We start from the raw sequence: 72089 nt of genomic DNA on the forward strand, positions 1-72089 counted from the left end.
GCAGCTCGTGAGAAAGCTAAATTATTAGTATATTCATAATACATATCATATCCATTAATGTGAAAATTATAATTCCCTTCTCAGGTTCAATAGGGAGGGTCAATGAGCCAGCAGTCAAAACCACCGCTCCGCCCGTGTCTCCCTCCCCCCCCCCCCCCGCCCCCGCATTTCCCTTCCCTCACTTCTCCCCACTTAGTTCTACATTTGGCAAAGTAGGGAATAGAAAGGAGACAGAATCCTTCACTCTTTATTTATTTCTCAATCACCTGCTGCATATAAAGGTTTGTGCTGGGTACCTTTCCAACGGTAAGTCAAAATGAGGAAATCCTTGCAACCAGTATGGATAGAAGCACTTGTGGCTGAACCCGAGTTTTCCAGCCTTGTCAGCAACGGAATCAAAGTTGAGTTTCCTCCTGCTATTATTTCATTCTACTTCCCCTAGACCCTAGCCAAACCCAACTGCCTTCTGTTCTCCAAATATAGCCTTCTGTTTTCCCCTAAAGAATTCAGCAATCATTAGTTTGGTGCCTGCTCAATCATGGTTGGATGTGGAACACTGGGCCAGGTTCTGGGGGAGATACAGAAGACTTGCCCTCTTCTGGAGCTGGGGCAGGGAAGCTAGAAGTCCAGGTTGCTATAGCGCACTGGGTTACATGAGAAGGACCAAAGAAAGGACAAGGGAAGGTCTGTAGCCAGGGCAAGGTCACTACCTAGATTGAGGCCCTGAGGGGATGGTGTTTGAGTTAGACTTTATGAGTTCACCTTAGAAAAATGGAGAGAGGACACTGGGAGCAGAGGCAAGAAGACATAGTGTTTTGGGAAGTTGTGGAAAGAAAGGGAAGAGAGAGTTTGTCAGATAATGTGTCACAATCATACATCTCAGAGATGGAGGGGACCTCAGATCTACTGCCAGCTAGGACCCCCTTTACAACAGCCAGACCAATGGCTGCCTCTGGAGCCTGGATGACCTTTGGGGTTAGTTGTTCTCACAGCCCCTTCTAATTCTGAGATAATGTGAGTTTTTCTTTTTCAAAATTTTTCTTTCAATAAGAATCAAGAAGTCAGTCAAAAGGCATTTATTAAACACCTACTATAAATACCAGATGGTGCTAAGTATTGAGGTTTCCTGGCAGCACAAGGACACTCTCAAGGTCTCTCTCAAGAACTTTGGAATTAATTGTGTGACATGGGAGACACTGGCACAGGACCATTCAGCATGGTGTTTCCACATCAGAGAAGATGCTGTGCTCTATGAGCAAAGCAGAATTGAAACAGCTCAAAGGAAACGCAGGATATGCAAATTTAGAATATCCACCCCAATTAGTCACAGTCAGGCACATTGAAACTTGACTCTAGCATAGTGATGTCATTTTGGTCCTCTTTGACAACGAAGGACAACAACCAACCCATGTTCTCTGCACCAAAGATTGTTGTAGATGTCTTCTCTGTCTTGGGTTCCATGCTCATCCAAGAACCTGAGTACTTTCCTTCATAACATCCCTCTCCCTCTCATCCTTCCTTCTCCTGTCCCTTTGGAGCAAAAAATAGCAGGCAATCACAACTTATCAATATTCATATGAATCTTTTAATTTCAAAATACTTTTACAGACATTTTCTCCATTCAGCCTCACAACCACCCTGGAAGACAAATAGGGCTTGGGATTAAGCTTACTGTGATTTACCTTTTCTATCTTATTGGCCAATCTAATAAGTATGAGGTAGTACTGCAGAACTTTTTAAATTTGCATTTCTCTAATCAATAGTGAGTTAGAGTGTTTTTTCATATATCTATAGATAGCTTTGACTACTTCATCTGAAAACTGTTCATATCTTTTGTCATTTATCAATTGGGGAATGGCTCTTATTTTTATAAATTTGACAGAGTTCTCTATATGTTTGAGAGAGGAGGCCTTTACCAGAGAAACTTGCTTCAAAATTTTTTTCACAGATGCTATTGCTAACAGTATTTCCCTCTAACCTACCCTCACATGTTTATTCTATTCTCTCTCTCCTTTCGTTCTGTCCCTACTCAAAAGTGCTTTGCTTCTGACTACTCCCTCCCTGAGTCTGCCCTCCCTTTTATTACTTCCTACCCCACCTTCTGTTTTCCACTTTCTCTTCCTACTTTCCTATAGGGTAAGGCAGACTTCTATATCCGATTGTGTATGTTATTCCCTCTTTGAGCCAATTCTGATAGAGTAAGATTCACTCACTCCCTCTGGCCTCTCCCATCTTCCCCTCTACTGTTAAAGCTTTTCCTTGCCTCTTTTATGTGAGATGATTTACCCAATTCTACCTCTCTCTTTCTCTTTCTCCCAGTACATTCCTTTCATGATACTTGAATTGTTTCTTTCTGTCTGCTTGCAATCTTTTCTCCTTGACCTGGGAACTCTGGAATTTGGCTATCATACTCCTGGCAGTTTTCTTTTTGGGATCTTTTTCAAGAGGCAATCAGTGGATTTTTTCAATTTCTATTTTACCCTCTGGTTCTAGAATATTAGGACAGTTTTCCTTTTTTTGATCATGGCTTTCAGGTAGTCCAATAATTTTAAAATTATTTCTCTGGGATCTATTTTCCAATGAGATATTTTACATTGTCTTCTATTTTTTCCTTCTTTTGGTTTTGTTTTATGATTTCTTGATTTCTCATAAAGTCATTAGCTTCCGTTTGCTCCATTCTAATCTTTAAGGAATTATTTTCTTCAGTGAGCTTTTGGCCTTCCTTTTCTATTTGGTCAGTTCTGCTTTTTAAGGAGTTCTTCTCCTTGTTAATTTCTTGGACTTCTTTTACTATTTGGCCTAGTCTGTTTTTTAAGGTGTTATTTTCTTCAGCATTTTTTTGTGTCTCCTTTACCAAGCTGTTGGCTCATTTTTCATGATTTTCTTGCATCACTCATTTTTCTTCACAACTTTTCCTCCATTTCTCTTACTTGATTTTCAAAATCTTTTTGAGCTCTTCCATGTCCTGAGACCAATTCCTATTTTTCTTGGAGGCTTTGCATGTAGGAACTTTGACTTTGTTGTCTTCTGGGTATGTGTTTTGATCTTCCTTGTCACCGTGATATCTTTCTAAATCTATGATCAGAGTTTTTTTTCCATCGATTTCTCACTTCCCCAGCCTGTTACTTGACTTTTATCTCTTTGTTAAAGGGTCGGGGGTGCACTGTCCCAAGCTTCAAGGTTTTTGTGCAGTTGTTTTCAGAGATTCTTCTAGGGACCTGTAAGGTTTCAGTTCTCTCAGGGCGGTATGATCTAAGGAGAGGTGTTTACTTGTCTCCTGGCCTGTGCTCTGGTCTGTGAGCGACCACAAATACTCTTTTCAGCCCTGAAACTCTGAGGAAGGTCCCTGATCCACTGCTGTCTCAAGCTCTGCTATGCTAGTGCTCCTCCTCACCCTGGCACTGCCACCCAGAATTGCTACCTGGATTCGAGTATGGGCAAAGTAACAGAGTCCTACCTCAGTGCTAGCTAGCAAAGAGACTCCTGTAATCTCCTTCTGACCAGTTGTTCAACCCCCTTACTGTCTGTGGAAGCAGCCCCTGCCACTGCCACTGCTGGCTTAGTTGCTCCCAAGGCCTCCTCCTGGTTTTCTGGGGCTGGCTTGGCCTTCCCTAGAATTAGCTCCACTCTCACCCAGGTGTGACAGACCTTTCCTGCTGACCTTTTAAGTTGTCTTTGGCATCTGTGGGCTGAGAGGTCTGGAAACCCCTACTGCTGCCAGTGATTCAGTAGCCCTAAGGCCTGCTCTGGATTTGCTGGGGCCTGGTCTTGCTGGCCTCGCCTATGCTGGAGTGTTCTACTCTCTCACTATGGTGCAACCAACCCATCTTGTCAACCTTTCAAATGTCTTGGGCTGGAAATTTGTTTCACTCTATTTATGGGTTCTGCTGCTCTAGAATTTGTTTAGAGTCATTTTTAAAGGTATTTGGAGGAGTTTGGGGGGAGACCTCAGATGAGTCCCTGCCTTTATTCCAACATCTTGGCTCAGCCTCAGATTAAAATTACTGTGAACAAGGCACTGGGGCAACTAGGTGAATAGAGGATAGGGCCTAGAGTCAGGAAGGCCTGAGTTCAAATCCAACCTTAGATACTGAAGAATTGTGTGACCCTAGACAAGTCACTTTGTCCTGTTTGCCTCAGTTTCCTCAGTTGTAAAATGAGCTGGAGAAGGAAATGGCAAATCACTCCAGTGTCTTTGCCAAGAAAATCTAAAATGGGGTCACAAAGAGTTGGACACGAATGAACAACAAGAAAAAGGCATTATACTAGCTACTGGAGATAAAAAAAAAATTAAAATCCTCTACCCTGAAAGAATTTTGTATTTTCCTGGCTGAGACAGAACAGGAACATAATTAGGTAATTTGAGGAGGGAAGAAACAAAGATGTCCTGAAGAATTCTTTCACCTGGGGCAAAGACAGAAGGATTGGGGAGTGGTTGCAGGGGCCATTGTGGGGGGAGCTGCACAGAGGACAGTCAGACCTTGAGCATTCTTGGGTCAATAGAGGTGGCAGCTCTGCCTTTGCCTCTAAAAAGGTTTGGAGGGAAAGGGAAGGCCTGGTGGCCCACAGAGGAGGGTGTACTACTACTGGAACCAGGTAGTAAGTGTCTTTGACCTTGAAATGAGGAGAGGGGAAGGTAGCTGTCATATAGAGGAAGTGTTCCCCATCCAAGAAGAAGCTCACTCCAGATGCTGGGGCTCTGGGACCCAGATCCATTTGCCCTCTGCTGCTTGTGGCTTTGGATGAGAACACTAACACCCCTGATGGCATGAGGGAAGGAAGGCTTCATGGAGGAGGTGGCCCCTGAGTTGAACCCAAAGGAAAAGACAGATTGTATGAAGATGGAATTAAGGAAAACTGCTCTGAAGGCATGGAAGGAGGGATGGCTTGTGGGAATCAAGGGAGTTAAGAGATGGAAAGGTGAATTCTAAGAAGAACCAGGAATCCATTTCGCTGGGATGCAGAGTGTATGAAGTGGCTTAATGGGAGATAATGTGAGTTGGGGGCTGGACATGTTTGCTATTCCTCCAGCACAATACTCCATCTCCCAAGTCTGTCCCTTTTCACTGCTTATCCCCCCCCCCCCCATTCTGAAATGTTCTCCCTCCTTACTTCTGCCTCCAGGCTTCCCTGGCCTGCTTCAAGACTCAGCTCACATCCCACATTCTACAAGAAGCCTTTCCCTCTTCCACCCTTCCTTAACCTTCCCTTCCTCCTCCTCAGTACTTTCCATCTGAGGTTACATTCCATTTATACTATATACATCCTTCATGTTCATATTCATTTGCATAGCGTAGAGACATTTTTTTAAACCTTTATTTCATTCTCTTAGCACAGTGCCTGGAACATAGTAGACCCTTAATAAATGTTATTTGCCTGACTGATTAGCTGAGATAAGTCTGGAAAGATAAGTAGTTAGATTGTGGAGGGTCAAAAATGTCAGACTGTGGAGTTTATTTTATCCTAGAGGCAATAAGGGAGAGGTGAGAGAGGAATATATCCCAGTTGCGGGGAACCTCTGGTGCAAAGATATGGAAGCCATGATCCCTCCCAGCTGAGCTGCAGCTCCCTCCCTCAGATCTGGAATCTTTCTGTCGGAAGCCCCAGATCCAAAGACCTCCTTCCTCCTTGGTCTCCCGATCTTCAGGAAGTCAAGAAATAATCCATTCGTTTTCCTTTTGCCTTTCCTAAGGTGACAATGACCAGTGGTATAGCCACCTTCCTTTTACCCTAGATACTCTTTCTTTTTTTAAAAAAATTAATTTATTTATTTTTAGTTTTCAACATTCACTTCCATAAGATTTTGAGTTTTATGTTTTCTCTCCCATCGCTTCCTCCCCTCCCCAAGATGGCATGCAATCTGATATAGGCTCTACATATACATTCATATTAAACATATTTTCACATTAGTCATGTTGTAAAGAAGAATTAGGACCAATGGGAGGAACCATGAGAAAGAAGAAACAAAACAACAACAAAAGAGAGAGCAAAAACAGTCTGCTTCGATCTGCATTCAGACTCCATATTTCTTTCTCTTGATGTTCCATCGTGAGTCTTTTGGAGTTGCTTTAGATCCTTGCGTTGCTGAGAAGAGCTAAGTCTATCAAAGTTAGTCATCCCACAATGTTGCTGTTACTGCGTACAATGTTCTCCTGGTTCTGCTCACTTCACTCAGTATCAGTTCATATAAGTCTTTCCAAGTTTTTCTGAAGTCCACCTTCTCATCATTTCTTATAGCACAGTAGTATTCCATTACACTCATATACCACAGCTTGTTCACCCATTCCCCAATTGATGGGTATCCTCTCGATTTCCAATTCTTGGCCACCACAAAAAGAGCTGCTATAAGTATTTTTGTACTGGTGGGTCCTTTTCCCATTTTTATGATCTCTTTGTCTAGATATGCTTTCTTCCTTTGATGCTCCCCCTCATCTTCTGCCTTCTTTTTCTTGACTCTTTCCAGAGGGAGGGGGTCAGGATGCTCTGAGGGACTCAGGAGCAGAGGGCTATTATATAAGATGGCCCCCTAAAATAGGTCCTTCCTGCCAATACAGGGAGGGTTGGGATCCTGGGTTTGTCATTACTGTCCCTTCTCCCTCCAATCTTTTCCCATGTCCTCTCAGCAATGGGGAAGGAAGTGTATGTCCCTGGGCCTGACTGTGCCCCAACCCTTCATTTGTCCCTTTCCTCCCAGAGCACAGAGTGGATGTTAGCTCATCATGACCGATTCCTTCTCTGGAGGCTCTTGGAGGACTATGACAGCCCAGAGGTTCTAAGCCGTACCTGCAGACGACTGGTCAGTGGAGGCTCCAGTAGGGCTATGTTAGAAAACCAGAGCCTTGCCTGAAGGGCTCCTCCCTAAAGCTAGCTTCCACCTCCCTTCCTTATCACCTCCATGCTTGGACTTATTGTTCTTCCTCAGCTTCAGATGCAAACTAGAAAAAAGAACAGGTAAGTCATCTGATGTCCCCTTTTGGATCCCTGGGTGGGTGAAATTTGCAATCCTTTATGCCAGTGACAATCCCTCTCCCACCAGCTGACCGTCCTTAGGGACTCACAGAGATGGAGCCATTATGGCTTAGTGGATAGAGAGCTAGTCTCAGAGTTAGCAAGACCTGGGTTGAAATCTGACCTCCAGCATATACTAACTGTGTGACCACGGGCAAGTCACTTAACCTTTTAGGGCTCTAGGCAACACTAAGACTATAAATTGCAGAGAAGGTGCGGACTTGCATGGGTAGAGGGAATTCTTTCAGCCAAGAGGTTCCCTACTGCCAATGAAATCATAGGTTCACCATCCCTAGCCCCTGCCACGGAGTTTCTTTCAGCAAAGATGATATATTGTCCTTAGGTTACCCACAGAGGGAAAATTTAATGTCTCTGGAGAATAGCCTCTTTCAGCAAAGCAGGCCCCCCTTCAAAACCAGAGGAAGGAAGCAGCAAGCAAACCTCTCCTGTGGTCACTTGTATTATTCCCAGGGAAGGATTTCCCTGGAATGAAGAAAGTCCTGGGTTTCTCAGGTGTTTTCCTCAGTGGGGCCCGTGAGCTTTTCTCACGTTGCACTGAGGCATCTCTCCCAATGCAGACCTTGTCTCCCTTTGTCCTCAGATGTAGTGGTACCCTGGCAGAACCTCTGACTTCTTGAGCCAGGCCCAGGACTACCTGAGGAGTCCCCATGTTCCCATTCGCCAGGTATCAGCCATGTTCATAGCTCTAGTTAGTCATAGTCATCCTTCCAGGTAGCCAGCCCAGGGGTTCTCACTCGGCTCTATTCCATGTATCTGGGGCTTGTTTGGGAACTTATTGAGAACCTATTTCAGCAGAGCCTTCTGTTCTCAAGCTAACCCCGCAGGATATTTTTCTTTTCTTTAAAAATAAATTTCCCATTACATTCCTTGTTCTTTCTCCCCTCCCAGAGTGCCATCCGTTATAATAAAGTAAGAAAAAAAGAAGGGAAGAAAAGATCCAAAAAATTAAACATATTAAAAAAATCTGAAGTCATATGTAGTATCCCTCCCCATATGATCCCTCATTTCTGCAAAAGAATGAGGGGAGTTGTCTCCTCACACTCTTCTCTGGGGCCAGTAGAATTCACTCAGGCCTGGAGATCTGACATCATCAAAGGCAGCCAGGTGCTGTCCATCTCTTCATTTAGGTTTCAATTCTTAATTAGCTTTTTTTTTTCCTTTAGTCCTTCCTGATCTGCCAATCATTTCCTGGGTGGAGAATTCTGAAGCAGAATGAGAGTTGGGTAGTTCTTCCCTCTCTCACTGCCTGTTATCATTGGTCCATTTGAGCACTTGATCTATTCCTTCTTTCATCTGTCTTTTGTCCCTGAGCTTTAAAAAAAGCCCCTTTGTCATCCTTGGCACTTTTCACCAGCTTTATCTCCCCTGGCACCAATCCTGCCACCTCCGTGTACTCATCCTTGATGACCTGCCTTCTCTCCCATCTTCTGCACATACCCTAGGCGATCCAAACTGTCATCAGGTCCATCCTTGCACCATTCCTGCAGCCCATCCAAACCTTCTTATTTGGTGGGACTCTTTTTAAGATGTGTTTGTCAGCAAGCATTATCATCTCATAAAGCAGAGGGAATCAGGGCAGAGTAAAACAGGTTTAAGGAAAGGGTGGCAAGATGTCCAACTTAGCAGTCAGTCTAAGGACATTCAAGGGATGAAAATAAAAAAAACTATAAATAGAAGGAAAATGAAAAAGATATGCAAAAATAATTTTAGCAAATAGTTTTGTCCATCGAGGACAATGAAACCATCACTCTTGACCCTAACAGTGAAGTCCTGGACATGCTTGTAAGACAATTAGAAATGGCAGCAAAGATAGCAAGACATCGAGATTGGACCCAGCGTTTATAGAGGGTATCCATGCTGGAAGCAAGACAATTGTGAGGGCATTGAGGGACCACGATACGTGCTATCTGGTTGTTTGTTTAATACAAATTATCTGTAGGAAGAGAAGATACTTAAAGCATTGGAGTGGGGGTGAGAAATCTTAGTCTTCATTAAGTTGACACTATTAAGCTTTATAATCTCAGCTGCTGTGTTAAGAGAGTCAAAAAGAAAGGGATAGGATAGAGATCTTAGATCTGTTGTCTATCCTTAAACTGGGCAGAAATATGGTGAAAAGTGCCTGTGAGAATTAAAATCTTGAGCCAAATGAGAAGGAAATCGTGTAGGTGCATTATAGACTACTGAACTAATGACATTAGAGACTCAATGTGAGGAAGAGACTCCCCCCAAGTTGTTCTACATGCAATCATTTGCACATAGATGTTTGCACACTGTTTCCCCACTTAGACTCTGAGCTGTTTGAGAGCGGGGACTTTGGTTTTCTTTTTTCCTATTTCTGAGCACTGAGCATGGCCTGGCACGATACATTTTAGGTGAGTGGTCAAGTGATTCGAGTCTTTTGACATTGTGAGGCTAACACTTGCAGCACTTTGACCTCCCTCCTCATGTCCTTTCCTTTCCCTCCATGCTGGGTTCCCTTCGTTTGCCAATCACACATGTCCCTGATGAGAGCTTTTGCACCACTTCTTGCCCACAAGTCCTCATTGTGGGTCTTGCTGAAGGCTCCTTCTGCCCACTATGTGTTTGCCCCTTTGTTCTTTAGGTTATCTCTCATTTTGATTCTCCAGAACAACTTTAGCAGATGCATATTGGTTTTTAAAAGATGATTTTTGTTTTAGGAAATGTCTTACCATCATTGTAAAAACTGTATAATTTCCCAAAGACAATACAGCTTGCTGTCCTCCCATTTCAATTCTGGGCCCAGCTCAGTGTCTATTTAATGGCCCTGTTGGATATGTATGTGTATACACACTATACATAAACACAGGAGGGAGAGTTTGTGCACAGATGATTGTGCACTCAATGCAGCCTCTGAAGCCAAGATGCAACAAAGCATGGATTGATTCTCTGCTACTTGGGCTCATTTTGGCCTAACAATGAACAGCAAGAAAACACAAAGGCTTCACGGGCCAGCACCGCACCATCCATACATCTAACCATCAGTTACAGCAAATGGACAAGTTTTGAATATTGTGGATAAGTTCACTTACCTGGGCAGTATACTTTCAAGGGATATACACATTAGTAATGAGGTTGACACACACATTGCCAAAGCTAGCTCAGTGTTTGGGAGGCTCTGAAGGAAAGTGTGGGAGAGAAGAGGAATTAGGCTGCCTACCAAACCGAAGGTCTACAGAGTCATTGTGCTGACCTCATTGGTGTATGCGTGTGAAACCTGGATGGTATACCAGAGCCATGCCGGGAAACTGAATCACTTCCATTTGAAAACATTCTGAAGATCACCTGGCAGGATAAGGTACCAGACACTGAGGTCCTTTCTCAAACTAAACGGCCAAGCATTCAAACTCTATTGTAGAGAGCACAACTCCAGTGGGCTGGGCACATTGTTTAAATTCCAAAGGTATGCTTGCCTAAATGACTACTTTAAGGAGAACTCACACAGGGCAAGCACTCTCATGGTGGTACGTAGAAGTGACACAAAGACAGTCTCAAGGTTTCTCTCAAGAAATTTGGAATTAATTGTGAGACATGGGAGACACTGGCACAGGACTGTCCAGCATGGTGTGCCCACATCAGAGAAGGTGCTGTGCTGTATGAGCAAAGCAGAATTTATCCTGTACAAAGCTCAAAAGAACTGTGAGAGGCACAAATTTAGAGAATCCACCCCAAATATTCACATGGACCATTTGTGCACTACCTGGGATAGAGTATTCCAAGTTCATATTGGCCCGATCAGCCATAGTAGGACACACTGTACCCTGACTCTAACACGGCGATGTCATTTGGGTCCTTTTCCAGAATGAAGGACAACAACCAACCAATGCAAATAACACATAAAAATAAAGATGTATGCATACATATGTAACTATATATACAATTCATACAGAAGTATATATACATATATTTAGGGGCATGTATATGTGTCTACATGTACACTTACACATGCATGCACTTTTTCATAGACACACATGCTGACATAATGAATCCAGGGCTGGCCTTGGAGCCAGGAAGAACTGGATTCAAGGCCTGCCTCTCCTGTGTATTTGCTGTTTGACCCTGGGCAAGTCATGTCACTCCTCAGTGTCCCTGGCAACTGTCTGAGGTAGATCTTAGATCTGCATTGGGAGAGAAAGTTCCTCAGCATGATCTCCTTACACTGATGAAATCCTGGGTCTGGGCAACATATACACCCCCTCCACGGACTAACTATCTGGGGAATATGTATCCTTCACCGACTAGGTTTCCGCATCATGTTCTTTGGTTCATCTTCCCTAGTGCACCCATTCTGGGTGCTAAAGGTCCTTTTTCTTTGGCTCTTTTCACAGGCTGCCACAGTAATGCCAGGGCTCATTTTTAGTCCTTGCCATGTGTGATTTGCATACCTCCTTTTCTAGTCATGCATATCCTTGGTGATGTCATAGTATTCTACAAAATGCACAATTTTCTGGTCTAACTCACCCCTTTGTATTTGAAAAACAAGCCAGAAATCCTTGCAGCTCTTTTGTCTGGACAGTATTTCCTCCAAGTCCTCTAGGCTGCTGAGAAAATCAAAATTATGTTTGTTGAAACATAACGATCCTAGATGTGGAGCTAGAAGGAAACCTAGAAGTCATCTAGTCCACTCCATTTTACAGATGAGGAAACTGAGGCCCAGGGACGTTAACAGTCAATCAACAGCATTTATTATGTTGTTATGATGTTCCAGGCCCTGTGCAAAACATTGGGATACAGAGATAAAAGTGAAACCATTCCCTCCCTGGGAGTTTGCATTCTGAGAAGATTGACAATATGCACATATTATTATTGATGCAAAGCTGATATAAGCTAATCTTGGAATTAAAAGAGGTAGGAGTTACTAGTCAAGGAAAATCATCTAGCATTTGTTAAATAATCAACATTTATTAAGCACCTATTATGTGATGGGCAGAGTGCCGAGCAGTGAGGATACAAAAAGAGACAGGCACTGTCCTCAAGGAGCTTACAGTCTACTGGAATGAGCAAACAAAAAAAGAATCCCACCACAAAAAAAGCTATTATGAAGACAGGGAAGCTCTACACAAATAAGAACAGGATAACTTGAAAATATTGACAAGAAAGCCTCAAAGAAAAATGCAACTTGAACATGTCTGACAAGAATTCCTAAAAGTTTTTTTTAAAGAGCTAAGAAATAAATTTAAAAACCAAACAGGAGCAGTAGGGGAAAAAATGGGAAAAGAGATAATAGTTAGGGAAAGAAAGGTATGAAACAAGAACTAATAGCTTGGAAAAGTTGGTACAGAGCCATACTGAAGAAAAGAATGTAAAAATTAGACCTGGCCATATGGAAGCTAATGACTCCATGAGATATCAAGGCATGGTTATATAGCAGTGTACCTGAAAACTGATCTGGAGGTTTGAATGGACCGCAAGCTTAATGAGTCAGTACTGTGAGGAGATGTCTCAAAAGCTGGGGCCATCTTGGGCTGCATCTACAGAGGTATGGTTCCAGGAAGAGGCATGTGATAGCTCCACCTCTGCCCTGGTCACATTCCACCTGGTTGAGCACCACAGTTTAAGGACACTGATAAACTGGACAATGTCCAGAGGAGAGAAACCATGAGGGTAAAGGGCCTTGAGCCCATGTCATATGAGGAGCAGCTGAAGGAAATGTGGATGTGAAAAGACCCAGGGGTGACCTGCCAGCTATGTACAAGTATCTAAAGGGCTACAGAAAAGGGGATGGACTTGTTCTATTGACCTGAGAGGACAGAACCAGGGGCAGTGGACAAAGGCTACAAACAGGTAAACTAAGGCTTGATGTCAGAAAAAAACTTGCTAATAATGAAAGCTGTGCAAAGGGGGAATGAGTTGCCTTGAGAGGTGGTGGGTTTCCCTGTGAGGGGGTCTTCAAGTAGAGGCTGGATGGGCACTCGTCTAGTATAGTGGGGATTGCTTTTTAGTGCAGCAGCAGAGGAGGGCCCTGTGATGTGAAATAGAGCTGTCCCCTAATCCACTGGGCCTGGGGCTGACATAGGGAGAGGAGATACCAAATCAGGGGAGAAAAAAGGGGGTAGGTCATCAGACTTTAGTGAGAGCCTGCAGCATCACCAGACTCCCATACAGTGCACAAAGTGACTGCAGAGCACTGGGGTTCCAGGTAATTTGGGGTTCATCTCCTGAGAGCCACAGTCCACACTCTTCCAACAGGCCACGTGTGAGGATCGAGTTCTCATCCTGGCCTTGGACAAAGGACCGCAGCTCTGAAGGAAGGGAGAAAGGCCTCTCCTCAATCTGATTGATGTTCTCCTTCAGAATTTCCTTCACCTATGAGAAATAGGAACAGACTGAACCCAGGTGTAACCAGAATGCCCTTTGTTTCCTTTGAGTAATTCAGTGAGCCTTACTAGGTGCTAAGCCCCAGGCCCAAACCCCATTAGGTGTTAACCTAATCTATGTGGATGTGAACCTCCCAGGGTCCTAAGGGGAAGGTCCAACTCAAGAACCAATGGCCAGTGCCTGAGCTCTGGTGATTCAGATGATGTTTGATGATGTCTGAAGCCCAATAAGAAGGGAGGACAGAGCCATTGGTGCAGGGCTCTGGAGATGGTGTTGATGAGGAGACTCCAGGCAGCTCTAGCTAAGGAGCCCTCCAGCTTGTAAACCAGGATGTTGAGATTTTGTTGAACTCTGGTAACTATGTGTTGGGATTTGAATCAGACAAAGTTTGTTGATGTTTGTAATTTATTTGTATTTTGTTCTGAAGTTCAGGGTGCTTGTTTTTTCCCCTGAACTAACTGAATGATATTTGAATGCTGAATTAAAAGTAAGCTTGTCAACCCCTTCACCTTGCTTTCCTTAATTAAGCAGATCAGAAGAACCTGTGCTGTTGGCAGCTTTCTGGGTGCTGGCTGTGGGTGAATCTTATACCCCCACAGAAGCTGCTGGCCAGATTGTTCAAACACCAGGGTCTCTGAGGAAGAGCATGGGATACTTTATAGTTGTTTTGAGAAAGTCCCTGAGAAACTAGGCTCCTGAGAGAACTGCTAGACTATACCCTTGAGGCAGCTGCATGATAGGCAAGAAACCCTGTGAGGTCAGAAGTCATCCCATTGAGTTCTGGGCAGCAGGGCAGAGGAAGGGGCAGGTCATCCACAGAACTGAAGCTATCCCCTTCTAGATTGCTCCCTCTCCCCCATTTCTTATTCATCCTCTAGACTGCCCATTTCAAGGCTTCTGGGAAGTTGGGGCTGCCCAGCTGTAAGGTTAATGGGGAATAAGATCTTCCCTGCCCATCAATAGGCCTCATGTGGAGCCCATTAAGGGAAGCTTGCTTGTAGGTAGGCTTTCATACCTTTTGGTACTAAGCTAATTAGGCACTGAGTCAGGAGGGTTGTGACTCCTTCTGGATCTGCTAGCCAAAAGAGTACATATTCTGAGAGGTGAGCTTTTACTTTGGTGGCTTGCTTACAAGAAGGACCTTGTGATTCCCTGGTTGAGCCTCTGAGTGGTCTCATGTTCAGAGCTCCCTGACTTCTTGGAGGTAAAGGCTCTCTCGATTCAGTGGTGGATGTAAAGCATATATAGCAGTATTGTTTTGATTCAGGCAGCAGAGCCATGTCTGTTGGTCTTTATTTCTCTTCCCTGTATTTTCTCTGTTCGTATTTTATGTAATTAAAGAAGAGTGTTGACCCCTGAAATAGCTGTCCTTCCTAGTAAAGCAGATAAAAGAACCTGCACTAGCCACCATCCTGGGTATGCCAGTGTGGTTGCCATTGTACCCGTTTACTTCTGGGAAGGAAGCAGCTTTTCTTACCAGTTCCACCTCCTGGGACAGGATCTCTTCCTTTTTCTCTAGCAACTGGATCAGGAGCTGATGTTGGACGTCACTCAGGGCTGGGGACAAATCAATCAATCAGTCAAGTCTTTCTTAAATGCCTCAGTAAGGGCTAGACTCTGCCAAGTGCTGGAGACAGAAAGACAAAAAGGGAATGGTCTCTGCTCTCAAGTAGCTTATATTGTGTGAGTCTGTACTTGAGAGCACATACACAAGTAAGTCTGTACACAGAGGACACAGGAGGTAAATACAAAATCATTTGTAGGGAGACAAACAGTTGTGGGGAAACAGGGAAGGCCTCATGTAGGAGGTGACACTGGATTGCAGCTCTGAAGGAAGGTAGGGATTCTAAGAAGAGTGGAGGAGGTAGGCGCTTTCTAGGCTTTTCAAAGGCACAGAACAGGAGAAAAAATACTGTATATGAAGAGCAAGAATGCAGAGTGTGAGAATGAGAGCAATAATGTATAATGAGCCTAGAAAGGTCAACCGAAGGCAGGTGTCAAAGGGCTATATAATGCTTAAAGGAGTTTAAAGGCAACTAGAGGGTGCAGTGCCTAGAACACTAGGCCTGGTGTTAGGAAGAGCTGAGTTCAAATCCGGTCTCAGGCACTTACTAACCTTGGGCAGGTCATTTGACTTTTTTGCCTCAGTTTCCTTGGTTGTAAAATGGGGATAGCAATAGCACCTCCCTCTCAGGGTTGTTGTGAGGATCAAATGAGATGATATTTGTAAAGTGCCTGGCACACAGTAGGTGCTATATAAATGCTAAATGATGATAATGATGAGAGTGGAGCTGCTGGAATTTCTTTTGCAGAGGAATGACATAGTCAGACCTTCTTTTTAGGAAAATTCTTTTGCCATTCATGGGGAGGATGTATTAGGGAGAGACCTGATGTAGGAAAATCAATTAAGAGAATACTGTAATAGTGATGAGGGCATAAATAAGGGTGGTGGCTGTGGAAGTAAAGAGAGTGAGATAGAAAGTAGGGAAGGAGAGTTAACAATACATGAGAACTGCTTAGATAAGGTAGAAGAGGGTGAGGGAAGAGAAGAGGATGGTTTTCAGGATTTGAATCTGGATTCTAGAGAATTGTGGTATCCCTGAAAAAAATAACAAGTTAGGAAGAGTTTGGAGAGAAAGACTTTGAATTCTATGTTAGGGTTATGATGAATTTCTGATGTCCATATAATCTCCCCTTTACAATGCCTGTCAAATATCTGCTGTTTTCTCCTCTGACACTGCCAGCACTCTTATACAGACCCTCATCCCCTCACTCTTGGACTCCTGCAATAGCTGCTGGTGGGTCTGCCTGCCTCAAGTCTCTCCCCGCTCCCATCCAGCCAGCATTCAGCAGTGACCTCCATTCAGCTGTCACCTCCCTGCTCAATAAACTCCCTTGGCTCCCTGTCATCACCAGGATCAAATATGAAATCCTCTTCTTGGCATCCAAAGCCCTTCATAACCAGTCTTCTCTTCCGCCTTTCCAGTCTTCTTATCCCTTGATTCTTAGCACTCCTTGATCCAGTGACACTGGTCTCCCTGCTTCACAAACAAGACATTCCATCTCTTTGTTCTGGGTATTTTCTCTGGCTTTCCTTCATACTTGGAATGCCCTCCTTTCTACATACTGCCTTCCCTGGCTCCCTTGAATTTCAAACTAAAATCCCCACCTTCTACAGGATACTTTTTCAAAACCCTCTTAATTCCAACCCTTTCTCTTTTTAATCATAACTCGTTTGTACACACTAATTCGCTTGTTGTCTCCCTGATTACACTCTGAGCTCCTGGAGGGCACAGACTGTCTTCTGCCTCTTTTTGTATCTTCAGGATTTAGCAGGAGCCTGGCACAGAGTAATCACTTTTTTACCATTTGACTCTCCAATGGGAAATTCCAGACTAGGGTCGGCTATAGGGATATGGGAGTCATTGGCATAGAGATGAACCCATAGGATGTGATGAGATCACTGAGTGAGAGTGTACATATAGAGAGAGAAGAGGGAGAAAGACAGAGCTATGGAGAACCTCCGTGGTTAAGGTTTGGGACATGGTGAAGGTCTAGTAAAAGAGACTAAAGAGTGGCTAGATAGGCAGGGAAAAACAAGACATAGAACTTTCATGGAAACTCAGAGAGGATAGTGTATGTAGGAGGAGATGGTGGTCAATATTGTCAAATGGTGTAGAGGTCTAGAAGGATGGGATCAGAGAAAACGTCATTCATTTAGGCAATTAAGAAATCACTGGTAACTTTGAACAAAACCGTTTCAGGTGAGTGTTGAGGATGGAAGCCAGAGTGCAAAGGGAATGAGAAAGTGAAGGCTATGTATGGAGACAGGTTTTTCAAGCTGTTTGGCTATGATGGAAGAGAGATACAGGCTTATAGCTGAATGGGGATGGTAGGGATTTCAAGAAATGGGAAAGATCTGAGTGTGCTTTTAGGCAGGAGGGAAGGCATCTAGATAAAGAGACATTGAAAATTAGAAGGAGAGACGGTATGATTACGGGTGCATTCTGCCAGAGGAGAAAGTAAGAAATATCATCTACAAGTATAGGGATTGGCCCAGCTGAGAAGGGCTTGATCTTCATCAGAGAATGGAGAACAGCAGGAAAAAAATGGTGAATGATGTCAAGTGGTCTTGAGATGTAGAATAGAGGAGAAAAGAAAATTGGAAAATTGCCCCTAATTTCATAGTAAAGCATAAGGAAACATAAGGAAAGGTCCTTTGTGGAGAGAAAGGGGGTAGGGAATAGTGTGGAAGGCTGGAAGAGAGAAGAGATGGTTTGGAATAGCTATTGTGGTAAATGAAAGAACAAGCTATGGAAGAGAAAAGGGATTGCCTTGCAGCAGTGAGGGCCCACTTGAGATTATTGTTATTTAGTCATTTAGTCATGTCCAACTTTTCATGATATCGTGTGGGGGTTTCTTGGCAAAGATACTGGAATGGTTTGCCATTTTATTCTCCAGTGGATTAAGGCAAACAAAGACAAAGTGACTTGCCCATGATCACACAGCTAGTGAGGGTCTGAGGCTGGATTTGAACTCAGCTCTTCTTGACTCCAGGACCAGCCCTCTATCCACTTAGCCACCTAGCTGCCTCCCATTTGAGATTAAAAAGTACAAATTTGTAATGGGCCTCCTCATCCTAGTTGTGTGATGGCTGCATGAAATCTCCCAGAATGACTCAAACCAGGCATTGAAGAGACAGTGCTAGGGGAGAGCCCAGGGTATCAATCAATAAGTATGCACTGATCAATGACTGTGCCAGGAACTCTACCAGGTGCTAGGGATATGAAGACAAAAACAAAACAATACCTGCCCTAAAGGAATTCGCACCCTGATGGGGTTGGTGGAGGGTGGGAAGACAATACATACATCTATACGTATGTACAAGCTATAAGGAACAGAAAGGACTGCAGTGGGGATAGGTGATTATGATTTGGTGAAGCCTCTACCAACTGTGAGGATCAAAAATGGCTTCATAGAGGAGGTCCTTGAACTTGGTCTTGGAGGACACTAAGTATTCTAAGAAGTGAAAGTGTGGAGGGGGTGACTTCCAAGCATGGGGAAGAACCAACATGAAAAGAGAGAGATGAGAGATGGAATGATACATATGAAGAACAGTAGAGTGTGTAAAGGAGAGTAATGTGTAATAAGGCTTGAAAGGTAAAGTGCAGCCAGGAGGTGAAGAGCTTTGAATGTCAAACACAGGACATTATATTTGATCGCAGAAATTATAGGAAGCCAGTGCAATATATTGAATAGGGAAAAGCATGGTAAGCCCTATGCTATAGAAAGAACACTTTGGAAGCTGTGTGTAGGAAGGAATGGAATGGTGAGACATCAGAGGCAGGGACAGAAATTAGAGTGCTATTCAGGTGGTTCAGGTGAGAAGTGATGAAGACTTGAACTAAGATAATGACTCAGTGGTGAAAAAGGAGTGGATGGGAGATGCTGTACGAAGGAGACAGATGCAATATGGTGGGGAGGTAGAATCTACTAGACTTACTCAGTGATTTAATATGAGGGAAGAAAGAAAGGGAAGACTCAAGGGTGACACCAAGGTTACAAAGCTAGATAAGTGGAAAGGTAGTAAGGTAGTCGTGTCCTTGACATGAATAGGGAAATTAGGAAGAGGGGGGTGGGTTTTAGGGTGAAAGAGGAGCCCAGATTTTGATGTATTGAGTTTGAGATCTCTATGGGATGTCCAGTTCAAGATGTCCAATAGGAATTTGGGGATGGGGGATGGGAGCTCAGGGGAGAGACTAGGACTAGATATACATATCTGACAGTTATCTTCATAGAGGTGTTAATTAAAGCCATGGGAATTGATGAGGAACCATGTAGGGTCAATGAGGAAGGGCTGAGAACTATTGGAGAATACTGTGGCCCATCCCCAAATCAGAACAGGGTCCTAATGTTTCCTGTCCCTGGGGAGTACAGGAAGGAAGGGTTTAAGAGGAGAGAGCAACTTTCTTCTCACTGATGATGGGCTTTCCTAGGGGAGTCAGCGCCACGTGAAGGAGAGATGACTGGCTGGGAGTCACAGGAATGGGCTCTGCCAATGCAGCCTGTAGGTGTTTGGCTTTGGGCAAGTCACTTCCCCTTGTGGGCCTTTGTTTCTCTACCAACAAAAAAGGAAGGTCCCCTTTCCACCTTACAGGGATAACATGAGGATAAAAATGCAGAGAAGATTTAAGTTTTTTTATGTTTGCTTTTAAAATAGAAACTTAAACTAAAACCCCAAGCACCTCTTACCTAAGAGGTGAAAGAGTGTTGTTTTGTGGGTGTTAGTGTCCTAGAGTGTACTCCTCCTGCCCCACCTCTGGTCCTACCATCTTTCTTACCGTTCAGAGCTCCAAGGAGATAGAGGAATGCCCCTGCTAGTTCCTCCACAAGTTGTCCACTTTCGTCTTGCAGGTTACTTAGAATGTGGTCTGTCTTGCCCTCCATCATCTTCGGGGGTTCCCCAGTGTACAAACTCTGTTCTAGCTGTAGAGGAGAGATGAGAAGGAAGCTGAATGGTGAAAGAGACATCCTCCTGCCCAAACCAGCCCCTTGTGCTAGTAGCCAGGCTTGCCCTGCCCCCAGTGACACTGTTCCCTGGGGAAACCTGGGATCAGTACATATGGAAGAGATCCTGATTTCTGGGGCAAACTCTGGAGGGGTTTGGTTCTACCTCCCCACTCAGCAAGTGAAAAGTGGGAGGAGATTTGATTCATATACATCCAGAGGGGATATTTTCCCTTCCTCTTCCCTTTCCCTGTTGGAGTCCCTGGGGACATTAAAGAGATCGTCCCCAAGAAATATGTATGGTGACAGGCAAAGCTGGTTGGTAGGAGACTGAAGAGAGCAAAGAAGGGGAAGGGCCTAAAGAAGGGAGACAGTGGTAGAAACCAGGGGGAGGAAACCGTGGGGATTTTTTTTCCTTCTTTTTATAGTAGAGAGGAAGGCATCCAAAGACTGAAAAACTTGAGAGACTTGAATTGGCTTGGCCTGAAAAACTATGAAAATGGGGGTCCAGGGAACATAAAGGTAATTGAACAAAGGATTCCTGGTCAATTTTCTTATACCACAAGGTGAGAGAGTCAGAGAGAGTGAGAGAGAATCACCTCTCAAGTAGCAGGACCAAGATAGGATTTGTTGGACCTCAGAGGAGGCTAACTATTCCAAACTTTGGCTCTGGGAAAGTATACACATCTCTGAAATTGGGGGTGGGGCACGGAGAAGAATGTGATTTCATGACACCTCTTGCCCCAATTCAGTTGATTTGGTCACAGAAGGCCCAGAACAATCATTCACATCAATAAGATGTTAAATTAACTATAGAAGATGTCTCTTTATACTCTGGTCCCTTTAAAGAGCAAACAGATCTCTGAGTCAAGAGGGGAACAAAGTTATGTCTTTGAGGTTTTTTAAGCAGCTATGTTTTGGATGATTTTAGCAGTTTGAGTTGGAGACTTTTCCAAATAGGAGGAGCCCCCTGCAGGTGTGAACAAGGTATTTCTTCTCCTCCCCTCGAAGTTATATAGCACTGAATAGGAACTACTAGAACACTTCAGACCAACGTGGATATAGAGAGACAGTCACCCAAGGGAGGAAGTATCTTCAAGGTGCATGGCCCTTGGCAGTAGAGAAGACAGTCAGATTATAGAGAACAGCAGACCCTAAGAACTCAGCTTAGCAACCCCCCGCCCCAATAGAGATTCTATGCCCAAGGGGTCTATGTGAAGATGCTATGGAGTGAAAAAAGTTTTACAAGGCCCTCACAGTCCCTGGAGTTTGGTGTATTCTACATGTGCTTTACTGCCATGATGCTCTAAGTTTGAGCCCACTCTTGTCACAGACACTTTTGTATTTGTGGGAGATTGTACCCCAGGTTTAGTTGGGGACTGTTTTGTACCTACTGTTGTTATGCCTTGCAGGTTACATTGAGTATCTGAGTAAATACCTCTGCTATACTGGCTGATTATTAGTAGGAAGCACACTAGTGGGGACTTGTGAGTTACAGTTAGTAGTTTATTCCCACAAGGTTTACTCTAGAACCTGAGGTAGCAACCACCCTATGGAGACCTAAGCAACTCTCAAATAGGAGTACGAGCTGAGGAAGTAATTCACAAAGGGTGTTAACACAAGGATTTGTTTTCTTTATCTCTTTTTAATAAAGTTTTATTCTGTAAAAATGTGAATTGTCTGATTTCAATAGTTTATGTCAGGTTCAGAATTTTGGGGAGTTACCATGCATATACTTCCTGGGTGAGTGCTATAAGTCAAGAGAGTGACAAAATACCTCAATAAGTATTGGATCCTTCAGGTTGTAAGAAAGTCTCATGACAGAAATGAAATATAAATCACTGAAATTGGTAAGGAACAAAGAGATCATCTAGTCCAACTACTTCATTTTACAAAGGAGGAAACTGAGGCCCAGAGAAGAAAAGATGGCGCACAATGACCTAGTGGAAGAGCTAGGGCTTAATCTGAGGTCCTTGGATTCTGTGTCCAGTATTCTCCGCTGTACCATCCTATCAAGTGAAATAATAGGTTTCCAGACCCTGTACATGGAAGAGTGAACTGTGAAGGGAAATTTAAAGTGGAAACCAAGATAATTCAATAGAAAAGGAAGGCATTTCAGCAGAAAAAAAGGAGTCAAACAGTACCTTTTGGATACTCCTAAGCAATTGAACATCTATTTGGAAGATGTCAGTCTTTGGCCAAGAGCAAATGGAGTCATTTTGACATATCACTTTTTGTGTCACTGAACACAATGGAAATTAATAGGCCAAGCACTAACAAGTCTAGTTATTATAGAGCTGGCTTTGAAAGTACAGAGGTTCCAGTTACTGAATGAGAAGCCAAATGATTTGGATGGCTCCCCAAGAATGATAAAACAGCTGGACTAAAAGAGGGTTTGGGAGGTCTGGGGATATTGTTTCTATCTCCATCCCTCCTCCTTAGTCCACAGGAAACCCTAAATAAGGGATTTGCCTCCATCCACTTTACTTTTTTTTGGGGGGGGGGCAGGGCAATTGGGGCTAAGTGACTCACCCAAGGTCACATAGTTAGTACATGTGTCAAGTGTCTGAGGATGGATTTGAACTCAGGTCCTCCTGACTTCAGGACCGGTGCTCTACTTACAGTGCCACCTAGCTGCCCCCTCTCCATCCACTTTAAAAACAAAGGACAAGTAAACAAAGCTATGGGTTCTCCATCATCTCCCAGAAGAAGGGACAGGAAAACCAAGGAAGTTTCCAGAGGTGAGGAAAAAAGAAGTCCATATCTACTCTCATCACAAATCTCTGTTGTGTTGTTAATGAAGGAATTATAACTACATGAGGAAAGTAGCAGAAACAAGAAATCAAATTTGCATTTTGGATCTGTGGATATTATTAGTATTTATTGCATATATCTTATCCATTATTATGAAAATCGTAATTCCCTTCACACTCCTTTTGGTCATGCTTTTTTGGTCATGGCCATTGATATCCTCGGAGGTCTCATTATAATAATGATGATGGTGATGATGATGATTGACACTTACAGGTTTGTAAAGTGTTTTACAAATATTATTTCATTTCTTCAGTGCTATTGTTATTGTCTCCACTTTACAGCTGAGGAAACCAAGACTGAGAAAGGATAAATGACTTACCCAAGGTCACATAGGGGTGAGTGAGGCAAGATCTAAACTGAGATCTTCCTGAGCCCCAGTCCATCTCTCTCTCTACTGTGCCACCTAGCCGGGTTGTAGAGGAGGGCTTCTGAGGCTTAGCCAGCAGAGAATGAGGTCTAGTTTTCCCTAACAGGTTGGATAAGTTTGGAGTACAGGCCTGGTGACCAGCTGGTGCCTTTTGCCCAAGGACAAGCCTAGCTAAGTTCAGAGAACATCATAATCCATTTGGCAACAGTTGAAGAATTTTGGGGGCCCCAACAACTCATGAAACTGTCTCCTAGGGGGTGAAGGTTCGGTACTCTACGTCAATAGAGAGAATCCATGTATGGCTCTTCTCATGGATCCTTTTTCTTAAACTATTCAAGTTTTATCAGTTGCAGTATTTGTGTGTCATTAGATGGTAAGCTTCATGGGGAGCTTTCTTATTTCATTATTAGTCATTAGTTAATTCTTATTTAATTCTTATATCTCTTCTACCACTGAATACAGTACTCTGCATACAGTGGTTGCTCAATAAATGTTTGCTTAATTGAATAAGATGTAAGTAAGCTTAAGACAAAGGATAGCATTAAAAGGCTCAGACACAGTTAATTCAGATATCCAAAGGCCCAAAGATAGGGAGCATTGGGTTCCCCCGAAGAAAGAGCCAGGAAAGGGAATATAGGTCATTTCCTGGGAAAGCATGAGTCAGAAAGAGCTAAGTTCAGACCCAGCCTCAGATACTGATCAGCTGTGTGACCCTTGGTTAATCACCTAACTCTGCCTAAGTACTCCCACCTATAAAATGGAGATCAACATAGGACCTACCTCTCATGGATGTTGTGACTATCAAAAGAGATTAAACTATTTGTAAATTGCTCTGCAAATCTCAAAGTGCTCTATAAATGAGAGCTGTTATTCTTACAAATGGTGAAGGATCTCCTACGTGTGTGTACTTTAAATCCCTGCCTATTCCTCCCACAGACACCAAGCCTATTTGTGGGAAGGTGTGCCATGGGTTTATGGGGGAGGGGATGTTTCGTAACTACTGCTTTTGTTATGTTGTTTTAATTCCTTTGCTTTGAGCTAATTGAGTCTACTGGCTGACTCTTGAGGTGCGGCTGGAAGAGAAGGAGGATGGCCTATAACTGAGGGAGCGCAGACTCACAGGGTAACCCCTAGACCTGAGGGGGACAGCTACTGTCTGGTAAGATCACCCAGAGGGGATATTACATTAGAATGAAATCTGACTTGTCCCTGGTATCTATAGCTAAGGCTTTTGTAAAAAGGAGAGCACAGGAGTGATATTTCCCAAGGTTTACTTTACTGTCAATAGTCCTGTGGGGTTGGTAGTTCAAGTATTATCATCCCTTTCATTATTATTATCACTACTACCAAGCAATAGTAATTAATACCACCACCACCAACAGTAATGAGAAGCTGCGAGGTGTAGAAACTGGACAGCCAGCCTCAACAGGACGACCTGGGTCCAGGTCAAGGTTAATAATACCGGCTGCGTGACCCTGGGGAAATCACTTACCCTCTCAGCATCCCATGCAGAGTCCTAAGACTCTAAGTTGGTGACCTGGTTTGCACTGGAAGAGGGAGTTCCCCTTCCAAAAGGTCCTTCAATAGGAGCAATCACTGGCTCTGAGGTCTATAAAGAACTTCATAAAATGATTATATTTGAGCCTCAAAGCATCCCTGGGAGGTAGGTGCTATTATTATGTCCAAGATCCAGGGTCCTATCAGCTGTGATAATGACCTTTGCCTTGTGACCAAGAGGACTCTTAGGGGATGAAGCTGATGATATCACAGGAGCACAGCTGGAAACCTCTCAGAAGACAGAAGTCCTATAAGGCTAAGGCAGACTGTCTCCCTGAGCGGCTCCTTAGAAACTTACTTGGTGATTTGTGGTTCACTAATACAGTCTTTAGTGGAATGATTTCAAACCAATGAAGAAAATTCTGAGTTTTGGGACTTTACAAGCTGTTCTGAAAACCATGGTTCATGTGATGTGTTATAGGTTTGGGAAGAATAAAATGGGAAAAGTTTGTTTTCCACGGTTCTCGCTTCCCCTTCTTCAACTTCCACATTTACTAGGTTTTAGAGGAGGCTTTTTTGTTTTTAATTTGTATTTTTCACATATGGTTAGAATTGTATTCCTGAAAATATTTTTATATGTATGTAAACATTCTTATTTTATTATTTGTATGTCAACTGTACATTTTAAGTGTTCAGTCATGTCTGCCTCTGTTACCCCATTCTGGGTTTTCTTGGCAAAGATAATGGAGCAGTTTGCCATGTTCTTCTCCAGGTCATTTTACAAATGGGGAAATTGAAGCAAATGGGGTTAAGAGACTTGCTCAAGGTCACCCAGCTGGTAAGGGTTGAGGCCAATTTGGCCTAACTCTAGACTAGGCACTTTATCCACTGTACCACCTAGCTGCCCTGTACATTTTAATAATCAAATGAAAATATCAAGAATGAAAATAATTATTAGTATGTCTTTTAAAAGCCTTACTTGGTGAATAGGTTCCAGGGAGTTTCTGTGGGCACAAGTTGTTCTATTCAGATAGTATTCAGTTCTTTTCCCCCCACATAATTACAAGCCTTGACATATTTCATTAATTGGATCCTGATTCAGTTCACTGCCCAGCAATCACCAGCTACTAAAGCCCCTGCTCCCTGGTCCCTGCACCTCAGCCATCCTTCTCAGCTACAACCCCTAGACCATCCTCCCTCCTCTGACTCCTTCACTTCTCAGGGGGTCCCTCAAGTTGCAGGATCATAGGATCTAGTGGAAGGATCCTAGGCATTCATCTGGTCCAGTCCCCCCGTGTTACAGATGAGGAAAGTGAGGCCCAGAGAGCTGTGCTGACCTCCCCCAGGTGGCACAAGTGGTTAAAAAGTACAGTCTGATATGAAACCAGGGACTCTAACTCAAATCCAGTGTTGGGTCCACCCTACTCTTCCCTTCTGTCCTCCCCTTCCCCAGCCCCCTAGCCCTCAATCCTGTGATTCTCTGTTGCCCTGACTTCCAGACTGTCTCACCGTGTCTTCTAAGTCCAGTAGGTCCTGCTCACTCTGGAGGAGCCCCAGGAGAGCCTGACGCAGAAGCTGCTGTAACTTGCGGCTCAGCACGGTTAGTTCGCGTTGTTCATTCTCCACCTCAGCCTGCAGATTCTTAAAGTCTATAACTGTGGTGACACTTGTTATTTTGCAGAAATCTAGAAAAAAACAAGACAGCTAAGGCTGGGACCAAATCCCAGATCTCAGACCCCTCATCCCTGGGCCCTGCCTGGGAAGGCTTAGGCCCAGCAGACTGCTGGAGTGGGGTGCTACTTTGTACCCTCTTCGACCCAGGTGCACGTCCATATTCGCTGCCCTCAAGAATTTTACCCAGTTTATGGGGACCCAGGGAGGGGTCTGGGACCTCACTCCCTCACAATAAGGAAGGGTAACTAGTCACATGTCCTATTCCCAAACTCAACCACAGATAATTTAAGTGATGTTCTGTTCCTTCCTTCCTATAGAAAAAGGAGTCAGGGTTGAAGAATCACCCAGCACTTCCCAGAGAAAGTACATTTTGTTTAGCATTTTTATCAATAGTTTCTTTGGTATTTCAGTACACCTGGAGCCACATTTCACTGATTAATCATAACATCTGCATTTATACAGCACTTGGGAAGTGCTTAACAAATATTATCTCATTTGACACATAGGACACATAGGGTGAGGGAAACACAGCACTTCACAGAGCCTGGGGCCCCACCGAGGCAAGTTCCCTTTGAACCTGAGACCAGTTACCCATGCCAGGGTCACCCTCAGCCTGCTGATGCTCTGCCCCAACCCCTTACAGAAGCACAGTTCCTAGAAAGGGGCCAGGACCGCCCCCCTCAACTGCTACTGCTGTGAGAGATCCCTAATAGTATGGCCTTGGCCCAGTCATTCCCTCTTGGACCCTCCTGGCCTATGGACCCAGGCCTGTCCATGGATCCTGCCTCTGAATAGTTCAGGCTGCTTTTATCTCTGTGTTTCAGTTGGGAGAGGTGGAGGAGGTGGGAATATAGAACAAAAAAAGTCACAAACCTGACTGGATGATCTTTGCAGATCCTGTTTCTGAAAAGAAAAAATACCTGTTTTACTCTTTAGAAGCCATCTATCCCCAGGATTCATTAGGAATCATAGCAAAGAACAAAATCGCCCAACTTCAAATCAAAGAATAAATCCATCCTACATGAGTCCCTGACTCACCTTGTCTTCCCGTCTCTCCAGTTCTTACCATCCAGTCTAGCAGGTGATTGACTCAGCCACTGTCAGACCTAACCATAGCAGCTGACTTCTAGCTAGCTAGGGCTTCAAAGTTTGAAAAGCACTTGTCATAGATTATGTCACTTGATCCTCAAAGGGCCCTGAGAGGTCTGGGCTACAGGTGCTATGCTCCCCATTTTCTAGATGAGGAGATGGTCTCTCAGCAATGTGGCCACAACACCCAGCTTGAGTGTATGCGGGAGGTAGGATTTGAACCAAGGTCTCTGCTGACCATGAGTCAAGAATGGAGCTTCTTCATCTGTAAAAGGAGGATGTTGACTAACACCTGCCCATCTCACCCCTTAACAGCCAGGAGGATTCAAGTGTGTTATGAAATTTTCTATTAAACAAATCTAAAATAATATAAAATGTAAATTATGGCTGACATCTTGCTTAGGAAGATGGAGAAGAGGTACCAGAGAACAACCTCACAAACAAGCAGGACTCAGTATCCCTGTAAGACCTTCATCTTTCCATCACCATCAGTGGGGCAGAGGGAATGGAATGCTGGACAGGAGACAGGGAGCCCAGCTGGGAGGCAGGGTCATTAACAACACCTGGACTTCTGATTGCACAGGGGAGTTGGGAGGTTCCAATTAGATAACGTATACACAGTATTTTGCAAACCTTAACATAATGTGTGTGTGTGTGTGTGTGTGTGTGTGTGTGTGTGTGTATCTTTTTGTTGAGTCATGTTTTCAGTTGTGTCTGACTCTTCATGACCCCACTTAGGGGTTTCTTTTTTTTAAATTTATTTATTTTTAGTTTTCAGCATTCACTTCCATAAGATTTTGAGATCCAAATTTTCTCCCCGTCTCTCTCCGCCCCACCCCCCAGCCCAAGACCATGCAATCTGATTATTCCTTCCCTCAATATGCCCTTCCTTCTCTCATCCCCCACCCTCCTCCTCTTATCCCCTTCCCCTTCTATTTTCCTGTAGGGCAAGATAGCTTTCTATACCCCATTGCCTGTATATCTTATTTCCCAGTTGCATGTAAAAACAATTTTTAACATTAGTTTTTAAAACTTTGAGTTCCAAATTCTCTCCCTTCCTCCCTCCCCAGGCACCCTCATTGAGAAGGCAAGCAGGGGCAGCTAGGTGGGGCAGTGAATACAGCATGGGCCCTGGAGTCAGGAGGACCTGAGTTCAAATCTGGCCTCAGACACTTGACATACTTACTAGCTGTGTGACCTTGAGCAAGTCACTTAACCCCAATTGCCCTGCCTTCCCCCCTCAAAAAAAAAAGAGAAGGCAAGTAGTTCAATATAGATTATACATGTGTAGTCATGTAAAACCCTTCCATAACAGTCATGTTGTGAAAGACTAAGTATATTTCCCTCCATCCTATCCTGCCCCTCATTTATTCTATTCTCTTTTGACCCCATCCTTCCTCAAAAGTAGTTGCTTCTGATTACCCCTCCCCCCATCTACCCTCCCTTCTATCAGTACCCCCCCCTCTTTTCCCCTTCCCCTCACTTTCCTGTAAGGTAAGATAGATTTCCATACCCAATTGATTGTGTGTATTATTCCTTCCTTCACCCAAATCCGATGAGAGTAAGCTTTACTCAATCCCTCTCACCTTCCCCCTCTTCCCCTCTACTGTAAAAGCTTTTTCCTGCATCTTTTGAGTGAGATAATTTACCCCATTCTGCCTCTCCCTTTCTTCTTCTCCCAGTGTATTCCTATCTCACCCCTTAATTTTATTTTTTAGGTATCATCTTGGGGTTTTCTTGACAGAGAAACTGGTGAGGTTTGCCATTTCCTTCTTGGGCTCATTACATAGATGAAGAAACTGAGGCAAGCAGGGACTTGCCCAAGGTCGCACAGCTAGTAAGTTTCTGAGGCTAGATTTGAACTCAGGTCTTCCTGACTCCAGAACCAGCATTCTATCTACTGCACCACCACCTAGCAGCCCATATATATCTACCCACATGTATATATGCATATGAATACATATATTTATAAACACACATCTACACACAGATAGTGGGTGTCTCAAAAGCTATTAAGCTTTAAATTGCACTAATACTTTTGAAGACAGCTGCTTAACCCTATTTGCCTCAGTTACCTCTTCTGTAAAAATGAGCTGGAGAAGGAAATAGCAAACTCTGGTAACTTTGCCAAGAAAACCCCAAATAGGGTCATTGAGAGTTGGCCATGACTGAAACAAATGAACAACAAAAAGACTTTTGGGACACCCTGAATATATTTCAGTTCCAGTGGTTTCATTGATAATGAGAATGGCCAATGAAGAAACTCCCTCTACCAGTGCAGATCTACAATCCTTAGCAACTCACAGGCACAAAGATTTGCCTGGGACACTGTGAAATTAAGTGTTTTGTCCAGGGCCACATGCCCAGTACATGTCAGAGGCTAGACTTCTGGATTTGAAGGCCAGCTCTCTAGCCACTATATTTCCTGCTAGTTCTTATTATCTCCTATGTTCTATCTTCTCCATCCTACATAGAGGGAAAGGATACTTAGTTCTCTCCCTGTCTAACCTAACCAGAACCCTGGCCTGAATCAAAACCAGAGAGGGTAGTTTCTCAATTGTAGGAAACTAAGGGTCTTCTTAAGGAGCTGCATGGACACCAGTCCTGTGGATGGGCTGTCAAGAACTCACTGGGCCCTGGGGCTAGAAAGACAACCAAGCTTGTCACTCACTTTTGGGTAGGAAGGTTTTCTGGTTCTTGTTTGGAATGAGAAGAACTTCTAGAGAAAGCAAAAAAAGCAATTAAAATGATAAAATTTATAGTGTAGTTGCACCTATGGGGGAAAAGGGTCAGGGTTCCGTTATTGGGGGTGGGGCTATATTTCAGTGTAGCCTTTTTGGAAAGCCAGCTGGCTCTATTCCATAAAAGCTGCAAAACCAGTCATACCCTTAGACCTGGGGATTTCACTGCCAGGATCATTAGTGTTGGAAGAGATATTTAGGAATCAATTAGATCAACCCCCTCATTTTACTGATAAGGAAACTGAGGCCAAAGGCTTTATCTAAAGGATGATATTGCCTTAGTGCTTTAAGGACCCATGATTTCATTGGGTGGGCTCCCTCTACCATCATGGACACAACCTAGGTGGCCAATGTGCTGGTGACAAGGAGCCTCCCAATTTAATCAGGCTGGTTCTTAAGTGACAGACATACCTGGGACCCATACTTAAAACTTCTCTAGGTCAGAATGATCTGTCAGAGCCTCCACTGAGAACCCAGAGACACCACAACACACTGATGACACATCAAAGGAAGATTTAGATGGAGGAAGGTTGTAATTAAAATGGGAAAAAAGGCCAGTCTGTACGAAAATAGAGCTGTTTCATAAAAAAAAAAAAATGAAAACAATGTACATGTCCAAGAACTGAATTAAAGAAAAATGTCACACTTCAAAGGGACTTCAAAGGATATCTAGTCCAAATTGTACTTGAGCAGGAATCTATGGTGTCTCTGATTAGTGGTCAGTTAGCCTTGCTTGAATACCTTGAGTGATGGGGAGCTCACTACTTAATGAGTCAGTGGGAGAGAGATAGGAAGATTCCCCTTCCCTTATAAGATAAGTTATTATCTACTCCCACCTAATTTCTACCCATTGCCTCAAGGGAGACAGTATAGTGATGGAATAGATTGCAGCAGGTCAAGGTCATGGAATATTTCTGAGCAATTTAAAAATGTCAGATATGAAGAACACAAACAAATATGGAAAGAGGGGAAGGAAGCAAAGGGCGGGGTGGAGGGAATAAGAATTTATTAAGCTCCTGCTTTGTTCCTGGCACTGTGCTAAGCATTTTACAAATATTATCTCCTTGAATCCTCACAAGAATCCTATGAAGTAGGTGCTATTATCCCCACTTTAAAGCTGAGGAAACTGAGGTTCAGAGAGGTTAAGTGAACTGCCTAAGTGGAAGTGCTTACTTATAAGGTCACAACTTGTGCCTGATGCTAGATTTAAACTCCAAGTGCAGAGCAAAATCTGAGACACAAAATTTGAGAACTGGAAGAGATCTCAATGACTGTCTGGCCTCATCCAGACTTGGAAGGCTTAGAACACAGTTAACACATTAGAATGCTCTGTTAATTACTTCCCATTTATCTTTATGTAGCTTGCTTTTAAATATCTGTTTGCGTGTTTCATCCCCAATTGAAGTGTAAGCTCCTTGACAGCAGGAACTGTCTTTTGCCTTTTTTTGTATCCTCAGCCCTTAGCACAATACCTGGCTCATAGTAGGTGCTTCATAAATGTCTACTGATTGTTGAATGTGAGTCCATGAAAACTGACATCATTAAAAGCCTATGAATATAAGAACAGGAAAGAGACTGGGGGAGTGGCTGCAGGAAATATATTACTGTGAAGATTTTGTACATGTTTCTGTCTTTTATAAAAATGAAAATAATTTGGATTTCACAGTTGTATGTAGAATTTTCTTCCCCTTGTGTTGTCTCCTGAATTTATCCTCAGGGATGCCTCATTGGGAAATGGGGATCTGTGATGCCTGTAGAACAGAGGTTTGGTCATACTGGTTTGACTCTTGATCGATAGATCTATCAATAAACATTTATCAAGGGCCTACTATGTATCAGACCCTGTGCTAAGCCCTAGAGTAAGCTAGAAAGGCTTCAGATAGAGGCCTAGGTCTGTTGTCTAAGGGTCAGCCTAGCTCAGGGCAGAAACAGTCACCCATGGCTGGCCACAGGAGGATGAATTTTTGGCCAGGAAAAGTCTTGGTGACCATGTGCTAAGATGTGGTGACCAGCCTCAGTTGGTCATAAAACCAGTTGATGGGAGACCCTTGAGCTATAAGTATTGTAGTTTCTACTTTTCTGTAGTTTATGGTAATCCAGAAAAAGAAGAATGACTAGAAGGGGAAGAAGGAAAAGGAAAAAGGATACCTATTCTCTGGTGCCCTCAAAGGCTCTCCTGCCCCCTCTCCTGGGTAGTTGGGAAACTCCGTGAGGAGAAGATGAGCCTCCTTTTCCCATCCCTCTGCTCCAGCCTGGAAGTGAGCCCTCACACCTAAGAGTGTATATGTGGGGCATAGAGGGATGGGGTGGTCTTTGCAGATGTCATCTGCTTAGCCAGCTAGGCAGCTGAGTTCCCCAAACACCAGGACATGTACTACAGTAGTGTCCCCTCCCTTTCCCAACCTCCCTCTGCCCTTGATTGGAGGAGGGTGGTTTAAGAGGAATCTTCCCCCGCCTCTCCGTTCTCCCCACCCTGATCCCTCTCATCCAACTTACTCCAATCATCCCGGATAATCAACTTGGCAACTTGGAAAGCAAGTATACTGCCCTCAGGGACGGTCACTGTCTTCACTGTATTGAAGTGACCGTGACCCTCACCCTGAGGAGAGAAGGAAAGAGGAAAGGAATCACAGATCTAGAACTGGAAGGGTCCTCAGAGGTCAGCTCATCCAACCCCCTCATTCTCAGGAAATCCCATCTCAGAGAGATAAGGGACTTGCCCAATGTCACACAGCTGGAATGTGGACTCAGGTTCTTTAACTCCAAATCCAGTGCTCAGAGACGGCTGGGCTTACATCAGGAATCTCATGATTAGCGAGTGGAGCAAAGGGAGGAGCAGAAGTCAGGACGGAGACTAGGTAGGAGTCAGCCCCCAGTTCTCTGCAGTGGGGTGAGAGGGAATGAGAAGAAATAGTAGGGAGGCACAGAGGCTTTGAGCTACAGCATGGGTTGGACCTTGTCATATGCAGATGTGACTGAGGACAACAATCAGGTATTTGCAGTTGTCCCCTAAGCCATTTCCCCAGAGCTTTTCAACCCCAGGCTGGCTCTCCTCTAGAGTGTATATGTGTGTGTGTGTGTGTGTGTGTGTGTGTGTGAGAGAGAGAGAGAGAGAGAGAGAGAGAGAGAGAGAGAGAGAGAGAGTGTGTGTGTGTTCTGGCTTCTCATCAAACAATGCTGGGAAGTCTCATCAAATTTAAAGGAGTTTCTTGGAGCCCTGAGGAAGGGAATGCAGCAGCTTCCTGACTTGCCCAATGGAAGTACTCTTGGATTATCTGCTGTTTGATGATTATCCACACCCCTGAGAGTGGCTGAGAAATGACTGACAAATCATAAATTACACACAGTAGGACTTGCTATTTTTAACGGATATGCACCAAAGGACAAAGGACACAGACTTTCAGAGTCTTCAGGCCCCATCCACATCTCCAGCTGCCTGCTGGGAATCTCTGGGGATCTGGGGCTAAGGTTAGGTCAAGGGATGCTGAGGCCTTTAGATCTTCCCCCTCCCTGCCCCCACCTATCTAAAGCATGAGTTTTAACCTGGACACATGAGGCTAATGGAATGGCGATCTTTCCAAAGCCTTCCCTATTTTTGGACCTCTTCAGAACGGCATCTTTCTGGATCTTCACAGCTTCTGTCACAACATACAGGTTCTTTTCCCGTTCCCGAAGCTCCTGAATGATGGAGAGCTCTGGGTTCTTCCATTTCCTGTAGAAGCAGAGGAGGGAATACAACAGGTAAGGGATTTGGGATTCCCTCTCCCATCCCTCTCAGTTATGACCTTGCTCAAGGCCATCTCTGGGGTACAGCATATTTGGAGTTCACCATGTTACTGCCTTGGGGGATTTCATATGGTATGAAGTGGTGCTTTGGACTCAGAGGATGATTTGTGCACATGTTTGGAAGGCCTAAAGCTGTGACAGGAGCCAAAATGACTCCTGTCTCCTATAAAGGCAAACGTATTTTAGGAGAGATATCATTAAGGCAGAGCCATTCAAAGAAGGGTCACCAATTGAAAAAAACAATTGAGTGGGAAAGAAACAGCTGAAGTAACTGGGGTTGTTTAGCCTGGAGAAGAGAGACTTTATAGAGGACATCATGATCCCTGTCTTAAAATATATGAAGGATTATCATGGGGCAGAAGGAACAAACTTATTCCCTTCTAGCCCCAGGGGGAAGAAATAGGACCAGCTCAAGAAAATCCCCAGGGAATCTATTTCAACTCAGAGGACAGAACTTCCTAAGAATTAGAGCTTTTCACCACAGAAATGGGCCGCCAGGTGAAGCAGCTTGCTCCCTCTTGCTGGAGGCCTCTATGTGCAGGCTAGGGATGCTATCGAGAGGACTCCCAAATCAGGCACCGCACCTGCCTAGATCCCCTGCTTCAGACCCCACAACCTCCACAAAGCTGGCTCTAACCTGTGCCCAGTATCAACTCACACTGTTCTGTTTTGGGTCCTCTGTATTGTATCTGAACTAACTCCACCCCCATGTCTCTCTGAACCCTCTCCTGCCTCCTGCCTTTGCTCCTGCTGCTCCAGGGGCTTGGGGTATCTTCCTCCCCTCTCCCATCTGGGTCTGTTGAAGTCTCTGCTCTTCTTTTCAGAGCTAAGGGATGTTCAATCTGGTCTCAGACACTTACTAGCTGCGTGACCCTGGGCAAGTCATTGAACCTGTTTGCCTCATTTTCCTCATCTGCAAAGTGAACTGAAAAAGGAAATGGCAAACCACTCTAGTATCTCTGCCAAGAAAACTCCCAATGGGGTCATGAGGAGTTGGACATGACTGAACAATAAGTTATTGTTTCTATTGTTTTCCTGTTTCTACTTGCTTCGCTTTACACCACTTTGTGTCTTTCTGTGCTTTATTAAACTCATGTTGGCCTTTTTTTTCCCCTTACAGAGTGGTAATATTCATGTACCATGGTTTGTGTAGGTATTTCCCTTATCAATAAGTATCTCCTTTGTTTCCAGTTCTTTGCTACCACAGTAAGTGTTGTTATATATATTTTGGCACGTACAGAGGTTTTCTTTATAAAAAGTACCTCTGTGGGAGTATATTCCTACCAGGCGAATCTCTGGGTCAAAGACATAGACATTTGAGTCATTTTCTTTGCATAATTCCAAATGGCTAAAATAAATAAATAAATAGATAGATAGATAGATAGATAAATCCAAACTGCTTTGTAATCAGGTTGTACTTAATTCACAGATCCACAATGCACTAGTATGCCTGTCTTCCCACAACCTTTCCAACATGGATTATTCCTGTCCTTTGTCATTTTTGCTACCTTGCTGGATGTGAGGTAAAGCCTCAGTGTGGTTTTGATTTGAATTTTTCTCCTTAGTAGAGATTTGGAGCATTTTTTCACATGCTTGTTAATAATTTGCAACTTTTTTGAGAACAAGTTGTTCAAATTTTTGACTACTTCTCTGTTGAGGAGAATGGTCTTTTATTCTTTGGTCTGTTGATATTTCTTGAGTGTAAGACCTTTAGCAGATATATTTAATACAAAATTTTTTCCCCAGTCCACTGCTTTCCTTCTTTTCTTGAATATGTTAATTTTGTTTGTGTAAAAACTTTGAAGACTCATGTATTCATCTTTGCTGCCTTCTGCTAGTTCTGGACATTCCAGAATTTACCCACTCAATGGTCCCAAATCCCCCCACCAGAGAAGGTTTCAGACTCCTTGACCAAGATGAGGGGGTCCCTAGTCAAAATGGCACCATCTGATAAAGGGAAGAATATTTTCCAAGTCCAATAGCAGTATGAAAAAATGCTTCAAATCTGAAATAACTGGAGAAATGCAAATTAAAGTAATTCTGAGGTCCCACTTCATACCCCTAAGATTGGCAAATTTTACAAAAAGGGGGAAATGAAAAATATTGGAGGAACTGCAGGAAAATGGGCACATTAATCCCCAGTTGGAGGAACTGTCGGTTCGTATGGCCCTTCTGGATGCAGTTTGGAACTATGCCCCAAAAATCATTTATCTGTGCATACTCTTTGACCCAGCATCATCACTTTTTGGTCTATAATGCCCCAAAGATATTTTAAAAAGATGAAAAGAAACTATTTAGACAAAATCATTTAGAGCAGCTTTTTTTTTACACTGGCAAAGAACTGGAAACTAAGGGGAAGTAGGTGCCCATCACTTCAAGAACGGCTGAACAAATGATGGTATATGAATGTTAAGGAACACTATTGTGCCACAAGAAATGATGAAAGAGACAGTTTGAATCAAAGCTAGGAAGACTTGTATGAACTGATACCAAGCAAGAACAAGGAGAACAACTTATGCAATAACAGAAATACTGCAAAAACAAGCCAATTTTGAGAGACCCAAGGACCATGGTCAACACAATGAGTAATTTCAGAGGCCTAATGATGAAGCATACTGTATATTTCCTGATGGAAGGACAATGGGTTCAAGGTACATAATAAGATGTGGCTTTTGGACATAATGAATTTGGGAATTTGTTCTTCTTGACTGCATAAGTGATATAATGGCTTTGCTTTTCTTCTTCAGTCATGGTAGGGGGATGGGATGGGAGAAAGAGAAAATAAATTTTTCATTAAAAAAAATCTGTTTTAAAAATAAACAAAAAAGCATATATTCCTAGCAAAATATCTAAGGTAATGAAGTTGAGGCCGGAGGATCGCTTTTCAGGGAGGTGTGCAAGGGATTCTCTTCACATGGAGGTTGGACTAATTGTCCTCTCAGGCTTCTTCTGAGTCTGAAATTCTAGGGTTCTATTGAATGAGGTTGGGTGGGATAGGGCTTGCATGGTTCTATAATACACTGAAAGAATAACACGGAAAACAGAAGTTACAAGCAATTCAGAGTTTCTTAAAATATTTGTAATCCAATGTGGAGATGATAGGTTATAAGCAGGAGGTAGCCATGTTAGCCATAAGACTTTCTTTTTACCTTTTCTTTCACCTGTCAAACAGGGCGTTGTTTAAGTCAGCAAAGCAGTATTGTCAGATCTGGGATGATGGGAGAATATGACTACCTAGGCTTGAGATGGGAGAGTCAGATAGGGAGCTACAAGTTGATTTAGGGGCTGTGATTTCCTAATGCAAAAAGTAGAGATGTCAACTAAGGGAAATGCCTTCTTGCATTTGTCTTCTTGGTAATATGTGTTCATTAGTGAAAGATCTCAAAGTGAATAGAAGTGATTGCAAAAGAATAACATTCAAGGTGTTTTAGTAAAGGGAAAATACAAATCAGAAGAAAACAACCTTTAGAACAGCACATAAGGAGAGGCTGTCCTTAAGTATTAGTTTAACTGTTCTCTATATGGTAGATTTTTGTGCAGCAAATGAATTAATATACTAACTAAATTAGGAAATAAACAATGATTTTGTCTCCATATTAATAAAACCAGAAGATATAAGCGATGTCACTAAACTCAATGGCAGTTGACAAGTTCTCCTTGGAAAAGCAAATAAAAAAACTAGAGTCAGTTTTGAAGATGACAAGAAACGTAATTTCATGGCCACCTGGTCATTTTGCCTTGCAGTGCTCATGAGAGACATCAACAAACAGATCTCCATGAAGATACCTGCAGATTATGCACCAGCCTCTGGGTGGAAGATGAAGAAGAGGAGAAATTCTGTGAAGAACTTGATGTGTTTTCTGCTTTTGGAAGGGACTTCTAGCAGATATACAGATAAAGGAAGTTTCCTATGAATACTATCTCATGCAAGACTTGCACATCTATTTTCAGAAGCCCTCATCTATTTAACTTGTCCATCCAGGTAATCTGTAGCACTCTCCCAGGGCAAGATTGCTTCCATTTTCCCCTCTATTCAACTTCAGCTTTATTGATGCTTTTCCCCTTTGGTCACTGGATTTTCTCAAGTGAATATGCGACTCCTTTGCCCCTTTTATCTGTTTGATTTCTTTTGACTAAGGTGAGATGGTAACAATGGCTGACATTTATATTGTTAGTACTTATAACTTATGTATATATAGTACCTTAAGGCTTCCTTGAAAATATGAGAAGGAAATAGGCAGGCTTTCATAGGAGAGGTTTTAACAATAATCTTCATACTCATATAATTGATTGAGAGACAAGATTCTTCTGCAATTTTTGATAATAAAAAAAGTTTTGACTCAATTGGGCAAAAATGTACATGATGGGATTCTGAAAGATTCCTTGTCCACTAAAAGCATGTAAATAACTTTGTTAAAGATATGCTGAGTTCTAAAAACTGCTGGGATAACTGCAAGGCAGTGTGGAAGACATCAGGCTTAGAACAGCACATTACAACATAGCCTGGAGAAGAAGACAATAAGGGGTAACTCAATTAAGGCCTGTAGGTTTATTAGGAATAAGCATATGAAATGATTTCCTCCTCCATTATCTTTCTGTAATCCTTTATCAAGACATGAGAACTCTGATACATCCAGCCAAGATGGAAAGGCTTTATAGACCCAGTGAGAGAATATACGCTGAATGTAATAAGAGATGCAAACAGTACGAGTAAATGGAAAAGAAAGTATAATAGTATGGGGGGGTGGGAGGAGAGGAGTAGGAGATAGTGAATATGGCTGGGAGGACAAGGGAACACTGTAAAACCTAACTGAGTAAGTCTGTGGCCACAGAGTAAAGACAGCCTGGGATGCATCATCCCCTTCATCATCATCACCTTTATTGAGCGCTGCATACAGGGAACCTCAGATGTGGCTCTTGGATATTTCTGTCCCAGAGAAATGGTCACATAGAATGAGGCCTTTGGTGGGCCTCCTGCCTCCCCAGTCAGCCCCATTCCTACTCACTAACCACCTCTCCCAGGACCCACAGCTTCTCTCAGGTGGCTGTCATTGGCAGTCCCTACAAAGCTTTCACATTAGCCAGAAATAATCAGGGCCACCATTTCTCTAACACTTAAGGATTTTAAAAGGCTTTCCTCACAACAACCCCCATTCTATGAGTGGAGAAAGTGAGGCTCAGCTAGTGATACCTGACCTTGGGCATGTCTCTTCAGTCCCATGAGCCTCAGTTTCCTCATCTGTCAAATGAAGATTGGAATAGATGTCCCTTTCAGGGCAGCTAGGTGGCACAGTGGGCAGTGTGCTGGGTCTGGAGCCAGGAAGACCTGAGTTCAAATCTGGCCTCAGACACCTACTAGCTCTGTGACCCTGGGCTACTCACTTAACTGTGTTTGCCTTTATTTCTTCATTTATAAAGTGAGCTGGAGAAGGAAATGATGATCAACAGTAGTATCACTGCCAAAAAAAAAAACCCAAATAAGAGCTGGATGTGACTGAAACAACTGAACAACAACAAAGGTCCCTTTCAGCTTTAAATCTTTTGCTATGTGAGATGCTGTATTGAATTATTTACTCCTAACTCGGAAGTGATGGGGCTCCTACCCTAGGCTATACTGAGGAGGAAGGAAGCATAGACAGCCTACTAGCTAAGTGGTTTACCCAGGAAAGTAGGTGGATCACCAGGAAGCCACTGGCAATCATCAGGAAGCTTCCTGATTGGCTGAGAATGGGTTTGGAATTGCAAAATAGATGAATGAGCTCAGGCCAGAATACCTGGTGGGCCAATCACAAGTCAGTATAATAAGGATGTTTCAGTGGGGAAACTGCCTTTCTGCCATCCCAGGCTCACTCTCAGTCCAGGAGGACATGTCCTGACTGCTGCCTAGATTTCGAAACCATTCCCCTTCCTATAGCATCCTATAGAATTATGTAATGAGATCGTTCTCTCTCCCTCTTTCATACAAAGGAGAGAGGAGATCAAAAGTGTGATCAAAAGCTTTCCACCTACATTCAAAACAGAAGAAGTCTATCTAGCACCTATGGCAGTGGGCAATGTGCTAGCTTCAGAGGCAGCTTCTCTGAGCCTCAGTTTACTCATTTGTCAATGAAGTCCTGATGAATATCAGGCTACTGGACCCAGATGGCTCTGGAGGAAAAAGTGAGGCTGGTGACCTTGCACAGCTCTCCCTCACTCAAATCAAAGTCAACTGCAAGTCATGTCATTGTTTCTCTGATATCATGGTCCTCTTCGAGAACGAAGGACAAACACAACAATTACACCTCAATTCCCTTCCTACTCTAAGTCTTTGGTCCTATAATCAACCCCAAAGATAACAAAGAGAATACTTTTCTTCACAGCATGCCACTGAGGAAGAACCTTTTAAACCAGGGGTGGGGAGCCTTCAGGCTTAAAGCCACATATGGCCTTCTAGGTCCTTAGGTGTGGCCTTTCAACCGAACCCCACAGTTTAAAAATTTACCTGCCTAAAGGTAGCAATTCTTTTTAAATGAATCTATACTCAGCAGCCAGGAAAGGGCAGCAACTTCTAGGTTTTCAGCTCCTTTGCTAGATTTATTTTTTTAATATATTTTTTATTTTTTTCCAACTCTTTTTTTATTCAGTATTTTGTTTTTCCCCAGTTAGAAGTTTAATTCATTTTTAAAACTCTGAGTTCCAAATTCTCTTCCCTCCTACCTCCCCCTCCCCCACTCCATTGAGAAGGCAAGTAATTCAATATGGGTTATATATATGTAGTCACGCAAAACACTTCCATAATTGTCATGTTGTGAAAGACTAATTGTATCTTCCTCCATCATATTCCCTTTCCTGTTTATTCTATTCTCTCTCTCCTTTCACCCTATCCCTCCTCAAAAGTGTTTGAATTCTGACTATCCCCTCCCCCAATCTGCCCTCCCTTCTGTCACTGCCTCCCCCTTCTATTATCCCCTTCCCCACTACTTTCCTGTAGGGTAAGATAGATTTCCATATCCAATTGAGTATGTACGTTATTCCTTCTTTAAGCCAATTCTGATGAGAGTAAGGTTCACTCACTCTGCCTCATCTCCCCCCTCTTCCCTTCCACTGTAAAAGCTTTGTCTTCTCCTTTTATATGAGATAATTTACCCCATTCTACCTGTCCCTTTCTCTTAGTACATTCCTCTCTCACCACTTAATTTTATTTTTTAGATGTCATTCCTTCATATCAACTCACACCTGTACCCTCTGTTTATATATATTACTTCTAACCACTCTAATAATGAGAAAGGTCTGATGAGTTACAAATATCTTCTTTCCATGTAGGAATGTAAACAGTTTTAACTTATGATTTCTCTTTCCTGTTTACCTTTTCTTGTGTCTCTTGACACGTCTTGTATTTGAAAGTGAAATTTTCTATTTAGCTCTGGTCTTTTCTCAAGAATGCTTGAAATTCCTCTATCTCACTGAGTATCTACTTTTCCCCCTCATGGATTATAGTCAGTTTTTCTGGGTGGGTGATTCTTAGTTGGTTTGCCCTCCAGAATATCATATTCCAAGCCCTCTGATCTTCTAATGTAGAAGCTGCCAAATCCTGTGTTATCCTGATTGTTGCTCCATGATACTTGAATTGTTTCTTTCTGGCTGCTTGCAACATTTTCTCCTTGACCTGGGAACTCTGAAATTTGGCTATAATGTTCCTGCCAGTTTTCTTTTTGAGATCTCTTTCAGGAGATGATCAATGAATTCTTTCAATTTCTATTTTCCCCTCTGGTTCTAGAACATCAGGGAAGTTTTCCTTGATAATTTCTTGAAAGACAATGTCTAGGCTCTTTTTTTTTTATCATGGCTTTCAGATAGTCCAATAATTTTTAAATTATCTTGCCTGGATCTATTTTCCAGGTCAGTTATTTTTCCAATGAGAATTTCACATTGTCTTCTATTTTTTCGTTCTTTTGGTTTTGTTTTATGATTTCTTAATTTCTTATAAAGCCATTAGCTTCCATTTGCTCCATTCTAATTTTTAAGGAACATTTTTCTTCAGTGAACTTTTGCACTTCCTTTTCCATTTGGCCAATTCTGCCTTTTAAGACATTCTTCACCTCATTAGCTTTTTGGACCTTTTTTGCCATTTGGGTTAGTCTATTTTTTAAGGTGTTATTTTCTTCAGCACTTTTTTGGGTCTCCTTTAGCAAGCCGTTGACTTGTTTTTCATGATTTTCTTGCATCACTCTGATTTCTCATCCCAATTTTTCCTCTACTTCTCTTCCTTGATTTTCAAAATCCATTTTGAGGTCTTCCAGGGCCTGCAATCAATTCATATTTTTTGGAGCTCTGATTTTATTGTCTTCTTCTGAGTATATGTTTTGATCTTCCTTGTAACCAAAATAAGTTTCTATAGTCAGATTTTTCCCCATTGTTTGCCCATTTTGTAGCCTATTACTTGGCTTTTTAACTCTTTGTTAAGGTAGGACTCTGTTTCCAGGGTGAAGGACGCATTGTCCCAAGCTTCAGGAGTTTTGTGTAGCTGTTTTCAGGATACTTCTAGGGACCTGTAAGTTTTCAGTTCTTCCAAGGTGGTATGATTAAAGGAGAGGTGTTTACTCATCTCCTGGCCTGTGCTCTGGTCTGTGAGCAACCATAAGTGCTCTTTTCTGCCCTGGAACTATGAGGAGGGTCCCCCTTCCACTGCTGCTGCTAGTGTTCCTCTTTGCCCTATGACTTCCACTCAAGACTGTGACCTGGATGTGAGTGTGAGCAAAGCAAAAGAGTCCTGCCTCAGTGATAGCAAAGAGAATCCTGTAATCTCCTTCTGTCCAGCTGTTCAACCCCCTTACTGTTTGTGGGCTGAGACCTCTAAAAGCAGCTGCTGCCATGGAGTCAATCAGTCTCAAGGCCTGCTCCAGGTTTGCTGGAGCTGTGGCTATACTGGCATAGCCTGCACTGGACTGTATTCCTCTCTCACTCAAATATGACAGACCTTTCCTGCCATCCTTTTAAGTTGTGTTTGGAGTCTGTTAGCTGAGAAGTCTGGAAAGCGTCACTGCTACCAGTGATTCAGCTACCCCCAAGCCTACTAGACTGTGCTCCTCTCTCACCCTGGTGCAACAGACCTTTCCGGTCAAACTTCCAGGCTGTCTTGGGCTGGAAAATTCTTTTTCACTCTGTCTTTTTGTGAGTTCTGCTGCTCTAGAATTCGTATAGAGTCATTTTTAAAAGTATTTGGAAGGGTTTTTGGGGAGACCTCAGATGAGTCCCTGCCTTTATTCAGGCCATCTTGGCTCTGCTCCTCTGGTTTGCTAGATTTAAATAAAGAAATTGAGGCTCAAAGATAAGCTACTTACCCATAGTCTAAATCCAGGAAAGTGCCCTTTCCCTGGATTGTATCTCCTGTGCTTACAGGACATCTCTACCCAGAGGTCCAGCTAATGCCTCAAGCTCAACTAGCCACAAACTGAGCTCATTCAACTGTAAACCAGATCCTTTTTCTGACTTTAGTGTTTCTGCCTGTAACAACTCTGTTCCCACAGTCTCCTCTGTTGACAACCTGGGAGTTATTGCCGGCTCTCCACTCTCTCTCCTGTCTCACGTCTAATCAGTGAGTAGCCCCTATTGCTTCCATCACCTTTTACATCTGTCCCCTCCTCTCAACAGCCGCTGCTTCCATCCTATTACAGGCCCCAATTACCACCTGCAGGAACTAACTCAATTGCCTCCAAATGGGCCTTCCTGCCTCCTGCATCCTTTCCTTCCTTTACTTTGTTCTTCATATTGCTGCCAGACTTAATCTGCTCAAAAGTCTTCAATGATTCCCTACTGCCTATTAAATACAGTGCAAACTCCTCCATCTGACATTCAACCTGAGGTCCATCCTCCTTTCCTATCTTACTTCACAGGACTCCACTTCACAACCTTTCCATTCCATTCCAACAGGACTGTTTGAAACTGACCCCCAAAAGGCAAATGAAAACAACCCTGAGGTTTTACCTTCCCTCCAGAAAATTGGCAAAGATTACCAAAAATAGACATGAGCAATGTTAGAGTGGCCACTGGAGATGGCGCTGTGAACTGGTTCAGTCTTTCTGGAAAACAATTTGGAAGGATGCTAAAATGTTCACATCTTTGACCTGGAGGTACTGCTGCTAGGCATGTGTGCTCCAAGGAGGTTAAAGACAGAAGGTCATATTCATACTAGCACTTTTTTATGGTAGTCAAGAACTGAGAACAAAGTGGATGCCTAAATAAATTGTGGCACCTGAATGTATGAGTGTGAGAAATAAAGAACTGGAAGAATTCAGAGAAACATGGGAAGGCTTCTATGAACTGATATGAAAAGAAGTAAACACAAGAAGGAAAAAAATATAGACAGTGGCTACAATGGTGTAACTGGGAAGAGCAAAAACAAAACTTAATATGATGATGGAGCTTATCCTTGAGGAATAAAATGTGAGAAAATGAACCTTCCACCCTTTATTGCAGAGGTGGGGGACTATGGATATGGAACATTATATAAACAATCAAACTCAGCTGCCATATTGGCCAGGTTTGCTGAACCGTTTTCTCCCTTCATTTTGTACTCTTTATCACAAGGAATGGATTTTTACCTGGGAAGAGACATTTAGGTGTGGAGGTGGTATAAAAATAAAAGACATCAATGCATCTTTAAAAAAAAACACTTGCCTCTTGAACATACCTTTTTTGTTTTCTTTGTTACCTCTATTCCTGGAATGTCTTCCCTCAGTCTCTTAACTTCTTAAATTCCTACCCATCAATGATAGCTAAATTTAAATGCTCCTTCCTCCAGTAAACCTTTACAGATCTCTTCCTGTTGGGAATAACCTCCTTCACTTTCTACCCTCCTAGTATACTTATGTAATATTGTGGATTGTTGTTTAAATGGTTCGTTCTCATCCCCTGCTACACTGTGAGCCCCGGAAGGTTAAGGATGGGGTCTTCTCCAGGCCTCAGACAATACAGGACATTTGTGGATGTTGATGTGAAGTAAACTCGACCCCTACACAAGGAAATCTGTGACTCTCTATTTCTCTCTGGTTGCCCCTGATATACTTTCCTTTGCTCCCACTTCTTCCTCCACCTTCCCTCACCCCCCAAAGAGAAGTCAGGAGAGCTCTCAGTTCTTGTCTTGTCCATTCCTCTCACCTTTCCTTCTGTAAGCATTCCCAGGTGGTAGGGGACACAGCGAGAATCTTGACCTCGAGGACGGCTTTGTTTGACTCTGAGATTTGTCCTGAAATCTTCCCTTGCACAGAGGCGGTCACCTCCACACTGCCAGACATCTTCCCATCCACCTCATCATTAAAGTGGAATGGTCCATACTGGGTCACTTCTGGAGGGAGAGAGACCAATTCTTAGCTAAAGTGAGCATTAAACCTGGTTGTGCAGCAGGGGCCACCATGGGACAAGGTAATGGCGTCTGTGACTCCAACCTTGTGTATACTTCCTGAGTCACAATAACTTGCAGTTCTATAGCATTTTATGATGTACAAAATGTTTTCTGCAGAACCAGCTTATGAAATGGGGAGTAGAAATATTATCATTCCCATTTTACAGATGAGAAAACAGAGGCTCCAAGAAGGTAAGTGATTTATCCCCAGGCACACATCTACTAAGTGGAAGAACCAGGGCTCAAAGCCAAGTCTTTGGCTTGTTCCATGGCTCTGTATTGCCTCTCCAATTCATCACCGAAGGGGTAAGATTTAAGATTATACAAACCGAGGCCTTGATTCAATTGCAAAGTTAGCCCCTCTTAACTTGACTCAATTGCAAATCTGGCACAAGTCTTATCTCCTAAAGTAGAAAGCCCTGGGAACACTAGAGGGAGGTTCCTCCCTGGGTCCTGGCCAAGACCGTGAGACAGACCAGTGTCCTGGAACTGGCCACTCCAAGGATGGGCTGCGCTTGGAGACCTTAAAGGGATTGGTCTCCTTTCAGGGCCTTGCGTAAGATGCAGCATTTGCCAAAAACACCTGGCCTGATGCCTTCTTTGTTCCCAGCACTATTTATGCCATAAGATTCAGACCCCAAATTGAAATCTCACCCATGGCAGAGACGTCTGGCCTGGGATTTCCATGAGCGGGACCCTGACGGCTGTACCCCCGGGGACTCCCCAGCTTGTGTGGTCGGGTGTTGGAGATCCCCCAGCATGGGTAATGACTGTAAATATGTTGATTTTAGTACTTGCCTGTGGGATGGTGACAAGGCTGTTGGAGCCCTGTCTCTTGAGCCATTCCTCTAATCTAGTAATTGCCTTGCTATCATTATTCTTAAGCCTCCCTCTCTGCTACTTTCAATTTCCGTCTTTCTTGCCTGTATTTTTACAATAAAAGAAAGAAATCCTTTCGGGCTTCTTGGAGTGTGGAGTGTTTCGTCCGTGCGAATTCGAACCTTAACTGTACAATCACACCTTCTATTTAGGGTGGCTGGGCAGAACACTCCAGATGTCACTGATACAGGATGGCACATGCCCATGCAGTCAGTCCTACCCACGTAGTTAGTCCTAGGAAAGCTGTGCATTCTGACCAAGCCCACTGAGCCCATTTCCCCTTCCTAATCCATCTCAGCAGCCTTCCCCAGTCTCTTCTCTCACCCACTAGCCCTGGCCACCCTCTTACCTCCCCAGGGGATCGTACCTGGTTCTGGGGAGCTCGGATCCAGAATGTCCTTGAGAGTCAAATTGAGCCAAACGTACTGTGATCTCCAAAATAAGGAGCTCCTGGTCTTCTTCCGGACCAGGTAGTAGGGACTGAAGTGGGTGGAGCTCTTGAGGCTGTCCACAGGAATCAGCTCCCCAGTTTTGCTCAGCTCTCGAACCACACTCTTGGCAGCCCACTCAAATGCAGAGGCCATGATTCTTAGGACAGGCAAGGGACAAGAGGGGACAGAAGCTAGTTAGTTTCTCTGATTCCTTGCTTCTGAATGAATGGAGTAATCAGTTTAATACTTTGAACGTAAGCCTGGAACAACAGCAAAACCTTCAGGACATCTGTTCTTTAGGAAACTTAGAAGTCTAGCGAAAAATACTTTAGAAAAATGTCAGAGAGAAAATGGATTCATCTATCTCTAAAAAGTTCCAACAGAAGCACCACAACTTGAACTCAAAGCAAACTATGGTTTTGCAGTACCTGTACCCTTTGAATTTCCTCCTGTAAATGCACACTGGACACCAGAAATACTATCTGCATTTGATCTCACCAAAAGGCCAAAGGATGATAATGCCAAACCCAAACCAGAGGAAGAATTGAAACCAGTCAAAGAACCAGATATCAAACCACAGAAGGATAGTGGCTGCCATATTTCCTAGAAGACCATAGAAATAGGGAACTTCTCTCTTACGTGGATTGTGTGAACTCTGGGATTAGATTCTTTTTTGTGATTCCTCTGGAACCTGAAGAACAATATGCTTCTTTTCATGGGCCTTCACTATGTCAACACTCACTTTTAAATAGGGTGAGGTTTTTTTTAGGGCTTTATTTCTTTATTTCTACTTTAATCAGTTGACGAGAACAGCTTTATAGACCTTACTTTGACTTGAAGATGTGGGAAGAGTTTTTTTGGGAGAACTCTAGAGTAGTAATAGATCTCAGGTTAATATATTAAATTATATAAAAGAATCATGGTTCTCCTTGTCACAAGATTTATTTTCATTTCTCATTTGTCATTGAAATCAGAGAAGAGGTACAGATAAGAATTGACAAGGAAAAAACAGTTCTTACTTCCTTATGGTTATATTGCATCGTGGCACAAACCTGTGACACTCCAAAGCCATTTATAATTTCTCATGTGAAACAACTTTCTTACAATGGAAGAATCTGAAAATCATTAGCAGCTAGGCTCCTTAATAAATATTTCCTTAAAATCAATATTTTTAAAGCCAGAATTGCAGTGAATATGTTGCTGCATTAAGATAACATTTAATTTTATTTCTAGTTGACTAAACATAGGCTTTACTTCTTTCTTGAGCTGAATATTTTGACAGACAGCCAGTCAGTCAGTCAAAAAACATGTATTATGCACCTCCTATGAGCCAGGCACTGTGCTAAGTGCTATGCATACAAAAAAAAAAAAGACAGCCCCTTTCCTTGAAGAGTTCACAGTATGATGGGAGAGATAACATGCAAACAACTATGTACTATATATATGCATATATATATATACACATATATGCATGATAAATTGGAAATAATCAAGAAAGGGAAGGTGCTAGGAGGAAGAAGGATTTAGGGAAAATCTTTCTGGAAAAAGTGGAATTTTCTCTGGGACTTGAAACCTGAGAAGCCAAGATGAGGAGATGAGGAGGGAGAACATTCCAGGCATGGAGGACAGCCAGAGAAAATGTCCTGAGCCATCAGACAGTACTGGGCAGGGAGTAAAGTATAAGAAAATGAGAAAGATATAAGGGGGTGAGGTTCCGAAGGGCTTTAAATGCCAAGCAGAGCATTCCGTATTTGATTCTAGAAGGGTTAGGCAGCCACTGGAGTTTACTAAGTAGAAGGGCAATGTGGTCAGATCCACACTATAGAAATGTTAGCTAATATCAACATTCTCATTATTATTAATTATGACTTCTTCAGTGAATCTGGAAGACGCCCTTCCTGTAGGTGTTGCTTCTACTTTACCTTGCACTCCTCAACCCCTTGCAATCTGCCATTTGCCCAGATCCTAAACTGAAACTTTCCTCTTTAAGGTTACCAGCAGTCATTTAATTTGCTGACTCTGATGACTTTCTCAGTTCTCATCCTTCTTGACCACTCTGCACTCACGCCTCCCCACCCCGCCCCCACCCCCATCCCCAGTGCGTTCTCTGCTCCTTCAGATTTCATGGCACTGCGAGTGGCTAACATTTATGTAGCTCTTACTATGTGTCAGGCACTGAGCCCAGTGCTTTAGAATTACTATCTCATGCGTTCCTCAGAACTCTGGGAGGCAGGTGCTCTTATTATCCCCATTTGACAGCTGAGAAAATTGAAGAAGGCAGAGGTGAAGTGACTTGACCAAGGTCACACAGTCAATACGTATCTGAGGTCTAATTTGAACTCAGGACTTCATAATTTCAGGTCCAAAGTTCTATCCACTCTGCCATGTCACTGCCTATAGAGGAGAAAGGCAAAAGTTCTTAACTTTTTTGGTGTCATGGATACCTTTGGCAGTCTGGTGAAGCTTTTGGACCCCTTATCAGAATAATGTATGTAAATGCATAAAATACCTAAGATTACAAAGGAAACCAAATTGAAAATGAAGATGTCATTTTTCACCTATCCAATTTCACCCCTGAACTCCCAAGTTAAGAACCTTTGGCTTGCCTCCAAAAAAAGAAAAAGAACCTTTGGCTTAAAAGGGTACTTCAGGGTCAAGGGCAGTTTTTAAAGGAGAGACAAGACCTAAGTATGTTTGTAGAGAGCTGGGAAGGAGCAAATTAATAAGGAGAAAATGATGATGAGTAAAGGTAAGGAAGGGGCAAACTCTGGGGGGAGAAAGGAAGGGAACTGAATGGCCTTGGCAAGGAAAAGAAACATGTGATGACACAGATTGGGACAAATCCCTGAGAAACTGAGATCCCTGCACTATAAAGCCTGAGGCTCTGAAGAGAAACTAAAATTCCTTGATCATTGCTCTCTTGGGGGAATAGATGAGTGACATGTTTGGTTGGTGCCCTAACCCGAGTCTTACAGAAATACATTTTAGTTTAGAGAGATTTAATTTTGGACTCTCTTTTAGAGGCCCTAATTCTTAAATACCACGGGATCTCTAGGCCAACAGGCTAGGTTCTGGCAGCATGGACTCCTTGGATGTTACTACCAGGCAGGCACAACCAGCTGAATTCTGGATGCCCCAAGGAGCAAGTTTTGAGGAACAGGCCAAGGCTAAACCCACTATCTTTTTCCTCTTTGTGAGAACGGGAGTCCAGCCCCACAGCTAGAATAGGTGATAGGGGTGGAGAAAAAACAGGGCATGGTGGAGTCTCGGTCAATATTTCTCTAAGGGCCTGGGTTAGAGCTGGGGAAACTAAAAATGCTGCCCGTCTTCTCTCAGAATAGACTGTGGTAGGGAATCCCACCAGCAGACCACTCCAGCCTTTTTAGATCACTTAGCACACCCAAAAAGAGGAACCAGAAGCAATGGGGAAGGGAGATGCCGGCCCCCGGACTCTGGCTCACTTTTTAATGCTCCAGGCGCCTAGCTGGTTCTTCCCCAGGCTTTTTTCTAAGGTGCCTTCCCTCCAGAACCCCTCTCCTCCCAGCCTTGCTCTGCCGCAGCTTACCTTGGTAGCCTTGTCCCATCTGGGGATAGCTGTGTGCATATGGGGTGGAGCAGGCTCCTCTCCCTTCCTGGAGGCTGAACTTTGTTTCAGAGAGAGATTTTGTGAGCTACTTTCCACTCAGCCAAAACTGAAACTACTTGGATCACGTTTCTTTTTCTTGCCCCATTTCCAGGAAAGGAGGAAATCAGACGTTGCTGTTTTCTGCCTTCCATTCAGGCTTGCCCAGCCTGATTGTGGATAGAGCCCTGGGAACAAGGGAGGGTCAAAGGGTAGAGTCAACTGGCCGGCAGTCAAAACCACTTCCTCTGCTCCGCCCCCTCCCTTTCTTATTTCTCCTGTCTCGTTCCTTTTTTTTTTCTTTTTTGGGTTTTTTTTTGTTTTTTGGGGGGGGCAGGGCAATTGGGGTTAAGTGACTTGCCCAAGGTCACACAGCCAGTACATGTGTCAAGTATCTGAGGCCAGATTTGAACTCAGGTCCTCCTGACTCCAGGGCTGGTGCTCTACTCACTGCCCCACCTAGCTGCCCCAGTAATTTTTTTTTGAGGGGGGAAGGCAGGGCAATTGGGGTTAAGTGACTTGCCCAAGGTCACACAGCTAGTGCGTCAAGTATCTGTGGCTGGATTTGAACTCAGGTCCTCCAGACCCTAGAGCTGGTGCTTTACTCACTGTGCCACCCAGCTGCCCCTCCTCTCTCATTCCTACTCACTGAGTTCTACATTTGACTAAGCAGGGAGATAGTAAGGAGACAGAATCCTTCACTCATTATTTCTTGAACACCTGCTGCACAGAAAGATTTGTTTGTGTTGCGTACCTTTGCTCCAGGAAGTCAAGGTGAGGAAATCCTTGCAAACGGTATGGATAGGAGCACTTGTGACTTCAGCAATGGAATCAAAGTTGAATTTCCTTCTGCTGTAATTTAGTCTGTTTCCTCTAGATCAAGGGTGGGGAACCTGTGGCCTTCTAAATCCTTAAGTGCAGCCTTTTGACTGAATCCAAATTTTACAGAACAAATCCAGCCGTACTTAAGGACCTAGAAGGCTACATGTGGCCTTAAGGCTGCAGGTTGCCCACCCTTGCTGTAGACCCTAGCCAAATCAAACTACCTTCTGTTCTCCAAATACAGCTTTCTGGTTTCCCCTGTTAAACCTGAAAGTTGGTTGAAGGAAACAACAGGCTAGGTGACAGAAAAATTCATATTGCTTATTTATTTATTCATTCCCTTTAAACTTAGCAGATACAGGTATGCATGGGGGCCAGACTAAGTGTGACTCCCCGAACAAAGAAATGAGTAAGCTTAAATACATTTTTTTGGTCCCAACACAGCAGCCTACATTATGTCACCTTTATGACCCCCATGTATGTTAATTATGATACAAGACAAGGATTTTCCTTAATGGAATAGATTGTAAATACAACAAATCAGATAATTGACAAAGTGTCAATTGAAATTACAACCCAGGATCTCTGTGTTTAATTTGCCATTAACATTCCATAACATTGTACATGCCTATAAAATATTAAGATAAGGTAAAGTCACATAATTCAAGATAGTGTCTGGGGTCAAGGTTTTCATCCTAAGTGGCCATGGACAGAGGAAAGGAATGCTCTGAGTTTGTTGACATAAGATAGAGACATCTCTGAGCTTACTCAGAACAAAGAGACTGTTAGTATCAGACTTTTCTTCCGGTTAATTAGTTCAGGCCTTGACTCTTACTGAAATTACAAAAATGATATAAAATGGTATAAAATGTTCCACACCCCTAACGAATTCAACAAACAGTTTGGTCCCTGGCCAATCGCTGTTGGATGTGGAACACTGAGCCAGGCTGGGGGAGAGACAGAAGACTTGCCCTCTCCTGGAGCTGGTGCGGGGAAGCTAGAAGTCCAGGTTGCTATAGTGCACAGGGTTACATGAGAAGGACAAAAGAAAGGACAAGGGAAGGTCTGTAGCCAGGGCAAGGTCACTACCTAGGGCAAGGTCACTACCTAGGTCAAGGCCCTGAGGAAATGATATTTGAGTTGGACTTTAAATGAATTCACTCTACAAAATTGGAGAGAGGATACGGGATGTGGTGGGAAGAAGGCATAGAAGCATGAAAGGGACCTGTGTTTTAGGAAGTTGTGGAAAGAAAAGAGAGAGAGTTTGTCAAAGAATGTATCACAATCACAGAATCTCAGAGTTGGAAGGGACCTAGATCTACTACCAGCTAGGACCCCCTTTATAACATGCGAGACCAATGGCTGCCTCTGGAGCCTGGATGGCCTTTGGGGTTAGTTGTTCTCACAGCCCCTTCTAACTCTGAAATAATGTGAATTTTTTCATTTCAAAGTTTTTCTTGCAATAAGAGTCAGTCAGTCAGTCAATGAGAATTTATTAAGTGCCTACTCTATACCAGGTGCTATGCTGAGCACTAGCATTCAGGGTTCTGGCTTAAAAGAGGGTGAAGTGGGCCTTAGTTCTCAACTATCTGTAGAGTTAGGCCTTCCTGAGTCCAGTGAACATTTCATACCTTTGCCAGGCTAACCACACACTCCATCTATTCCCCATGCTCTCTGGGAGCTCCTTTTTACTCTCACCTCACTAAGGAAATGATCCTTTCCTACCTAGACTCTCTCCCATCTTAGAATCTCAGAATGTTCCAACATTTTATATATAGAGCAATATCACAATTTTCAAGTACACTAAGAAAAGCTTCATTTCATTAGACGGGTATCTTCAGGAGGTAACCCTTGAGGTTGGGAGGAGTTAGAAGACCTAGGCTGGAATCCTGGCTCCATTACTTGCTACCTGGAAAATTCCAAGAGCATATTATTAAAGGGATGGTTAGTGAATATCTAGAAAAGGAAGCAACAAGCACAAAGAGCCAGCATGGCTACCTGAATAACAGGTCATGCCAGACTCACTTCATTTTCTTTTTGAACAGGATTGCTAGGCTGGTAGAGGAAAGAATGGTGTAGGGATACTTCACCTCCTAGACATTGGGGAAACAGTCAGTCAAGAAGCCTGTGTTAGTCCTTACTATTGTGCCAAGCACAATTCATTTGACAAAGTCTCTTCTGTGTTTTTTATGGACCAGATGTAATGAAATATTCCAATTGTTGTTTCTTGTTGTTCAGTCATTTCAGTCATATCTGACTCTTAATGACCCTATGTGGGGACTTCTTGGCAAAAAATACTGGAGTAGTTTGCCATTTTCTTCTGCAATTCATTTGACAGATGAGGGTTAAGTGACTTGCCCAGCATCACACAGCTAGTAAGTATGTGAAGCCAGATTTGAACTCAAGGAAATGAGTCTTCCTGACCCCAGGCCTGGCGCCCCCATCCATTGCACCACCTACCCGCCCAATGTATACTAGAAAGAGGACAGTTAATGGGGATTAAGAAGTGGACTCAATGCTGGACCCAAAGAGTGCTTGAGGAAAGCATGTCTAGTGCAAAGTGCCAGGGATTTGGGCTTGGGCCTGTGCTGTTTAAACAATTTTGATCCATGACTTGATTAAAGGGGAGATGGTATCTGCATTTAGCAATTGACAGAAAGCTGGGGATAAGACAGAGGAAATAGCAAAGACACGGGGTGACAGTCAGGTTCCACAAGGATGTTGACAGATTAGAGTACTTGTCTCTATTAGATGGTGAGCTCCTGCAGGGCTGGGACTGTCTCTTGCCTTTCTTTCTATCTTCAGGGGCTTAACACCAGTGCCTGGTACACAGTGAGCACTTAATAAATGCTGATTGATAGACACAACCTAGAAAGATGTCATCAAAGGGGACATACGTAAAGTATTACTCTTGAATTTCAAAAATCAATTTGACAAGGACCTAAGGAAGAAGCTGAGGCTAGAACGAATTTCACTTGAAAAAGATCTTGGGATTTTAGTGGACTAAAAGCTCAGTGTACCCCAACAGCAGGATGTGGAAACAACAACAAAAAAGCCCATGTGATCTTGGGCTGCATTAGGAGAGGCTGCTTTAGGAGGGGGTAGGCCGCTCCTCTCTGGAGGTCTTTATGCAGAGGCTTGTGTGAGGTAGTGAGAGAATATAGTGTGAAGACTTCACAGGATATATATATATATATATATATATATATATATATATATATATATATATAAAATGTTTGAGAATCAATATTTAGAGAAGGGGGAAATGGGATAAGTTTGAGTCTGTGGGAGTCTGATTATTTAGCCTTTAGGAATGTCTTTCTCCCCCTTCTTCTTTAGATTTATAGATGTCACCTCAGCTGTGGATGGAATACAAGATTGTGAAAGCTTCCCTATGAATAACTCATGCAAGGCAATATTCAAATAGAGATAGTACAAATTTAGTTAGGATGTGAACCTTACCAGGCCCAAGTTTGGTTTTCCTGTAAATCATATGATTTTGGGGAAACCAGATGATATTCCCTTCTCTCCCTCCCCTAGCCTACTTACAAATGGCCATCTTAGCATTAAAGTTTCCCTATAAGGTAGTTCTGTAGTTTCTGTGCTTGTATTGGGTAAAAACTTATTCCTGGTTAGATTGTGAGGCCACTCGTCTCCGCAAATAGGGACAGGGGTCCAGCCTCTGGGGTGGGATTTCTTAGAATTGTTTGTACAAGGGTATATATCTCCCTGCTTGCCTTCCCCCCCCCCCCCCTTGCCTCTCTTCACTGCTATCTCTGCCCTGGTAGTGAGAGATGCCCAGTTCTCGAGACTTGATCAAATAAAGTTTCTGGTTTTTTTCTGCCTTGAGAAACCAAGACATCTCTGTTTTTTTTACTTGAGCCAGTGGTCTTTTGTCCCACACAGGCTGATGATCATTTGCCTGGTATGTTTTTGAGAAGATTAACTTCCCTTTTAGCTGACATGTTGCAATTTTGTTCTTTTTCTGACTCGCTACTATTTCCATCACATTTCTTATCCAAGCCTAGGTCATCATGACGACATCTTTGGAAACTCCCTTTTGCAGCCAGCAGGAATTTTTAAACAATGGTCCAGACATGTAGCAGCTTCTCAGTGTTCTTCTCTCGTCTTGCTCAGTTGCCTTTTATTAATATCTGGCTGGCTGCCACCATGAAATTTGCTTCTAGCAGTAAGGGAGCACAAAGGGGAAACCTCCCGGTGCAGTTGTTACCTGCCAACAGCTACATGGAAATACAGGCAGGAAGCAAAGGGAACAAAATGTAGACACAGGCTCTGAGGTACTTTCCCAGGCCCCACTGGGCTGGGCAATTGGGCTCCAGAACTCAGCTACTGTGTCTTCTCAGGGCTTTAGAGGGAGAGAGGTTGGGGGTGTGCGTGGGGGTATTTCTAATGCCAGCGCTCAGGAGTCCTCTCTACTACATTTCTTGCCATGATCATCAGTTGACGGCTATTCAGTCAGCCAGACTCAGATGGCTTTTAGAAAAGGGGATTTAGTAAGGTCATAGTAGTTGGTACCCAACATCCCCCCAAAAGTCTGTGACACACTCTTTCATAAGTACAGACAGAAGCCCGGGGAGAGGGGCTGAAGCTTAGGGAGCACATGTGGCAAAGGAGGAACTCTCAGTTGGATATTCTTTTCTCCTCTTGGTGAGGCACTTATGAAGTATCCTCTAGCCATGAGGGAGCCTTTTTGTTAGGATTTTTGCAGAGCTATGTCTTTGGCTCTCAAGGAATGCTCTCTCCTCATCTGCATTGCTCTGGCACCCAAATCTATCAAATAATTTCTTTTCTTCACTATGTTGATATCTTGTAATTGACCTTTAGGATGTGATTGAGTTTCTTCAGCTTATTAGAACTCTTCCTGTGTCACTCTGATCCATCTAAGGACCTTTTGATGGGTTGGTCTCACCTCCTAGACACATCAGAATATCTGATCACTCACTTTAAGCTAAAGGCAAGGGACCCTAATTTACATATTAGGTCAGTACCACCTAAGTACCAGATCTGTGATTATTTCTTGGAAAAAAGAGCATGTCAGAGGCAACTGGAAGGCAGAATGGGGGTCCCCAAGTCATAGTGTTATACCAAAAGCGAGTGAGACACGCCACAGAGTATAAGTTTTAAATGGAGAATTTATTAGCCGGCGGCCATTCGAGGTTCAACCCAAATCAGAATGGCCCAAGAGTTGGGGGTAGAGAAGTCAAATTTATACAATAGATCAAGGTGCAGTGGTTAATTATCTCTTGAAACTTACATATGCTATTTTAGCAGGCTTGGCAAGCCTTCCTTATTTCACTTTGTGATCATGATACATGAAGAGGAACCTCCTGAATTGATTGTAAGTACAGCATATCAGAAAGCTGACAAAGTCAACCGAATTACAACCCAGGATCTCTGTGTCCAATTTGCCATTTATATCCCACATCATAAGATAAGGAACAATCACATAATAGAAGAGAATGTCTGGGGCTGAGGCCTTCATCCTTCAAGGCCACAGGCAGACCAAGGGACGCTCCAGCTGGGTTTGTTGTCACAAGATAGAGACATCTCTCAGCCCATTCAGGAAACAAACAGAGATTGCTAGCATCAGACCCCTCCCCTGGCCAACCAATCCATACTCCTAGAACAGTCACGAGGGCCAAGGACACCGCTGAACACCAAATGGCAGGAACTAAGTCTGTTTTTCTTATGCAAACTGGGGTTTTTTAGTTAGGGGCTGGGGGCAGGGTTTTTTTTTTTTAAGCACTTGCTGGCTGCTCAGGCATCACAATAGAGAATGGCAAAATTCTCTTGTTTGGAGGGTTCCTCAAAGACCATGAGGTCTACCCTCCTATCTGAACAGGGATCCCCTCTCCAATCTAGCCTCTACTTGAAGACTGACACGATAAAAGGGAACTTATTAATAATGACAATAATAATAATAGCTAGCATTTATAGAGCCCTTTGAGGTTTGCTAAGTGTTTTATTTTTATTTTTAAAAACATTTTTTTAATGTTTTGAGTTCCAAATTCCATCCCTCCCCCTTCCTTGTCCTCCCCCTTTCCAGAGACAGTAAACAATCAGATATAGGTTATACGCGTGCAATTATGTAAAATAAAAAATATTGGTCATTTTGTACAAGAAGATTAGAATAAAAGAAAAAATGAAAGAAAGTGAAAAATAGCATGCTTCAGTTTGTATTCAATCTCAGTTCTTTCCCTGGAGGCAGATAGCATGCTTCCTCACTAGTCCTTTGGAATTGTCTGGGATCATTGTATTGCTGAGAATAGCAAAGTCATTCATAGCTCTTCATCAAACAATAGTGCTGTTACTGTGTACAGCATTCTCCTGGTTCTGCTTACTTCACTATGCATCAGGTCATGTAAGTCTTTCCAGGTTTTTCTGAAAACATCCTTGGCTAAGTATTTTACAAACATCATCTCATTTAATCCTCACAAAAACCCTGGGTGGTAGGTGCTATTATTATCCCCTTTAGACAGGTGAGAAAACTGAGGCAGACAGAGGTTAAATGACTTGTCTAGGGTCACACAGCCAGTATGGATCTGAGGCCAGATTTGAGCTCCAGACCTCCTGACTCCAGGTCTGTGCTCTGGTCACTGGGCCACCCTGCTACCATTCTAAAAGCAGCCTGTGACACTTTCTAGGATTGCTCTGATGCTTAGGAAGGCTTGTCTTTTTTTCTTTACATCAAACCTAGATCTGATTCTGCAACTTTCACCCAGTAACTGGTCCTGTCTTCTGGGGCTGAGCAGAGCATCTTTCATCACTTCCACAGGAGAGCCATTCAAGTATTTCAAGGCAGCCACCATGTCCCTTCCGTCCATGTCCTTTGACTGGTCCTGGCATATGGGGTCTCCAGTCTCCTTTTCATCTTGGACGTCTTCCAACTTGTCAATACTGCCCTGCTCCAGGGAGCTTCTACAATTCAGGAAATGGATATCAAGGGCTGCTGTGGCACACAAAGTGATCATCATGGTGATGACTTCTCAGGATTTTGCTATAGTAACTAAATTGTTACCTAGTACTTAAAGGCTTAAAAAGCATTTTACAAATATTATCTCATTTGATCCAAGTTACCCTGGGAGGTAGGGGCTATTATTATCCCCATTTCAGAGATAAGAACACTGAGGCAAACCGAGGTGAAGTGATTTGCCCAGGGTCACACAGAGCTAGTGAGTATTTGAGGCAGGATTTAAACTCTGGTCTCCCAAGGTCAGCACTCTGTTTATTCTGCCACCACTCTAAGCTGGTCCTTGGGGAATAAAAAAAAATAGATAATCCATCACAGAGCCTCTATGTGTCGTTAAAATGTGGCTCCTGGAACTGAACACAATACTCCTGATGGGTTCTGGAAATTTAAGTGATTTCTAAGACTTGTCTTCCTGAGTTCAAATCTGGCCTTAGACAGTGTATGACCCTGGGTAAGTCACTTAACCCTGTTTGCCTCAGTTCCTTCTTCTGTCAAATGAGCTGGAGAAGGAAATGGCAAACCACTCCAGGATCTCTGCCAAGAAACCCCAAATAGGATCATGACGAGTCAGACATGACTGAACCTACAGAACCACAACAAAGGTTCCTTTGAGTTCAAAATCTATGATCCTATCAACTCTATTACTTTATAGAGGGAGAAAGTAGGACCCAGAGAAGAAAAATACCTTGCTCCAGGTCACATAACAAGTGAATGACAGAGCTCTCCAGCCTTCCACTCCCATGTTCTCTCCACCAAAGCTTGTTGAAGAAGTCTTCTCTGTCCCTAGTTCCATACTCATCGGCCACAACCTCAGTTATCTCCTTTATAACATCCCTCTCCCTCTCCTCCTTCCTTCTCCTGTCCCTTCCCCAATTCCCAGACATATATTACCCCATTCATAACCCTTCAAAAAGTGTGTGAGTTCCTAAGGAACATTAGCTGTCTTGTTCTCAGCTCTGGTCAAAGATCTGGTGGGAGCGAAAATCAAAATGACAGGCTGTGCTAAATGAACCCCATTCTCCCATGTGCTCATGACAAATTTTGTGCTGAGGTGATGGTAAGAAAGAGACTTCAGAGGAAGTCCATAATGAGGTTTTCCATGCAGCAAAAAAAGGACAGATAATCACAACTTATCCATATTCATATGACTCTTTTAATTTCAAAATACTTTTATAGACATTTTCTCCATTCAGCCTCACAACCACTCTGAAAGACAAATAGGATTAAGCTTACTGTGAACAAGGCACTGGGGCAACTAGGTGAACAGAGCACCAGACCTGGAGTCAGGAAGATCTGAGTTCAAATCCAGCTTCAGACACTTACTACCTGCGTGATGCTGACCAAGTCACTTAACCTTGTCTTCCTCTAATCCCTCATCTGTCAAATAAGCTGGAGGAGGAAATGGCAAATCACTGCAGTATCTTTGCCAAGAAAATCCAAAACTAGATCATGAAGAGTCAGACAGGAATGAACAACAAGAACAAGGCATTACAGTAGGTACTGGAGATACAAAAACAAAAATTAAACATCCTCTACCCTCAAGGAATTTTGTATTTTCCTGGCTGAGACAGAACAGGAACATAATCAGGTAGTTTGAGGAGGGAAGAAACAAAGATGTCCTGAAGAATTCTTTCACATGGGGAGAAGACAGTTAGCAGGGTTGGGCAGTGCTTTCAGGCGCAATTGTTGGGGGAGCTGCACAGAGGACAGTCAGACCTTGAGCATTCTTGGGTCAATAGAGGTGGCAGCTCTGCCTTTGCCTCTAAAAAGGTTTGGAGGGAAAGGGAAGGACTGGTGGCCCACAGAGGAGGGTGTACTACTACTGGAACCAGGTAGTAGGTGTCTTTGACCTTGAAATGAGGAGAGGGGAAGGTAGCTGTCATATAGAGGAAGTGTTCCCCATCCAAGAAGAAGCTCATTCCAGATGCTGGGGCTCTGGGACCCAGGTCCATTTGCCCTCTGCTGATTAAGGCTTTGGATGAGAACACTAACACCCCTGATGGCATGAGGGAAGGAAGGCTTCAAGGAGGAGGTGGCCCCTGAGCTGAACGTAAAGGAAAATTCCAATTGTATGAAGGTAGTATTGAGGAAAACTGCTTTGAAGGCATAGGGGGAGGAGTGGTTTGTGGAAATCAAGGGACTTAAGAGATAGAAAGGTGAATTCTAAGAAGAGCCAGGAATTCAGTTTGGCTGGGATGCAGTGTATGAAGTGGCTTAATGGGAGATAATGTGAGTTAGGGGATGGGGCATGTTTGCTATTCCTCCAGCACAACGCTCCATCTCCCAAGTCTGTCCCTTTTCACTGCCTGTCCTCCCACCCCTCTCCCCATTCTGAAAAGTTCTCCCTCCTTACTTCTGTCTCCAGGCCTCCCTGGCCTGTTTCAAGACTCAGCTCACATCCCACTATCTACAAGAGGCCTCTCCCTCTTCCACCATCCCTAATCTCCCCCTTCCCCTCCCCAGTACTTGCCATCTGACAGTTCCTTCTATTTATACTGTATACATCCTTCATGTTCATTTCCATTTGCATACTGTCCCGTGATGATTTCCCTCAGAGCAGACACTTTTTTTTTTAATCTTGCTTTCATTCTCTGCCCTTAGCACAGTGCCTGGAACATGGTAGACCCTTAATAAATGCCAGTTGCCTGACTAATTGGGTGAGATAAATCTAGAAAGGTAAGTAGTTAGATTGTGGAGGATCTAAAATGTCAGACTGTGGAGTTTATTTTATCCCAGAGGCAATAAGGAGCTATCGAAACTTTTTGGACTGGGCAATGATATGGTTAAACCTATGCCAGAAGAAAAGTCTTTAGGCAGTTATGTGGGAACCAGACTATAGAAGGGAAAAACTGTTTAGCAGTCTCTGCACTAGTTAGGAGTCTCTTACAATATAGTGGGCAAGAGGTACTAAGATCTTAAATTTAAAAAGGTCTTGCACAAATAAAACCAACATAGCCAAGATTATAAGGAAAGCAGAAAATTGGGGGAAAATTTTATAAGCAGTTACCCAGATAAAGGTCTCATCTCAAATATATAGAGAACTTTGTCCAATTTATTAGAAGATGACTGTCCCAATTCATAAATGGTCAAATGATATAAAACAGGCAATTTGTGATGAAGAAATCAAAGGTATCTATAGTCATATAAAATGCTCTAAATCATTATTGATTAGAAAAATGCAAATTAAAACATTTTTGAGATATCATCTCACACCTATCAGATTGCCTAAAATGACAGAAGGGGAAAATGACAAATATTGGAGGGGATATGGAAAAACTGGGAAACTATTTCACTGTTGGTGAAACTGTAAATTAATCCAATCATTTTGGAGAGAAATCTGGAATTATGCCCAAAGATTTATAAAACTGTGTATAGACCCAGCAATATCACCATTAGGTCTGTTTCCTAAAGTGATTAGGGAAAAAGGAAAAGAATCCATATGTTTAAAAATATTTACAGTAGCTCATTTTGTGGTGGCACAAACCTAGAAATTGAGGAGATGCCCATTAAATAGGGAATGGCTGAATAAGTTGTGGTATACGATGGAATACTACTGTGCTGTAAGAAATGATGAGCAAGTTGACTTTAGAAAAACATGGAAAAATTTGAAATCATCATGAATGAAATGAGCAGAACCAAGAGAACATTATATAAAGTAATAGTAGAATAGTTTGAAGAATAACTGTGAGTGACCAAGTTATTCTGAGTTTTATAAATACTTGTATCAACTACAAAGGACTTATGAACAAAGATGCTATCCACACCCAGAGAAAGAACCAATGAATAGAAGTATATATAGTATGGTTTTATGCACACACACGCGCACACACACACACATGTGTATGTATGTATGGGGAAGGAGGGAAACAATTTAGAACTTGAAATGTAAAAAATATATATATATTTTTAAATTTATTTATTTATTTTTAGTTTACCACACACGGTTCTACATAGTTTTGAGTTCCAGATTTTCTCCCCTCCCTCCCCCCTCCCTCCCCAAGATGGCATGGAATCTCATATAACTGTCATGTGTAACTTCGCATTGAATTAATTTATGCACTAGTCAAGTTGTGGAGAAGAATTTTGACCAATGGAATGAATCATGAGAAAGAAGAAACAGAACCAAAAAAAAAACCCCAAAAACAAAAACAAAAGAGAAGCAAAAAAGGCGAGCATGTAGTGCGCCTCGATCTGAATTCAAACTTCACAGTTCTTTCTCTGGATGAAGATAGCATTCTCCATCGTGAGTCCCCTGGAGTTGTCCTTACCCCTTAGGTTGCTGAGAAGAGCGCAGTATGTCAGGGTTGGTCCTCACGGAATCCATATATCTGTGGCTGTGCACAACGTTCTCCTGGCTCTGCTCCGCTCACTCAGCATTATGTCGTGTAGGTTTTTCCAGGTTGTTACGAAGTCTGCATCATCCCCATTTCTTATGGCACAATAGTATTCCATCACCTTCATATACCACAGCTTGTTCAGCCATTCCCCAATTGATGGGCATCCCTTTGATTTCCAATTCTTGGCTACCACAAAAAGAGCTGCTATAAATATCCTTGTGTGCTTTTCCTGCTTGTGTGATTTCTTTGGGATACAACCCTAGAAGTGGCATTGCTGGGTCAAAGGGTATGAACATATCTATAGCCCTTTGGGCATAGTTCCAAACTGCTCTCCAAAATGGCTGGATCAGCTCACAACTCCACCAGCAATGCAACAATGTTCCAATTTCCCCACATCCTTTCCAGCATTTATCATTTTCCTGTTTTGTTATTTTAGCCAATCTGACAGGAGAGATGTGGTATCTAAGAGTTGTTTTGATTTGCATTTCTCTAATCAGTAGTGATCCAGAGCATTTTTTCATATGCCTATAGATAGCTTTAATTTCTTCCTCTGAAAACTTCCTGTTCATATCCTTTGACCATTTCTCAATTGGGGAATGGCTTGTATTCCTATATATTTGGCCCAGTTCCCTGTATATTTTAGAAATGAGGCCTTTATCAGAGATACTAGTTGCAAAGATTTTCTCCCAATTTTCTGCTTCCCTCCTAATTCTTGTTGCATTGGCTTTTTTTGTACAAAAACATTTCAATTTGACATAATCAAAATTGTCCATTTTGCATTTTGTAATGCTCTCTATCTCTTGTTGGGTCATGAATTCTTTACTTTTCCATAAATCTGATAAGTAAACTATTCCTTGCTTTCCCAAATTACTTATAGTATCAGCTTTTACTCCTAAATCATGAACCCATTTTGACTTTATTTTGGTATATGGTGTAAGATATTGGTCTATGCCCAGTTTTTGCCCTACCATTTTCCAATTTTCCCAACAGTTTTTGTGAAATAGTGAATTATTAGCCCAGAAGCTGGCCTCTTTGGGTTTATCAAAGAGTAGATTGCTAAACTTGTTGATTTCTCCTACTTGTGTACCTATCCTATTCCACTGATCCACACCCCTGTTTCTTAACTAGTACCAGGCAGTTTTGATGACTGCTGCTGTGTAGTACAGTTTAATATCTGGTATGGCTAAGCCACCTTCTCTAGCATGTCTTTTCATTAATATCCTAGATACTCTAGACCTCTTGTTTTTCCAAATGAATTTTGTTATTATTTTGTCCAGCTCAGTAAAAAAAATTTTTGGTAGTTCGATTGGTATGGCACTGAATAGATAAATTAATTTAGGTAAAATTGTCATTTTTATTATATTAGCTCGGCTTAACCATGAGCAACTGATATTTTTCCATTTATTTAGATCTGATTTTATTCACGTGAAAAGTGTTTCATAGTTATGTTCATATAGACCCTGGGTTTGTCTTGGCAAATAGATTCCCAAATATTTTATAGTGCCTTCAGTAACTTTGAATGGAATTTCTCTTTCTATCTCTTGCTGTTGGGCTTTGTCAGTAATGTATAGGAATGCTGAGGATTTATGTGGGTTTATTTTATATCCTGCAACTTTGCTAAAGTTGTTTATTATTTCAAGTAGTTTTTTATTTGATTCTCTAGGATTCTCTAGATAAATCATCATATCATCTGCAAAAAGTGATAATTTAGTTTCCTTTTTCTATTCTAATTCCTTCAATTTCTTTTTCTTCTCTTATTGCTACAGCTAATGTTTCTAGTACCAAATTGAATAATAGGGGTGATAATGGACATCCTTGTTTCACCCCTGATCTTATTGGGAATGCATCTAGTTTATCCCCATTACAAATAATGCTTGTCGATGGTTTTAGGTAGATGCTATTTATAATTTTGAGGAAGGTTCCACTTATTCCTATGCTTTCTAGTGTTTTTAATAGGAATGGGTGTTGTACTTTGTTAAAGGCTTTTTCTGCGTCTATTGAGATGATCATATGGTTTCTGCTAGTTTTGTTGTTGATATGGTCAATTATGCTAATAGTTTTCCTAATATTGAACCAGCCTTGCATTCCTGGAATAAATCCTACCTGGTCATAGTGTATTATTCTCATAATGAGTTGCTGCAATCTTTTTGCTAATATTTTATTTAAAATTTTTGCATCAATATTCATTAGAGAAATTGGTCTATAATTTTCTTTCTCTGTTTTAACTCTACCTGGTTTGGGTATTAGTACCATATTTGTGTCATAAAAAGAATTTGGTAGGACTCCTTCTTCACCTATTTTCCCAAATAGTCTACAAAGTATTGGAATTAGTTGTTCTTTAAATGTTTGATAGAATTCACATGTAAAACCATCTGGCCCTGGAGATTTTTTCCTAGGGAGTTCATTGATGGCATGCTCAATTTCTTTTTCTGATATGGGGTTATTAAGAAATTTCACTTCCTTCTCTGTTAGCCTGGGCAATTTATGTTTTTGTAGATATTCATCCATATCTCTAAGGTTGTCAAATTTATGCGCATACAGTTGGGCAAAATAATTCCTAATTATTGTTTTGATTTCCTCTTCATTAGAGGTGACCTCACCCTTTTCATTTTTGATACTGGTAATTTGATTTTCTTCTTTCTTTTTTTTAATCAAATTGGCCAAAGGTTTATCAATTTTATTGGTTTTTTCATAAAACCAGCTCTTTGTTTTACTTATTAATTCAATAGTTTTCTTGGTTTCAATTTTATTAATCTCTCCTTTGATTTTCAGTATTTCTAATTTGGTATTTAATTGGGAGTTTTCAATTTGCTCTTTTTCTAGCTTTTTCAGCTGTATGCCCAGATCATTGATCTCCTCTTTCCCTATTTTATTCATGTAGGCCTTTAGAGATATAAAACTTCCCCTAAGAACTGCTTTTGCTGCATCCCATAAGTTTTGGTATGTTGTTTCATTATTGTCATTCTCTTGAATGAAATTATTAATTGTTTCTCTGATTTGTTCTTTGGCCCACTCATTCTTTAGAATTAAATTATTTAGTTTCCAATTAGTTTTTAGCTTATTTTTCCATGGTACTTTATTGAAAATAATTCTTATTGCATCATGATCTGAAAAGGATGCATTGACTACTTCTGCTTTTCTGCACTGGATTGTGAGGTTTTTATGCCCTAGTACATGGTCAATTTTTGAGTATGTGCCATGTACTTTTGAGAAGAAAGTATATTCCTTTTTATCCCCATTCAGTTTTCTCCAGAGGTCTATCATATGTGCCTTTTCTAAAATTCTGTTTACCTCCTTAACTTTTTTCTTATTTATTTTGAGGTTAGATTTATCAAGTTCAGAAAGGGGGAGTTTGAGGTCTCCCAATATTATAGTTTTGCTGTCTATTTCTTCCTGTAACTCCCTTAACCTCTCCTCTAAGAATTTGTATGCCTTACCACTTGGTGCATATATGTTAAGCAATGATATTGCTTCGTTGTTTAAGGTGCCTTTTAGCAGGTTATAATGTCCTTCCTTATCTCTTTTAATTAAATCTATCTTTACTTTTGCTTTGTCTGAGATTAGGATTGCTACACCTGCTTTTTTTACTTTAGCTGAGGCACAATATATTTTACTCCAGCCTTTTACCTTAACCCTATGTGTATCCCCCTGTTTCAAATGCATTTCTTGTAAACAGCATATTGTAGGATTATAGTTTTTAATCCATTCTGCTATCTGCTTCTGTTTTGTGAGAATGTTCATCCCCTGCACGTTCAGGGTTATGATTTCTATCTGTGTCTTTTTCTCCATCCTAATTCCCCCTGTTTATGCTTTTATTTCTCCCTTTCCCCTTCTCCTCCTCAACAAAGTTTTGCTTTTGACCGCCGCTTTCCTCAGTTAACCCTCCCTCTTTATTCCCCTCCCTTATCTTACTGTTACCCACTTGCTACTTCTCCTCTCCCTTCTGACCACCCCCCTCCCTCCCTTTTTCCCCCCTTACCCTCCCACTTCCCATAGGACGAGTTAGATTTCTAAACTTATCAGAGTATGTTATTCCCTTCTTGAACTAGATCAGATGACAGTAAAGCTCAAATACTGCTCTTCTCCCTTCCTTCTTTCCCTCTACTATAATATGTTTTTGTGCCACTTCATTTGGTGTAATTTACCCTTTTCTACTACCCTCCTTACCGCTTCCCTCATAGCCCTCCCTTTATATCTCTTACTTATATTTTATATCTTTACATCAGTTAATTTATACAGGCATTCACAACCTATGTATATCCCTTTCATTTGTCATAATAGCTGTACCATTCACAAGAATGACTTATATATGTGTATATATATATATATATATATATAGATACATATATATATATTTATATATATAACATACATAAGATGATATAATCCCACATAAAGATGTAAACAACCTGCCCTTATTGGTTAATAAGGTTTGTGGGGTTTTTCCCCCGGTTACCTTTTTATGTCTCACTTGAGTTTTGTATTTGGAGATCAAATTTTCCATTGAGTTCTGGCCTTTTCATCAGGAAGGTCTAGAATTCCCTTATTTCATTGAATGTCCCTCGCCTTGCCTGGAAAATTATGCTTAGTTTTGCTGGGTAGTTGATCCTTGGTTGTAGTCCCAGCTCCTTTGCCCTTCGGAATATCATATTCCAATTTCTCCTGTCTTTTAATGTGGAAGCTGAGAGATCCTGCGTGATCCTGACTGTAGTTCCACAATATTTGAATTGCTTCTTTTTGGCTGCTTGAAGTATTTTCTCCTTGAGTTTATAGCTCTGAAATTTGGCTATAATATTTCTTGGTGTTTTCAGTTTGGGATCTCTTTCAGGGGGTGATCGGTGAATTCTTTCAATGACTATTTTGCCCTCTGGTTCTAGGACCTCTGGGCAGTTGTCTTTGATAATTTCTTTGAAGATACTGTCAAGGCTCTTTTTTTCATCGTGGCTTTCCGGTAGACCAATAACTCTCAAATTGTCTCTCCTGTATCTATTTTCCAGGTCGGTTGTTTTGACAATCAGATAGTTCACATTTTTTTCTATTTTTTCATTCTTTACATTTTGTTTTATTACTTCTTGGTGCCTCATAGATTCATTAGCTTCCACTTGCTCAAGTCTAATTTTTAATGAGTTAGTGTTTACATTTTGCTTTTGAGTCTCCTTTTCCAATTGGTTGATTTTGCCTCTCAGGGTGTCCTTTTCTCTCTCTGGATTCTGAATCTCCGTAGCCATTTCGCCAATCTTATTCTTTAGGGACTTGATTTCATCAGTGGATTTTTTCTCCCTTTTTTCCATTTTTTCGTTACTTTCCTCTTGCATATTTGTATTTTGATCCTGCCTGTCTCCATAAAAAGAATCTATTGTCCTTGGTTTTTTTGTGTTCTTCTTCATGTTGGTTTGCCTTTTGCTGGCTTTACAACGAATTTCTATCTGTAGGCCTCAGGGCTTTCTGTCCCAGCTTTCTTATTCTGGGGGTTGTGAGTCTAGAATTATAACCTTCAGTTTCCTGATGTGTGGGGGAGGGGTCTGGCTCCCTGGTGTCTCACTCCCTGTGGGTGCTCTCCAGAACTTGCTTTTCAGCAATGGTCTCAGCTGTTTGTTGTTTGAGCTGATGTCTGGCACTTCCCCTGGTGGAGCAAGGTTATGTCTGGGCTCCTGGAGTTGACCCCTGCCGACTCTGTCCCTATGGGACTAATGAACTTCTGCTATTTGACCACTGAAGCCCCACTACTTTCTGCTCAGTTCCAGCGCTCTTCCCCCCCCCTCCCCCAGGGATTCTCTGGGTGGGGAGGGGAGGGATTAGAGCTTTTTACCTGGACATTAAGAACTCCCGGAAGTTCAAGAAGCCACGTTTAATACGTTTGGGCTGCAAACTTCTGGAGACGGTGTTTCATGGGTGGCGTTGCGCTGCCTCTCGTCGCTTCCACAGACTGCCGTCCTGTGTTGGGAGGCCTGGGGATCTCCGCCGGTTTCGGGCGCCCAGCTTTCTCCCAGCCCATCTCCCACGTGGATTTCCCGGCCAGCTGCTTCTGCCTTGGTCTGGAACAGCTCCGCACTGAGCACTCTCCGAGCCTACAGGTTCGTTCCTCCTCCTCTGGCCTTTCAGACTCTCCCGGCTCGGAAATTTGCCCCACGCAGACTGCTCGCGGTTTCTGACTCTCTCAACTCTGCTCAAATTCACTTTTTTTATAGGAATCTGGTGAGAGAGCTCCGGTAAGACACTGCCTTCATGCGGCCATCTTGGCTCCGCCCCCCCCAAAATATATTTTTTAAAAAAAGAAGTAATAAGGTCTGGAAACAGGGGAGTAATTACAAGAGGGTAGAGAAGAGGACCCATACAGACAATGTTGCGGAAGTAGAATCAATATAACTGGCCATTAATTAACTGTGTGGGAAGGGACATTGAGAGTCTAGAAGGATGATTCTAAAATTATGGACCTGATTGCCTGAAATTATGGTGTTACTCTCAAAAAAAAAGGAAGGGGCAGGTTTATAGAAGACAATGAAATATAATTTTGGACATGTTGAGTATGAGATTTTAAAAAAATATAATTTTATTAATATCTTGTTTTCGTTTCATCTAAATTTTTCTTTGTATCTCTTCCCTTCTGACCTCCCAGTGATCCATTCCATATAGCAAAGAATTTAAAAAAAAAAGATAAAGAGTTTAGGCATGGTGGTATGTCTATATCTCTTCTACTGGGGAGGTTGAGGCTGATGGATCGCTTGATCTCAGGAGTTCTGAGCTAGGGTAGACCAAAGCCAATCCAGTATCCACACCAAGTTCAGCACCAATATAGCGAGCCTTAGGGAGCAGGATTGGTGAGGGGGGCAAAGCAGAGGCAGAGGGGTACCAGGCTGCCTAAGGAGAGACGAACCAGCCCAGTTCAGAAACAGCAAGTCAAAGCTTCTGTGTCAAGAAATAGTGAAACCGGGAGAAAAGTTGTTGTTCAGTCATTTCAGTCATGTCTGACTCTTTGTGGTCCCCTTTAGAATTTTCTTAGCAAAGATAATGGAATGATTTACCATTTGCTTCTCCAAATATATGAAGACCTGACCTCAAAAGATCCCAGAAGAAAATAAGAGAGAAGAAAAAGCTCAGCAAAACTGACTGACACAATGAAAGATATCTGACAACATATGCAATGTTCCATTGTGGACCCCTCCTCCCACCTATACTAATGAGTGGAGGAGAGTTTGTTCTTTATAACTTTGCAGTATTTCATTTCTATTGTTTTGTGGTTTTAATTTTAAAACATTCCTTTTTTAAAATTCAATTTTTATTTTATTTTCCAATCCAAATTCTTTCCCTCTCCCCACCTCTCCTCCCTACCCCCTTATCCTCCACTGAAGAAGCAAGAGAAAAAAACAAAGCCTGTTAACAAATATGTATAGTCAAACAAAATAAAATTCCCACATTGGTCATGTCTCAAACCAAATTAGCCTCAATCTGTACTTGGCAAAGCCTCTGAAATTGTGGTCGATCATTATGTTGATCAGAGTACCTAAGTCTTTCAAAATTGTTTGTCTTTATTATGTTGTTGTTATAATATAAATTGTTCTGGTTCTACTCAATTCATTTTGTGTTAGCTCCTAAAATTTCAGAAGTTTCTCTGAAACTATCACCTTCATCACACTCATACCATAACCTGTTGAGCTGTCATCTAATTGATGGGCATCCTCTCAGTTTCCAGTTCTGTGCCATTATTTAAAGAGCCACTATATATATATATATATATATATATATATATATATATATATATACACATACATATATATATATATACTCTTGTATATATGGATTCTTTTTCCTCCTTCTTTGATCTCATTGGGTTATAAACCCAGTAGTGGTGTGTCTAGGTCAAAGGATATGCACAGTTTAATGGCTTTTTGGGCATAATTCTAAATTGCTTTCCAGAATAGACCAGTTTACAATTCTACCAACAGTGCATTAATGTACTTGTTTTCGCACAGTCCCTCCAGCATTTATCATTTTCTTTTTTTGTCATCTTTGCCAATCTAATGACTATGAGTTAGTACCTCAGTGTTATTTAATTTGAATTTTGATTTAGAGCAATCAATCAATCAATTAACATTTGTTAAGTTACTATGTGTAGGCCTAAGTGCTGGGTATAAAAAAGAGGCAAAAGATAGCCCCTTCCCTCAAGGAGTTTATAATCTTATGGGGGAAACAAGATGCAACAAATACAGAGAGAGTAAGCTATATACAGGATAAATAGGAAATAATTAATGGGGAAGGTGCTAGAATTAAGAAGGTCTGAGGAAAGCAGCGAGGTGGTACAGTAGAGAGTGCCGAGCCTGAAGTCAGAAAGGGCCTCAGACATTAGCTGTGTGGCCCTGGGCAAGTCACTTAACCCTGTTTACTTTAGTTTCCTCATCTGTAATGTGCGATATAAATTTACGAATCAAAGAATTAAAACAGAGGCATCTCAAGGTGAAAGTAGAAAGGAAAATTTATTACAATCCCGTGGGAAAGGGCAACTCCAGGCACCCCTCAATGTCAGAGCGCGCCAGACACAGAGAATTGGGGTGTTTATATAGGTCCCTAATCGCAATTCCCCTTCCCAGCCTCCTTCCTCTCAGCTTGAAGATACAAGCTTTGAGGATTACAATCTGGACACGATAAATCTACCCAGCGACAATGGCAAAGAACAAATGGTATGGTTATTTTTGACAAGCAGGTGATGCACCATTCCTACATCTTGAGTGATAAATCTACCTCAGTGACAACAACAATGAACAAATGGTTTGGTTATCTGTGACAAGCAGAAGCCAGTTATTGGTTACCTCATCTTCATATCTGTGGCAAACTAGCCTTTACCACCACTCTCGCTTCTGCAACAGTTGCCTCCCATCACTCTTACATCTCTGACGGATATCCCCCAGCACCCTTACATTTTGTCTCCCATCATTTTTATACCTAACTGGTCTTGCACATCTGCATTGTACCTGGCTTTCTGGCTTTTCATCCATTCTTCTTCTGAGCCGGGGGTCCCTTATCCTGGGGTCAATACTCAGGAGGTGAGCATCCTGTGTCTTATCCTTATTCTCAGAGGAATTTATGGTTGCTAACTTATTCACCTCTAGCCTTCTTTCTTTCGGGCCTCTTGCCCTTAGGTAAATGCACAGGATGTGAGCATCCTGTATCCTATTTTTATTCTCGGGGGATCCTACAGCTACTAACTTGTCTTCCCACAGTCACTAACTTGTCTTACAGAAAAACTTAAGTAGAAAGCTGAAGTTTAGATTTCATGAGAGGCCTTACTATCTTACTTGTTCCTGTTTATTTAATTTGTCCTTTTTATGAGAGGTCTTCACTCGCTCTACTCAGTAAAATGAGCTGGAGAAGGAAATGACAAATCACTCCAATATCTTTGCCAAGAAAACCCCAAATGGGGTCACGGAGAATCAGACATGACTGAATAACAACAACAGCAAAGAGAGGAAGCCTTCCTCTGGAACTTGAGATTTTAGTGGAGACTTAAAGGAAGGCAGGGAAGTCAGTAGTTGGCGCAAAGGAGAGAGAATGTTCCAGGCACGGGGAACAACCAGATAGAATGCCCAGAGTCAAAAGATGGATTTCTTGTTTGTTGAAAAGTCAGGAGGCCAGTGTCACTGGATCGAAGAGTACATGCTGGGGAATGAGGTGCAGTGGTTTTTTTTTTTCAGGTTTTTCAAGTCTGAAAAGGTAGAAGAGGGTTAGGTTGTAAAGGATTATGAATGCCAAACAGAGCATTTTGTATTTCCTCCTGGAGGCAATAGGGAGCCAC

The 72089-nt window shown here is 42.4% G+C and overlaps 1 protein-coding gene across 1 annotated transcript; it reads right to left on the reverse strand.

Annotated features, from left to right (window-relative positions):
• Nucleotides 1-11709: 11709 nt before the first annotated feature.
• On the reverse strand, nucleotides 11710-50348 carry LOC118857848 (gasdermin-D-like). Its single transcript, XM_036768345.1, has 11 exons — nucleotides 50096-50348; nucleotides 46467-46687; nucleotides 44977-45163; nucleotides 33598-33766; nucleotides 32551-32653; nucleotides 29985-30032; nucleotides 27098-27127; nucleotides 26060-26235; nucleotides 19707-19851; nucleotides 14843-14922; nucleotides 11710-13353 (listed from the first exon to the last, which is right to left on the reverse strand). Exons 2-11 carry the CDS (start codon nucleotides 46681-46683, stop codon nucleotides 13108-13110), a joined length of 1401 nt encoding a protein of 466 aa, XP_036624240.1. The 5' UTR covers nucleotides 46684-46687; nucleotides 50096-50348; the 3' UTR covers nucleotides 11710-13107.
• Between the last annotated feature and the right edge of the window lie 21741 nt (nucleotides 50349-72089).

Source organism: Trichosurus vulpecula, chromosome 1 (genome assembly GCF_011100635.1).
Source record: "Trichosurus vulpecula isolate mTriVul1 chromosome 1, mTriVul1.pri, whole genome shotgun sequence".
Lineage (NCBI taxonomy): Eukaryota > Metazoa > Chordata > Mammalia > Diprotodontia > Phalangeridae > Trichosurus > Trichosurus vulpecula.

Coding starts and splice junctions, on each gene's coding strand:
- LOC118857848 (XM_036768345.1), bottom strand. CDS start 46,683: ATGGCCTCTGCATTTGAGTGGGCTGCCAAGAGTGTGGTTCGAGAGCTG. Junction 32,654..33,597: donor CATTAGCCTCATGTGTCCAG/GTTAAAACTCAT, acceptor TTCTCTCCTCAG/GGTGAGGGTCACGGTCACTT. Junction 26,236..27,097: donor TGCAAAGATCATCCAGTCAG/GTTTGTGACTTT, acceptor GTTTTTTTCTAG/ATTTCTGCAAAATAACAAGT.